This window comes from Megalops cyprinoides, chromosome 7 (assembly GCF_013368585.1).
Source record: "Megalops cyprinoides isolate fMegCyp1 chromosome 7, fMegCyp1.pri, whole genome shotgun sequence".
NCBI classification, from domain to species: Eukaryota; Metazoa; Chordata; class Actinopteri; order Elopiformes; family Megalopidae; genus Megalops; species Megalops cyprinoides.
In genome coordinates, this window is record NC_050589.1 from 9,321,988 (window position 1) to 9,383,197 (window position 61,210).

General features: G+C 43.5%; 1 protein-coding gene across 2 annotated transcripts; it reads right to left on the reverse strand.

Annotated features, from left to right (window-relative positions):
* Positions 1 to 10,053: 10,053 nt before the first annotated feature.
* gripap1 (GRIP1 associated protein 1) lies at positions 10,054 to 60,170 on the reverse strand. 2 transcript variants are annotated; one of them, XM_036533257.1, is made up of 28 exons: positions 60,100 to 60,170; positions 54,426 to 54,492; positions 51,402 to 51,463; positions 50,709 to 50,735; positions 49,904 to 50,011; positions 49,338 to 49,494; positions 48,100 to 48,272; positions 47,059 to 47,107; positions 46,588 to 46,658; positions 46,211 to 46,258; positions 46,038 to 46,069; positions 45,105 to 45,152; positions 44,510 to 44,609; positions 43,778 to 43,855; positions 40,710 to 40,802; positions 39,462 to 39,596; positions 38,964 to 39,059; positions 38,345 to 38,557; positions 37,584 to 37,697; positions 36,733 to 36,810; positions 35,420 to 35,515; positions 34,084 to 34,140; positions 33,496 to 33,595; positions 30,877 to 31,010; positions 29,209 to 29,325; positions 27,363 to 27,456; positions 16,570 to 16,739; positions 10,054 to 13,877 (listed from the first exon to the last, which is right to left on the reverse strand). In XM_036533257.1, the coding sequence occupies exons 1-28, from the start codon at positions 60,139 to 60,141 to the stop codon at positions 13,791 to 13,793; spliced, it is 2,646 nt and encodes an 881-aa protein (XP_036389150.1). In that variant the 5' UTR covers positions 60,142 to 60,170; the 3' UTR covers positions 10,054 to 13,790. The 2 variants fall into 2 exon arrangements, with proteins under 2 accessions (XP_036389150.1, XP_036389151.1); XM_036533258.1 differs by lacking the exon at positions 40,710 to 40,802.
* Between the last annotated feature and the right edge of the window lie 1,040 nt (positions 60,171 to 61,210).

The window sequence follows — 61,210 nt, forward strand, 5'->3', positions numbered from 1 at the left end:
ATTTCCAAGCCCTCCTCTCTTCCCTGGCTGGCCCAGGAAAACACCGGAGCAAGAGGCTGCTGCTTTTTTTTTTTCCACGGCAAAAAATAGAACAGGCGAGTTACATCATGTCCAGGAGAGAGGGAGAAGCGCCCTGTCTTTGGCAGAATACTGAGTCCCCGAGGCACAGCTGGGGGGAGCCATTCCAGGCGATTGTCTATATGAGGAGAGAGACAATATATTTTACTTTATTTCAAAACGATGAAATATGCAATGCTGTGGGAGGAGACAGGGCTTTGGATGGATCACATTCCACAGTCTCAGTGGGTAGGTAAAGAAACAGGTTGTCCTTATCAATACTGATACGGATCAATGATTGGTTCAGATTTTTTTTTTTTTTCACCTCTGATAGAAGGTTGCTGGTTTGATTCCTCACTGGGGCACTGCCACTGTATCCTTGGACAAGGTATTTAACCTATAATTGCCTCAGTAGATATCCAGCTGTGTAAATGGAGAATATGTGAAAAATCATAACCTATGTATAAGTCACTCTGGACAAGAGCATCTGCTATATGACAGTAATATAATGCAATGTAATATGTGAAAAAATGTGATGTAATATATTCTCCTTTTAAAGCATGAAATCAGTAACAGGTTTCACCAGTAGCGCAGGAAATGCAACGTTCCCACCGAATCAGCACAACGGCCTACAGCGGCAGGTTGCGGAGCCGAGCAGTGGGGCGCCCCCTCCCAACCCCCCCACCCCACCCCACCCCCGAGCAATGTTTGACACGGGGCTGTCTGACGCAGATCATGCAGCTGCTGCTGCTGCTGCTGAGGCAGCTGGAGGTGTCTGGTCTTTGGATGGGCTCCACTTCTGACTCAGAGGCACGGCCTGTCTCAGCTGGACAGGAATTAACAGCTCCTGGGTTAATGGAAAAACACAGGAAAGCGTGACCTTGTGTAATAGAGGTAGCTGTCACAGCTAAGGAGTGAGTGACTGAGAGGAGGTCAGCAGGACAGGACAAAGGGACCTTTTTAAAAAAAAAAAAAAAAAGAGCTGGCCTTTCAGCACAGCATACAGTGGATAAGCAGACATTAGACGTTAATATGATGTGGTCTTTACAATTGTCCATAGCAGGTTGAGTTTAAATGACACCGTTAAGAACATCTTTCTCCTCATTTATTCGTAATACTGAATTACACGCAAACCCAAAATATTTCCCCAAGATGCAGTGATGATCGTGACCAAAGAGATACCGAAATCAAAACTGTTTAAAATGTAAAGGCATCAGTTTCCAGGTTCCCGTAATACAATCCTTAAAACCCAGCACACTCAGTTTTCCATCCCAATAATGTGGCATTCGATGAAGTCATTCCTGAAGGGGATGAAGCACACAGAGGAAACAGCAGGCCTCTCCCAGGGCTGGAGTTCAATCTCGCTCGTGCAGAAGAAGATAAATGACAAAGAAAGGATGGCTGGGAGTCTAATGGATGGCTCTTTGTGCCATGTGCACTTGAACAAGGTGTAGCAAACAGACTAAATGGAGCAGGCTGCTCATGATCGCCCGTTCCCCCTCTCCAAACCCCCCCCCCCCACCCCTCATCACCGACAAGCTGATCGTGATGAATCTCCTACAAGAACATAATCATTTCCATAACGTTCCTCCCCCCTGTTGCAGGCCATTAATTTCACGTTTATAATCCAGCGATCCTGCAGACAGTGTGGAAACACTTGACACGGTGTGATTTGACAACATAGACAAATGGCAGTAATGAATGACTGTTCCAGATTTGTTTTGGATTTTTTTTTTTTTATGTTGTTACCCCATTTGCTGCGATCCTCCATCGCCGCTGGGTTGGCACAAACGGGCAGCCATAACCGTCTGTTTACACAGAGAATTTACACACGGCAGGTGCTGGTGTCGCCCATCTCTGACGCATTTGCAGAGCACAGTAAACAGATTATATGGAGGTGAGGACTACGTGACAGACGTTGCTGAAAGATTGCAGCGCGCTCGAAGTCCCTCTTCTGAGAAGGAGGGTTTTTGTCCTGAAGAAAACGCGCAGGAATACAACCCCTCAGACATGTTTGTGCTGATGGTTTATGATGCACTCTTTCACACGCTCTTTGAACGCTGTTTCGGCTGGATTTATTGAGGTGCTCCCGCAAAGCTGACGCTGCGTACGGAGGGCTTGTATTCTTGGCCGTTCAGAGACAAATCCAGTCCGTTGCTGTCAGCCTGGTGTCTTTGCATTCAGTAGATAGTCCCTCAGGGATGAGCAGAGGGCTTTCCGTTACTGCCGAGCCCTGATCCATCTCAGGTTTTAGCTGCAGCTGAGTCCCGCAAGGATTGCGCCGTTGATGCAGAAAAGCAGCCAGCAGCAGCATAGAAATGTATCTAACTCCCTGTCTGCAGCAAACATGAAATATTCAGCTGTGAGTGGTGGGCTCCACAGAGCACAGAGGCAGTGAAAACCTGGCCAATAATGGCAGTCTCGCTGAACCCTGGTGCCGCGGTCTATGCCTCTACGGCTGGCCCCACAGAGCGTGTGTGTGTGTGTGTGTGTGTGTGTGTGTGTGTGTGTGTGTGTGCGTGCGCACGCACACGGAGGTCTCGCAATGCCTGAAAATGGGAGAAGAATGTAAAGCTAAACTGATTACCTGGCACATCCAGTTCTGTAAGGCTTTTAACGGGTGCGCATGGCCCTTCCACTGTATCTGCAGTGCATTCAGAATGGTGCAGAGGTGGGCAGGCTACATATAGTGCGCATAACTGGCCGCGATCCTCCTCCTAGACTCCTTCTCATGAAAGTGAACTTTTAAGGTGAATCAATTAACCACACCTATGTGGCATGCCGAGAGAACAGATGTTGTATGGAGATAAAGTAGCATGCACCTGCACGTGTGTGTGTGTGTATATGTGTGGGGATGGGGTCAGCGTACTCAGACATGTCTATATTTCATGGCACGCCGTGTACAGAGCTGATGACATCGCCCCGCTGTAGGACAGTAGATCAGGGGTAGTGCGGCAGAAGGACGAGGTCGTCCTTGGTTTCTCCCTGCCCTCCTCTCCAGGCGTCGGCGTTTGTCTGCCTCAATCTCCAGCTCGTGGCAGCGTTGCAGAAACCGCATCCGTACGTGTCATTTCCCTTGACCGGGTGCCGTCCCAATTTGTGAAACCACAAGAGCATTCCCGTTTAGTTGAGCGGTGGAGGTACCAATTATGAGGCACCGTTTCTTCATTACTTCAACAGTGCAGAGAGCAAAACTGAATTTTTCCTCAGCGGAGCCACCAGTACATTTCTTGTGTACTTGTTTTCAAGGACAAGGTTTTTAAAAGTGTCACAGGCCTACCATTGTCTGGGACACGATGTACGCGTAATCGAAGAAGCTAATGTCCAAACTGAAAATAGATTCACACGTGTGAGTGTGTGCGTGCATGACGTCACATGAGTAATTAACAAAACTGTTCCTGAGGTGTTGTCAACAATGAGAGGAAGCTGTCTTGAAACAAGCTACTCAGAAGATTAATGGATAAGCACTTCATATGTGTTCCAGAGATCCCTGAATACATCATTTTAATCACTGTATGTAATTTCCTATTCACCTAAACACCAGTTGGCTTGGCACCAGTTGGAGACAAAACACTGAGTCACTCATACAGCAGAATGCACAGCATCCATAATCCCACAACAAACTGGGCTATTCTATATGAGTGTTTTGTAAGGCTTATGATGGCTGTTCTACTTTTCATGTTGTATAATTACAATACAGTGATGTATGTATTTAATTCTGTTCTAATTGTAAATTGTCCCATAGCAGATTGGTATTTTCCTTTTGAAAATACCAGATTTCTTTTAGAAAATGATAACCGAAGTTGGGATACGAACTGACACTGTTTTAACAGAGCAGAGAAGGAACTGCAAGCATGTTTGTGTTTTATTTGATTTTATGTGACTTATTTCTATGTCTCTCAGGGTTTCAGCAACATGTTTCATTCCTGTTTTTTGAATAGCACCTTCTAAATGCTTGTTGCCTTCAAAGGCACAACATGTGGAATGGCATAGGCACATGTTCCCAGGAACATTTTAATTCTACGTGTCCTGATCCCAATTCCCTTGCTATGTTTGATCTAGTGAAATCTACTGAATTGGACCGACGCCTGGCATATAAGAGTGTGTGCTTGGCTTAAGTGAGGGGACCAATTACAGCGATTCAACATTTTGCACATGCATGTCCAGAACATTATACAATGCGTATTACTCACAGAGAGCACTGAAAGCAGCAGTCTTTTTTAATTGCAATACAATGTGTTGTGAATACCTGAGTGCATGCGCCCATCCTTCCATGTTTAAACTGGATGAGGGGAAAAAGTAACACTGGATGCATCTGAGAATTCTTCAGAGGTGTGAGGGGTAATGGTGAAAGAGTCAGAAATGACACACACCGGCTGGCTCATCAGTATGACCTGGCATGGTGTGGAGGCGCTCGATTTAAAAAAAAAAAAAACAAAGAAAAAAAAAGACATTAATCATTCCTGATATGTTTTTATTTTATGATGTGATTTTTTTTTTTTTTTTTTTAATTAGCATATCTGAGAAACACACGTTTGAGTGGGTTAGTGGCAGAAAGCAGAAATGACACATGGGCTGACTCATCATAATGAGCTTGCATGACGGGGAATGGCACAATTTAAAAAAACATTAATTATATTTGATTTGTTTTCTTTTTTAAATGATCAGGATGAAGAATTGGAGGAGTTGTGTGAGGAATGTGATGCATTTGCATACAAACCTATTTAATCAAAAGCTGCAATCCACATTACCATCCTCGATATCTCATTTATCACTTCACAACCGTATTGTTGCAGTTTAGAATGAGCTGGCATTCAAACAGTAAATTAATCAAATTTAAGTTTCCTGTCTTTCCATAGAAATTCATGCAAGCTGAAGTTATGCCAGCCATTAGCTCTGATGAGGATGTCTCAACTAGTTCCACAGTAATGCCCTCAGGTATGGTTCTAAGCTTCGACAAGGTCATTCTTTTACACTCCCTGATAAATTAACCATTAAACTTTAAATATATCAACAGCAAAGGAACACTGAACCTGTACAAGTTACTTTTATTTGTCTCTGCCATGATTTAATAATGTTTCATAGAAGATATGCATATTCTATTTCAGAGGTCTGAAGTTTTGATGTCTCCTGTAGTCATTATCTGCAAGTCTCACACACTGGTATTTAAATTGTTCTTTTTTATGATCTCTTACATGTTTAACAAATGTACACCATGGTCGTGTGCATGTTTTATGATGAGGTTTATTTTAATTAACTGTGCATTTAGACCCTACCGTTAATCAACACTGACAGGGCTGTTAAGACTTGCATCTTTTCAGGACTGACACATGATGGTCATTCATTACATTGCATTATTATCATTTAGCAGACACTTATCTAGAGCTGCTTCCAAAGGTTACAGTTTTTACGTATTTCCCATCTATACAGTTGGAAATTTATGAAAGTAAGTCTGGGTTAAGTACCTTGTCCAATGGTACAGCAACAGTGCCCCTGCAGGGAATCAAACCAGCAACCTTTCAGTTATGAGCCCAACGCCTTACCACTATTCTACCTACATTGCCGCCCCTTTCATCATAGGGCACGGTGCTGAAATCTATCCATCATATAACCACCAGAAGGGTGTTCTTTTGAGTGGTAAGCTTGGATTTGTACCTATAAAGAGCTAAGCTTGAGTGTTCTCCTTTTTGTGTGAGCTAGTTATATTTTGTTCATTTGAATACAGCAGAAATATCTGTGTAGACATACTGTAACTGCCAACTTCCTAACTAGTTAGATAATTAACTTGTGAACCAATGGCATAGGAAGCAAGATGTGCTTACACTGTGATTAAAAATCAATTCTGACTAATTGCTGATATTATTGGCCCAAATATAAAACACTGCTTTTTTTTCTCTTTACCTGTTTTAAAAATGCAACTTGGCCTATATTTTCAGGCTAGTCAAAATGGCCAATACCACTTCTTCAGGTAAAAGCCAAGACGGTTGGCCAAAGCAAGGTCATTGGAGAGAGTGCATGAAAATGTAAAGCATACATTTGAAAACACTTTGGATAATTTTAACATGACATGCTCTTTGTCCACTGAGACAGATGAGCTTGAAAGTCAAAGTGGCTTCATTTGCAATTATTGCGAACATACTCAATGTGAACTTAATAATCCATGCTATTCACAGAGCATGGCAACTCTTGAAAACTTTGGTGTTCAAGTACTTTCTTCCCACGTCAGTCTTACGGTGTGGAAATACTACAGTGTATTGCCTTTAATTAAAAATGAGATTTGAGGGGTTGGTGGCGCTGCTTCACAATTAACCTTTACCACTGACTTTGTTGATATCTTTATCCACACACACTCAATAAAAACCTGTAGGCACCTTTAGACATTTAATTTCCCAATGGTAGAAAAAGGACAGAAAAGCAATTAAGAATAGGAAAATAATATGTGAATGAATTATGCATTACTAAAACAGTGAATTTATGTCCACTTTTATGAGAGTCATATATAAATATATATTTTTAGCTTCCTGCTGTTTACATTACTATCTGGCTAACTATATTTAGCCAGAGTAGCATAATTAGCTTGATGTTTACTCTGCTTCAGAACGCTGATATGCAAAAGTAATGGCAGCCAGGCTACACACTGACCTCTGAAGACCCCAAAAGCTTGGGTTACAGCTGAGGTGGGGCACCCTCTGGGCATACCTGTCAATCACAGGTATATATACGCACGCACGCACGCACGCACGCACGCACGCACGCACGCGCACACACACACACACACTCTCACACTGTTCATTTTTTGGCTCTTAATCTTTCAGTGTCAAGTATTAAAGCAATCTTGTAACCTCCCCTCACCCCCACCCTACCTCGTTTCAGTATGTCACTAATTTAGCAGAGAAGCCATAAGTCTTGTCTCCAAAGCAGCCCAGCTCAACCACACAAACGTTTTTTTTTTTTTTTTTTTTTTTTTCCCCCCTCGTCATCATGAAAGTCTGTTGTATGATGGACTGCCGTTGAATTACATGGGTGCCCTTGGCCAGACTGACTCTGTTTGGGGGAGGGAGGCTTTGATTTATACATGATGTTGTCTTTTATTTGAAAGTCTGCAGAAAGTCTGAAAGTGCCAGCACTTCCAGTCTGTTGCAGGACCTTTGTTTTGGTGCAGTGTTTTCTTCCCTTTTCTTTGAGTAAAAACAGCTCCGTGACGAGTCGGACAACATCCCTCCTCTCACCCAGGCGCACCGGTGTTTCCATTTTTACCATATTTATTTAACCAACCTTTTGTTTTTTGCGTTTTTCTTCCCCAATAAATATTTCATGCCATCCACCTCTATGTTAATCTTTAATGACCCGCCCTGTTTCAGAGCAAGTAACTTCCTTCTAGCTGTGTGTCATGTTTATTAGTATGCCCATGACCTGAGAGTCTGACAGAAATGGGTAGTCACAAGGTTCGTGCATATTCTGCTGTTTTCAGAAATGACTTTAGAATCATTTAAAAAATAATATAGATCATTTAAAAAATAAACAAGTCAAGATGTTAGAAGCTGTAAAACATTATATATGTCTTATAATATTACAATAAAACCTGGGATGGTGTTGATTGATACTTTCACCTGGCCTTTTTAACAGTTGTGTTACTGATCGTACAAGCACATGCATAATTTTAACTTCATTTCTCATTAAGAATGGGGAGAAGAAGAAAATAATGTTAAACTTTTATAATGTGATATTGGAAGGATGAGGCCAATTATTTAGTGAACTCACTAGGTAAATCATATCTGCTAGCAGCTACTTTTAGAGTAATATCTCTTGCAGAATAACAATATGTCATAGCAAAAATAGCAGTTGCTGTTCCTTTGGGGGCTGTAATTTTACTACAGAAGTATACATAAATACATATCTATGCCCAGGTGTTGTGCATTCATCAAGTGTAAAAGTGTCATTTTTAAGTTATCGAGCAAGCAAATTTAATGAACAAAAGATATGAACCACTCCAAACTATGCCTTCTTATTTGTTAGCCACACTGCTGTCTACAGTGATGCTGTTGCTAAAAGCAGAGCTGTCTGTTGAATATGACTGGGGGCAGAGACAAAAGTTTCCTCTGAGGCCTTCCGTAACACACAAGTAATCGATGCTTAGAGGTTTGTGGTCTCCTTGCCTAAAACAAGTCAGATTTTTGTTTTTCCTTTGTCCTTGCCTCAAGGCCACCTGGGACATCAACAAAATGCACCCTGAACTTCTGCAGTTCCTTTGCTACAAAGTGGGGATTTGTGTTTTTTTTTTTTAACTGTTTTGTAGGTCAGTTGTCACTACAGACAGTATGTCTGACTATGCTTGGCAGTTAATCCATTTTATGGCACCAGTGATGAGATATTTGTATAATTAAAGCTGTGGTTCAATTCTCCTGCAAAGCTTTCAGAATTATCTATGCGCTGCTCTCTCCCTCTGCCAAGTATTGCAAGTTTTAAGCACTGTGCCCCTTCAACTGACCAGGCTTTGAAACTGTTTCTCTCCTCTGCACCACCTGCAGTTGATTGCAGTCTGTTCTGAAAGTGTGCATCAGGGCCTTTGGCAAGGTCAGTCTGAAGTTTGTGCAGGTATCAGGCACATTCTCCCATAAAAGAAAAAAGTGGAGTTCACATCAAATTTGGACAAAAAAACTATGGTAGGTGGAAAAATGGTATCGTCTGATCTGGTGATCATATGCAAAGTAGTACGCAAAGATATTTGAATGAAAATAATTAACAAAAGTAATCAACAAAAGCAATTTGGCAAGAGCTACTAATGGTGTGTCTTGTGGTTTTGCTCATCTGGTCTTGAAGGGGCGCTAAACTGCATAAGGACTCCAGAATCATCGCAGGAGTGAGGAACTCTCCCGTTGGTTCCTGTTTCCACTTATCGTGTCATCATGTGACATTCCCCTGCCCGAGGAAGCGAGAAATGACTGGATGTGCCAGTTCTGACTTCCTGTAACAAGTCAATTATTTCTACAGTCTTAATACAATCCCTCAAAGAATTTTTTTAATAGAGATGGCATTATTTCATAAGAGTTTGGAAGCAGAATGCAGCAGTGTTGAAGGATTCATTGCTTGCTGGAGCCAGTCACCTTCAGAAACAGAGAGTTAGTTTGAGTGGCGTTCATTTCCAATGTGAAAGGCACTTTGGGATTTGTTTGAAACTGACTACCATACAGTTGGTTTTAAAACACTGGAAAATTTTCAGAATTATTTTGTTTTATTGCTTAATACAACAAAATAAAGGCTGATCAGGTTTTGGATTCTTAAAGGTAGGAAACAACATACATGTTGCAGTTGAGTTATAACTTAAGATAAATTATGGGCTCTGGAGTATCATTAGCAAGGGAGCTGGCTTGTGTGAAAAAAAAAAAAAAAAAAAACCCAGGGCTGTGTGGAAATTCCTCTCTTACTCAAGCAGTGGATGTCACTTTCCAAAATATGTCAAACCAGCCAGCCAGCCAGCTAGCTGGCGTGCTAGATTTACCTTGATAGCCATGGGACAGGTGCGGGTGACACGCTGGGTAATGAATAGTGGATGTTTAGCCTAACCCCTGGTACATTAAATGACATTTCTGGCTCGCTCAGTAGCGAGGGCTTGCAGACTTTCTATTGATTTTTGTCGGCCTGCTGCCTTCGACGTGGAGCTAGACCCAGCAGCATTCTGTTGCTTTGTGAAAGTGTGAAAACTTCAGCTTCCATGGTTACCAGTTACAAGCTTATTTCGTGACAACCACAGATTTTAATTTAATGAATAGTGTTACAGTTAAAGAATTTTGATATGTTACAGATGTAAGTCTGACAGAAACATATATCTATTTTAAGATCAGAAAAAAGAACCCCACTTGTTTACAAGGAGAGAATGCAGTTATGTATTTGCATATCAGTATTCTGTTCATGGCCGAAAATATGGATTTCTGATAGAAGATCTTGAAGAAAAAACATCTGGATAAACCTTAAAGCAGTTTTATTAATGTGTGATGAATGAAGTTTCTTAACTCTCTAAATGTTTGACAAACAACCTGAGACATTGAAGACAGAACAACACAAGACAAAACATCAATGACATGGATACAGCATCATTTACTTCATTTAAGCAATGCTAATTACAATGTCATCATAGTCATGTTCTTTATGCATGTCATTTCATAGTTGTGTTTTCTGGGAATGATAAGATGCTTAGATCTCCTTTGGTAATCAGGCACCATAAATTACACAAATGGGGTTTCTATAATAAACAAGCCCATTTCCGCTGCAAGCCGTCTGTAAACAACTTGCTTTTACCTCCTTTTAACGTTAGGTATTCTTTCTTTAAAAGGCAACTCCTCATGTTCAGTCAACATTATCAATAAAAGCCAGGCATGACAAGAAGTGACACTGGTCTTGCTCAGAGCGACACAGAGCATTCCAAGTTTGTTGCCGTTTTTTTCCCCATTGCTGGTCAAAAGTGCTGCGAGCTCAGATTACCATGTGAGACCAAAATGTGATTAAAAACGTTTAAGATGTCTGAAAGCTGCAATGGCCATCCCATGTGAATTTAAATGTCTGCATAATTCTGACATTTCGCTGAAGCATTATTGTGGTGCCATTCAGTAAGCGCCAGCTCGTGCCTCAGAGCGCTGGGAGAAAGATTTCTGTTTACTGGGCACAGCCTGTAGCTCTCACTGTGTTGCAGAGAATACCAAAAGCACTGCAGTTGGGGAGAGAAAGAGAGATGTGGGTGGGGTGGGGGCTGCGGAGGAGAACGGTACAGTATATTACAGATTAGCACAAAATTTCACTCAGCAATATTGCGGCACACTCAGAGAGCCTTCGTTCCTCCCCGCAGTGAGTCCACACTGGTCCCAACTCGTTTCGGCACGGCGCAGTCGAAAAATTAACTAGTAATGCAATCTGAAAATCAAGCATAATCACCTCTCTCGTTCCTTCCCTTCGGGAGAATTCAGATGCAATCAGACGTTTAAGTGTATAATTTCTAAACAGAAAATTCAATTACGCCGTTTAGCTAAACTAAAAGTGCTGCATTTGTCGGGAAAAAGAGGGGCTAAGATTACAGTGGATTAATGACGGCAGCACAGGGATCCGGGTTGTGGGAAGAGAGGTGCTTCCCCTGCTGAGAGACGGCACATTGACATTGAACATTTTCACTTTCAAGTTTCGCCCGGCTTCTGCACCCAAATAATATCACCAAAACAAGTCCAGACACAAGATGCAACATGCACTTAGAAAGCTGACATTTAGTTACACGCTCTTGGGAAACGGCTGAAATTCTGGAGTGCTCATAGCAGTTACCAGTTATCCATCATGTGTACCACTCCTCCAACCCCATCAAAACATCAGTACTTGGCAACACTACAAATGCCATTTTCTTAAACAAAAGTGACATGACAAGGAAGAGATTCATCTTGTTTATAGTTTTCAGCCAATTCTTTATTAACATTGTAAGAAGTCAAGACGAGGGTTTTGCTGAAGACAAGCAAATGCAGAAATAACAAGGAAAGGAGAGGCCATTATTCTGGGAATGAAACCGTTCTGCTTTGCTGAAAGACATTGGCTGCATAAATTAGCATGATGATATTTCTGTTTGATGGGAGTAAGTGTTCGTTGAAGTTAATCTCGGCTGCTGATGGATTATATCTATATTAGAAAAAAACAATGAAGGCAAAAAAAAAAAAAAAAAGCGACTGGTAACTCATCGTCCACATTTGGGAAAAGTGCAAAGTGTACTATTCACAAACGGTAACAACGGGGTATTAATGTGGACCTAGTTGTCCTGTTATGTCCCTGATGGGTTTATAGCGGCTTCATCAGTCCTTTTAAAGATTCAACATTCAGAGGGAGATTACTACTTGCCTTGTCTGCATGACATGGATGACGGGATCATGAACAATGCACACGTTTACCTCCAACTTAAAATCAACACCAGGAGGAACATGAATGAGAAACTTTCAACACGCTGTTCTTCAAGGCACTACAAAAGCAGGTAATTCCCTATGAAATCAATTGCCAGTTGACCTGGTCCGATGACATTTTCAAAATAAATGGGTTGGAGGGGAGGGCTGAAGGTTACAGGTGTGAAAATAAAGGTTGTGGGTTTCAGACCTGAACTGAGTTGCACACAAGGTCCCTTTACCTTTGGTGTCCTTGACTAAAATACAAATGATATTTTAGAATTGCTTTGAAACTAATAAACACAAACGTCAAACTATTCTACAGCCTGTACTGAAAAAAGGCAGACTTAATTTTTTTTTTTTAAGATTATTAAAAGTGAAATCAGGCCAAATATTGATGCAAATATTGATTATAATCAAAGGGCCAGGTCCCAAAGAAACTGTTTTTATTGATTTCATATAAGACCCTCATGTGCCTTCTCCCTTCATATTAACTATCTTTTTAATAACATTCATATATACAGTTTATTCACTAAATGTTTAGAATATGGGGGGAAATTCATCTTTAAGGATGCCATGATCAAGAGTCACTCACAATGCTATATCATAAAGGCAGTGCATGTTAGTATGGCAGAGCTGTTACACGGATTAGACTGACTGATGTAAAGGCTGGGTGAAAAGGTCCGTGATTCCATCCCTGTCCCCACTGACCTTCAAAAGAAAGCCGATGTCGCTCCTGTCTGAGAGCAGGAAGGGTCATCTTACCGACAGACACTCAACAGTTATCTTTACAAGCAATATATATATATATATTATCTTCAAAAGTTATCAAACTACAAACCCCAAAGCTCCTCTGTGCGTCTGGAGGACTTGTACAAACGTGTGTGAGCTAATCAAACAGCCAGTCCCTGGTTTTCCACAGCGCTTTGATGCTGTTGCAAAGCGCAGTGAGGTTGTGCGGCTCTCCGTACCTCTGCACTTACCATCCGGTGCAGGCGTTGAAACAAAAACAGACAATCGACAACATCAAACAGAAATCTAGACGGTTAGTTTAGTTTGGTTTAGTTTGGTTCACATCAGCTTTCTGACATGATATGCAAGCATGCTGCTGAAAGGAACAGGCTCCAACAAAAGCGATTAGTGTAATCAGGAACACTTGCATTTACCATCCAAACTTCGCATTGGTTAGACTATGAATCCAGCTGACCCTCTGAAGCTGCTTTTATTGTGCAACACAGATCCTGACCTTTTACATGAGGGTGGCTTTTTATAAAATGATTAATCCATCATATTGTGTCATACAGATTTTACTGGAAGTCAAGCAGCAGACAATATGAGATCTGGTGCAAATGTACAGTGAATGCAAGTATGCGCCGAGGGTGAAACGCCTTATCCCCGGCTGTGAGCACATAAAGTGCTGCACTGCACTTAACTCAACAAGGACCCCCTCTGTTACAGGTGACAACCAGAAACGCTCTCTGTCCTGAAGACGGGCAGCGGCCAGGAGACCTGCCCTCGCAGCTGCTGCACCGAGCACAACTGTTCAGGGAAGTAAATAAGCCTGTGACCCAAAAGCAGGCCCAGCTTGCTCTTTTTTTTCCATTTTTTTTTCCATTTTACAGAGAGAATGAAATGTTACAGTACGTACATTCAGTAGTAAATTCATTTCATAACCCACAAGGTCCCACCCCACCTCTCCCCTGTCCGCCCCGTGTCCTCCGCCGGAGGTTCGGTCCTTAACCTGGTCGGGCCGTGTCGTGTCCACCTCTCGGTCGCCGCGGAAACAGAATGAGAATGAAAGGGTAGAGGAGGGGAGGGCCTTTTCCGGGCCTAGCCGGTGGCAGAGGGGTCCTGTCCCGGGCTTGTGCACGTGTCTTTGCTTAAGCGGACGATCTCCTGAGACAGAACTTCAAGGTCCTGGACAAAACATACAAATGAACATTATTTAACGTTCAGATTCGATATTAAATAAATTAGCTAAGAAGACCTTTTTCTGAATGAGTAATCCATCTAAAAATAACACGGTCATTACTGCATCTGAAAGCTTCTAGAATTTCACATCCACTCTGGCCTCACAGCAAATTAAAGGAAAAGAGTGAAGATTACTGGATAAGAAAGTACCAGCTGGCCGAGCTGTTCTCCGCTCCCTTCCATTCTGCTAAACATTGACAACTGCATTACTTGAAAGACAAGGCACCATTACGTGGAATGGCACCAGTTAATTGACTCAATTGTAGAAGCTGTAATCATGAAAAGATGCTTGTAACAGTAACAAAAGTCCAAGAAAGGGAACATTTCCAGCCTGGTTATGACAGTCAAAATGAAGGAAGATTTTTTTCTCATTTCTTCCTCATGAAAAAGTAAGCCATGAAACAAATTATACTCTGAAACTGTAACTGGGGGGGTGAGGGGGCTGAGTGTGGGTTTGGAGTTGCTGTGAATCTCAATTTTTAAGAGACTGAAACTTGCAGCCTCTACTTTCTCAGAGCCTATAAATGCAGAGGGGATGCAGGGAAGACGCGGGGGGGGGGGGGGGGGGGGGGGGGGGGGGGGGGGGGCGTTGGAGGAGACTCATTTTCCTCCCACAGAGTTGCGAAGGAGCCAATAGGCTGACAGGCTCAGGTTCGGCTGCAATCCCACCCAAAAAAGGGAAAAAAAGAGAGGTAATGATCCATCCACTGTACGCTCACTCAAAAGCAGGAACCATCAAATATTAACGGGGCTGTTTGTCTCTGGGCCGGTGGCCCCAACAGGCAGTAAATATTCATGAGCTCTCTCCTGCACCCGGAGTCGCTGGCCAGCCCTGCAGAAGGGGGGCGGGAGGGGTGCGGTCTGTCTCAAAGTTTACCCACGACAAACACGGCCATTTTGCACTTTTTGCCACCACGGCCAAACGGCCGAACTGCGTCGGTCGACTCTGGCACAGGTGTGTCCTTTCCCCACGGGCCGTTAGGCGACGGCGGCGGTGGGCCCAGGCCCGGGATCGGGGTGAGTGGAAATCCCACGCAGACGGGGATGGGGGTGGCACCACGCAGCTCCTGTACCCCGGAGCGTACTCCCTCATTTAATTAGACAAAGGTTTTCTCGTTTAACATGGATAAAAGCAAACACTGGAGCTGCTGTTAACAAGTGTAGTGCATCCTGCCCGCCACCAGCGTCGGCTTATGCAAGAGCCTGCAGCTCTCTCCGCTGCCATGCGACCGACGCATTATCCGTATCACAGCCTGTCACATGTCAGATTTAGCAGCTGCATCAAATGTAAAACATCAGGTACGCGTAACATATAACAACACGTATTTAAGAAAGGCAGGAAACCCACAAAGCTACAATCTCGACTGATGATGACTAAGGAAACATTTGATTAATAAATTATTGGCCTTGAGCAAGTCGGCTGCTCGAGGCCCCGACAAGATTGCATCTGGGTTTTGATGAAATATTAATTCAGAAGATCAAGCCGAAGTGTTAAGGACATTTCCGGCATTTAGTTCTGGTTTCATGCAATAAGGATGCAGCGTGCACCTTACCCATCCATTTTAAGTTCTCTGCAAACTTGTGAAAGAGTGACTGTCAATTTCTTTCCCATTTTCTCTCTCTCTCTCTCTCTCTCTCTCTCTCCCCCCCCCCCCCCCAAGGTTAAAGCTGGATGTTTGTGTAACCTACAACTCCCCCTGGGCACGTGCACCTCCTACACAAAAGCACTGCCAAAGATCCAGACCCGTCTCCAAGCCGCACAACTGCAGAACACCCCCTCACTGTTTTCAACCAGCTTAGACAAACACAAGCGCACACAGAACACAAGCTGTTAATCACATAAAACTTGTGAAAGTGTGCGTTTTTAAAGGATCAGTGTTACTCTGGTTAACAGCGAAGGTTTAATTACTTGCTAGTTTGCGCTCCTGGTGCTCCAAAATGTCAGTCTGCTCAATATTTAAGAGATGACGTTTAAGCGAGACGTGTTATTTGCCTCACCCAAGTCAAAATAAACTGGGGGTGGGGGGCAAGGGGGGATGGTTCCCCTGAATTTTGGACTGACAATGGGGGTGGGGGGATGATAATAATCACGGTCATTTCTTTTGAAGCAAAAATGGTTAGTCACTTAGGCATTTTTTTTTTTTTTTTAAACTTTAGCAGTAAATTTCTATGACGGCCTAATCCTGAAACCCGGGAAACAGTCCACTACTTGGAGTCTCATTTCTGTTTCTGCAAATAAACATGTAACATCAAAAGCTCCTACGCTTTGGCCCGTGATGAATAATACCCCTTGGTGAAGTCTCAGCTCAGGATGACAGCGAGCCACCTACACATGTACTCAGTCACACGGAGCATATCTCACACTGTCACTGCTAGGCTGGGGGAAACGATGGTCTCCAAATGCGCTCCTGCAGACTTCAGCTCATCAAGAGCAGGCCTGAAGGGCCACAGCGCTGGCAGGTCTACCTTCGCTTGCCTACCTGATCCGACACATTCCCCGGCAGGGCTCACGCTGATTGAGCCTCCTCTTTTCCCTGCTGTGTGTGTGTGTGTGCGAGTGTTAGCGGTTTGCAGCCAGCAGAAGGCCCTGCCGGCTGGCTGGCCGCCCTCCCTCCCTCCTTCCCCCGCTCCTTCTCACCTTCTGTAAGTGCATGTTCTTGGTCAGCTGCTCCTCCAGCATGTTCTGCAGCTTCTTGTTCATCTCACGCAGGTTCTCGTCCCCGGGCTTCACCAGGTCCCGGAGCACCGAGCCCAGGCCTCCACGCTCCATCGCAGACCCGTGGGACACGGACGCACCCCCAGACACATCTGCACGAGAGGGACAGCCAGAGGGCCCCAAGTGGTCACTCAACACTACACACTTGCACTGACCATCAGCACTCACTATTGGAATAAGAGATACACCGCACAGTAGAGCACAGAACTAATGTTCTACGGGCTGTTCATTACTTAGGTTTGGTGTGGCTTGAATTGTTTATTGCCACTGTTTTTCAGCAACCCAAGCACAAGTCATGCTTGTTCCTTCCAAATTGATATTTGGGGTTTCAATACCTCAACTCTGGCTGGCCCAGTGAATGTCTGCATTCAGGGCAGGCGTTCAAGGTTGTTCTTGTAAATGCTAACATTCTATGCTGCATAAGGCCTCTGGTTTGGCAGATCCCTCATCATAACTGATGTTTGGGGCTACCAAATCCCTTTGATCAATTGCAAATAGCTCTTATACCCCATATCTAATAAGTACCTTTTTTTTATCATGTCAGCTGAAATCCATTACCCTAATTGTTGCACAATAGAAACTATAGCCATTTCCCATCAACAAAGACAAGGATTAGGCTAAGAAACTAAGAGCATGATATAAATTGCTTCAGGGCTCCAGTGGAGGACCAAGTGACTGACAAGTCTATTGAGTCAAATATAGAGCTAATAGACAGGCGAGAGTGAAAGTGTTTAGCCACTGTAACCTGAACCTGAAAAGGGCAGTGATGAGTTTCAACCTGCAATTGTAACTGGACAAGCACATTTGTTAAAAAATGAAACGGGCACCTAACCCGATGATTAATTGAGGACATCTCTTTCTTTGAAGTAAGCGATATTGTCAGTTCCTTATCAGCACCACTGACGCCTCTCAAAGGAGCCAGCGCTCCACTTTCTCTGTTTATTCAACTCCTTGGTGTAAGTAGAGTTTTACGTGTGAAACGGGGTAAGGCTCATCTGATCCAGACCTGCGATCAGAGTCAAGGGTGAACCTTTCATTCGGCCTGATCCAGGAACAGCTATCTCCGTTTCCATCCAGTGTAGCAGGATCAGTGCAGAGAAAGTGTAGGCTGCCCGCAGGGGCACTGAATCTTTGAAGAACATTGAGTAACGGAAACCAAGGTTTTCCATTCCTATCCCAGCATTTACATTTTTTTTTTTTTTTGTTTTTAAGATGTTCTGAATGAGGAGCTGCTCATGTGGGCATCTGGGCTTGTCTACCAGCCAGTCTATTCATCGTTCTGTCCAATATCCTATAGTGACATTCAAATATTGTCAGTAATTGGATGTTGTAAATTAGTAGCCAACTTGCTAAGGAAGGAAGCAGTCATTAATTTCAGTGACGTGAAAGTATGCACATATTCCTGCTCAAGACCCCCTTTTTATTAACTGACTTTTCTTAAGGTCAAAAATAACATGTCCATTTTTTTATTTCGGCTTTAACCAGAGCTGGAAATTGAATAGGTATGGGCCAATTTGCCCTGGAACATGTAAAGGAGCTTCTGAAACACGGAGGGCAATTTGCGCCCATACTCAGAGGAGATCTCAAATGAGGAATCGGAACAGCTGACAAAGAAAAGGCACGACATATCGGCAAAACAAACGGTAAACTGGGAGAAGAAATGTCAAAATACGAAAAAAAATCGATGTTAACTTGACATTATTTCTGGAATTTGCTTTTCCTCCACTGACAATCTTGTGTGCTGACATACTGTGCATTCCTTTAGTTTGTTTGACATTTTTTTTCCTCTTGCTGTATTTTTGTTCATTCAACCATATGCTCACAGGTTATCCACTGCTGGATTATATAAATGTCTACCTGAATCCCAGAAACAGTGGGTATATGAATACATCAGAAAGGCACAATTTATGCATTACCAAATTTTCAAGTGACAGACAACAATGACCGAGTTATATTCACACACCCCAGTGGCTTTGAATAAGCCTGTGCTTTCCTGTTTTACTCAGAATACACATCCAACCAAGCTGGAAATACTTGTCCCACTATGTAATATAAACTTTACTATGTGCCTTATTACAGAACACAATATCCAATAAAAAGCCTTTCAAATGCTGCAATTCCACGGTGATGTGATTGAAAAGCAGTTTTCATGCAAAGTTTCTTCTGAAACTTTACCAATCTAGTTACAAGTGAGGAGCTTTAAGCTATGCAAATGAAGTGTCAAGTCACTGTTAATGGAGACATTAGCGCAAACCCTAAAGAATTGCTCAACCTTTGACTGCTCGGCTTTAAAACTGAGGCTATGCGTGACATTTCAATTTACCCTAGATGACCAGCAAAAATGCAACAAAATTAGTGAAATTCCCCCCTTTGCCCTTTGCTCATAATTTTGTCATGTTTTTATGATAATCTCTTTTCCGGTATGATGATCAGAAAATGAAAAATGTTTAAATTGAGATTTAACTTTTATCCTCAGAAATAAAAATGGTAATGTGAGGAGCAGCATATCCACACAGTTAATGCAGTAAAATGTGCCCCACCCACACACGCACTCACCGAGTGGAAAATAAAGCAGATTCTGAACAGATTTAAGCGGCAAAGAATAGCTGATTTAGAAGCAATGAGCACTGTCATTAAAGGAAAGACCTGCAGTCTCCCGCTTAAGAGTTCTCAGGCTCAGCCTTAATGACTGCTAATGCAAAATAAATTTTCACCTATGCCTCGAGAATCAGACACTTAGGCATTAAGCCGGTGACAACAATGCTGATTTGCTGGGCATTTTTTTTTTTTTTTTTGGTAGAGAATTCCATTGAAAAACAATAGCAACTCCACAAAGGGGATTTATGACAAGCGCTCCTTCTCCCCAGAGGATGGAATATGCATTGAAGACAGATTCTGAAACCGAATGTTCTCTCTCTACGGGTCTGTAATGCAGGACACAGCTGCTAAATTTCCCTGAGCACCCACATGTGACTTATGATGGTGTTCCTCAGCCCAACCCCCCTGAACTCAGACCGGCTCAAGGGCCAGGGCCAGCTCTGGGACTCCCAGCTTCCCAGCACACTGCAGCCTGGTGCTAAACACCAACTGGACAGAAGTGGGTTAAGGGAAACACTGCCACCAGGAGTATGGGCTATTTTTACCTTTTTTAAAAAACAGCCCCTGCCAGTTTCTAAGTGCAGCAGCACTTTTTTTTACAAGGGGTTAGTGCTTTTGGTTTGTCATTTAAATGCATTATGCATGAAAAATGACTCAAACTCAAAATAAATGACTCATCGATGGCCCCCTTTCCTAGCCTGTTTATAAAAGCTCTCATTTGCCCATTATGAGCTATTTTCCATGTCAGAGGAGCTAAAATAAAAGGTCTCCTTATTACAGATCCCAATAACAACATTTTAACAGCATTGGGGAGAGTGCCGTAAAAGAAGGGGGGAGAAAGCAACGGCGGAGCCGATTTTGAATTATTCACACCTTCCGTTCCAAGCTTGACACGGCACAACGACCACGTCCACTTTGACCAGGCGGAGTTAATCACAGAGGACCCTTCAGCGGTTGCATGTGAAGCGGCCATGTTACAGAGGCTTGTTCCGCTGTCTCTCCATGCTGAGGCGCTTTGTTCAGGGTAAGAGGTGCGCATCCTCCGGGCTGCGTTCTGCGGCTGCGAGCCAGCCAAGGCAGCGGGGCAGACAGCCCGCAGCAGAACGCCTGCACTGCCCCTGCCTGAGAAACTTACCCCGGCTGACTCCAACAGCAGGGAAGAGCACTTAGAGGGAAGAGGAGGTCTGTCTACAAATAAACTCCCTGTCGACACATGACTGCAGCATGTATCTGACTGCTCGATTAACCAGGTCCCTCCGCTGCGGAGCGTCGCGCTCACCCCCCCCCCCCACCCCACCCCCCAACCCCGCCATCGCCGCAGAGAACGCCCCTTACACAACACGCTCACACATCCCTCTTCAGCAACACTCCATGACTGATTGCACAAAAGGGGCATTTCTTTCAGCCAGAAGCACCTACGACTGCATCAGAGACGTGAAGTCATGTAACAAAAATTCACAGATGAAACATACTTTTGTCACCTCTTCTTTTTTCCCCAGTGCCTCCCTTTCCATCTCTCTTTTAAACCTAAAATCCAAGTTTTCAGTCCTCTTGTAATTAACACCCTTGATTTAATTAAACCACACCAGTGACACATCAGTAGGGGTAAGAAAGATGCTGATGTTGAGGTAAGACCGATGAATAATGAAGCCTTTCTTTTTGGTCATCAGAGGCTTCCCCCCCAAACTGTGGTTGCCTTTAAGACCGGTAGCTACTGTTTGCACAGCGTCGTCTCCCCGTTGACGTCGCTGCGTTGTGTGATGGCGTGTTACAGCGCGGCGTGAGACTCGTGTTTTTTTCCCCGTCTGCTGGTGCAGATGCAGGCGCGCGCACACTCCAGAGGGGGGGCGGGGGGCCCGGTCGAGTGCTGCATTATTGAAGATGAGTGTTGCGTTCATTCAGGCATGTCTGCATCCTGAATCATTTACACCCTGCTAATGTCAGCTCTCATTCCAGCGCCGTGGCCTTCTGCTCCCCCCCCCAGCTCCTGTCTCCGCTCTTATATAGGACTGCAGAGAGTTTCCCAAGACCCTGTGATCCCCAAGCGCACCAGAGGGTGGCGCTCAGCAAATGGAATGCAGGCATAACTAGCCCCACCTTTCACGTCAACACAGTACACAACTGGATTTTTTTTTTTTCCCCCTCATGCGACTCTGCCTACTGGAAAATATTTTTTGCTTGAAGTTTTTGCATTATTTTTTGCAGTATTTTTTGCATCCATACACCTTATTGAACTCCATTTTCTGCTTTACGTTACCAACAAAAATGGACAGATATCTACAGGTAAACCCCTATGATAGCTATCTGTATAATTAAACACAAGAAACGTCTGCATGTTTTCATAGTTTAAATGTTAAATATTTTGATGTCTGGCACTGAAACAAGGTTAATGTTACTGTTATATCGTTGAGTGTATACATTACATCAACTGTATGAGATAAATCTGCTGTATACGTTATAAGGAGACCAAGTCATACAGTCTTATCATCAGACATACAGTGTGGTACTGTATTGCTTTCAATGTAACTGGGGGTCAACATTATTGTCTTATTTAACATCTTGCATTCCAAAGAGAACAAAACTATTTAATACATAATAAAAACAAAAGTTGCCTGAATAATTACTGTATATATTTTCCTCTCCCCAAAGACCTCCGCTGGGAAAAAAAAGTCTGTATAAATGAACCCAGCCTGTTTGTATAAGCAATCTGCCAGCCCCAGAGGAGAGGAGACCTTCAACTTTTACAGCACAATATTTACAATTAGAAGATGCCGGCTTTAATGGAATCTAGCCTGGCATTAAATGTTAAATCAGTCATTCATGAAATTAAAACAGGAGGAGAGCCACATGCGGGGGGGGGGGGGGGGGGACAGAGACATATTAGGCTCTTTTCTTCCCTTAGTTGGGGGGATAAAAGTGTAACCTACTTTCTTTAATGGAGAGGATTGCGTGAAACGGCAGCCGTCATCGCCGCCGTGGCTCGGGCCAAGGTTACCACACGGCAGGGGTGCTGTCTGCGGACTGTCACGGGCGCACCTGTGCGTGCGGCCAGCGCCACAGAATCAGAACGGATCGGATCCCCAGGAAGGAGAAGAGTATCGACTCTCTGACCTGGTGCCTTCAAATAAGCTACATCGCCCTTGTTGCAAGATCACCTGTCGTCTTAAGGGGGATGAAGATGGGGATGGGGAGGGGCATTAAAAAAAAAAAAAAAGCTAGTGCTTGGTGAAGACTGGTAGACTGAATTAGACCTACATTAGTGAGCCACGCTAGGATCACAGGTTGCAATCTTTTATTAATATACATCTACCCGCTTTAAAATATTTCCTGAGAGTGGCCTTTAATTAAATGTACCCGAGGACATGCAGTTAGATAAAAGTGCATACCCTTACTTAATGGGAACGACCTGAGGGCATGCATCTTTCTAGGTAAGAAACTGAAATAAACTTTTATTGCAGTTAGATCTGCTGACCACAGACACATTTAAGTCTAAGCTTCAGAAATCCCCCCCCAAAAAAAGAACAAAAGAGTAAAAAACTATTTCCAAATCAGGGCTCACACCATGCAAGCTAAGCAATGCACATGAGCAAAATAAGACATGTTTTTAGTTCAGGGGCCACAGCTGAAAAGACGTGGCCAGGGACACACACTGAGTGTAAAAGTGTGATGTGCAGCCTACAGGTAAGTTGCTAGGAGGACTTGCATTGTGCACTGTGAGCTGACGGGCAACGGTATGGTTCCAAAGATTCGGAAGATTCTTAAGCCGCTAAAGGTGAAGGGCCTGTTTATTCTGAAACTCCATCCACACTTTGTACACAAGAATATTCATGAGTGTTTTATCACCAATAAAAGCTTTCAAGGGCACAACTTGGGTCCAGATTTGGATACAAATCATTTTAAGTATGATACAGTCGTTACTTTTTCAAAGCACTGAGTGAAATTACTGGCACTGCAGTGGCTGATACAGGGAAGGAGGAAGCTGTCATTTCAGATCAGTGAAATGAATATGTCTGTGAGCTGCAGTGACATCACAAGTTCATCAATTAACACCCATTTCCAGACTGGCGTGAGGCTTTTATGATGTTAGGTGTGGAGGGAATATTAGTTAGAATGTGAATGGACAGAAACTCGGGTTATTCACATTCAAATATTCCAACTCAACCTTGCAATAACGCCAATACAGTGTAAAACGTGGACCTGAGCACCTCACATGTTAACACCTCCATGGTGCTTTCATTAAAACTTCTGAGGTATGACCTCCCTTTAAATCCTTCATGTGAAGATTTCAAAAGTGCCTGCTCAGTATGTGAGAGACCTGAGTCACGTAGGGGTTCAAAGTACAGCAACCAACTGCTGCAGAGCCGTGACTTTACCAGGACACTCCACACAGCAAGGCAAGCACAGCCAGTCAGAACAGGGGGGGCCGGGGGGGCCGGGGGGGCCGGGGGGGGAGGAGGTCAGATGGCCACACGGAGAATTTGGCCAAGACGCTGTGGCATCCCCTCCTCTTTGTGATTACTGAGACACCTGTGTCTAAGTTCAGCGTGTCTCCTCGCTCCAGTAGGCTTTGATGTGACTGTCAAAGTGTTTTCAAAATCCCCAGCCTCCGCTGTGCAGAGTGGTGCAGCTGTACTGTCTCCACAAAGCAATATATATTTCCTTTTTATGGACAGAGTAGGAGAGCTTTGTGAGGAAGGAAATTTACTCTGCAAAAAGTTTCTGTTAAAGAAGGGGGGAAAAAAACAGCCAGTGGTGAAAATGATTCTGACTTATCCCAGCAAACTGGGTTCTGTTGGTTTTGATCTGAAAACTTCCTGAAGTCCAATCAGAATTTTTTTTTTTTAACTTTTTCAGCACTTCATAATTAATGGCAATGGTACGATTCAGCATTGAACACAGTGAGACGTATGTGTCTCAATGTGTAAAAAGCCAACATCCTGAGCAAAGACTGAATCATAGCAGGGGATAAGATTCTTTGTTGTTTTTCTTAAAAGCACCGAAGGGCCTCTCTCCCAAAGTTATCTGTAGTTGAATCCTTTTTTTTCCAAGTCATGAAAAACTATTATAACAACATCCTGGATACTGTGAATGCGCCAGTGAGTTTCACAAAATAATCAACCCTCCTGCTTCTCTGTGAATAATATTTTAAAAATAATAAAACACGTTTGAAGTTGTGAGCATTGCAATATTCTGCATTACATTTTCTAAAATACATTAATATATGAATTCACATATGCACCAACAATATTTTGTACAGACCATACTTATATGGAGGTTTTTCCCATTATTAGATAGGTAAATAGCAAACGTCTCCTGCCTTTGTGTAACTCATGCTGTTCTTACTTATTATTACATTACTTTATTGATTATATGACAATTATATTATGATAAATAAATCATATCATCATTATGTATAATACCATTATTAAACAAAAATTTTCCATGTGAGAACATCAGAATAAAAGTAGTACCAGTGATCACTAAACTTTAATAACCACATTATTTACCTTGATTTTACATGGAAATTTGCTCAGCACGAGGAAACGACTCTAAGCTAGTTAACGTGAAGCATGACTTATACCACAGCAGGGAACGGAAGTGATATCAGGAAGGATGTACCAGAGATAAATCAAGGGCCTCACCTCTGAGGATAACCTGTCATCTGCCTCCTGTCTCAGAGTGAACTTTCCTCTAATGCATGCAATTCAGCACTTCCCTATAGAGGAAGGTGGCTGATATCTCCACATATCGGCCTTTTGACTTTAACCCCAGTGGGAGAACTTAACATGGGTAGCGGGGTCACATGTGAACCAGGCATGGAACAATAGGTAGCAATGACACCCTGCTGAACTTACACTGACACAGTGGAGTCTGGGAAAAATATTACTGTTCACGATGCCAAATGCAGAACTGTACTCACCCCTGTACACAGAACAATTCTATTAAATAGAATTGGACGACACTGAAGTACAGTCACCCTTATTCTGACCAAATTACCAGTTTAGACTACTTGCTCTTTGCTATATTATAGCCCAGGACCCCAAAACATGTCGGAAATTACATTATATATTTTTATTTATCCATGGTTGCACTTTTGATCATGACAAGTTGGGGCCCACTTAGCTTCACAACCCAGTACAGATCTGGTTTCGATCTCTCTAGTAAGAAGTGCTCTCACAGAGAATGCCATCCTCTCACTCAAACGAGTCACTGACAGTTATTCAATCGCTTGTTCACATCAGAAATCAAATGTAAGCCTACGGCAAAATGAGCAAAAATGAGTTCCTCACAGTCTAAGGAGACATTAAGAATCACTCACTGGTTAATTACAGACTTAAAGGCAGGTGAATCTGACAGAAATAGATCAAACACCTCAAAACCAACCATTTTAAAACAATTAAAATCATAGTTCCTTGAAAGACTCCTCTTTCAGTCTCCCAAGTGCCAGGCCCCAACTCCTGTATCATCACTTTCAGCAACACTATGCTACACTCTCCCTAACAGATACTGTCATTTGTTTTTTTTTCCTCTCTCTCTGCAGTCTAAAAATAATTTTATGTGTCCTATAATACTGTCAGTGATCTAAGCTGTAGTAAATTAAACCCAGATATAATAAATGTGCATGCACAGAAACCTCCTTTATGGCCCTCATGAGCAAATGAGCACATTGGAGAGAGAGAGAAAACTCTGAGTTAACAATCCCAGGGAGCTATGGCTGCTGTACTGCCTAACTGCCCTGCAGAACAGGAATGGTTCACACAGGTGACAGACCTTTTCCTCCATTCAGATCTGACTGTTCTATGAGACACCCCTTAGGCTATTCTGGGTCCATCTTTCACGTTATCACCTTTAGAGGGGAGCACATCTTGCATGATGTATTAGGAGAACAGTACAGGGCATGGTAATGACATAACTTCCTTGCATCAGAATCTGATCACAGCATTTGCCAAAATAATACTGTACAATATTGCTACACAAAAATGACTATACACCTAAGAAACAATATAACAGTTTGTCCTCATTCATTTGAAACAGGGCCAAAGACACTGACTGTCCAGGGAAAATGATGGATGTGTGAGGGCATGTGACATTTTCATGTCCTCTAATTAGCTGGCCACTATGAGGAACGTGACCGCAGCAAGCTGGCTGTGAATAAGGAGCCACTAACCTTTCTCTAGCCAAGCAGCCCTTTGTTCAGATAAAAGAAATGCCATCCAATCAAGAGAATGGCTGAATGTGGTCCGCAGCGAGTAGTTAACATGGTTGACCGGTTAACCGTTATCTGACAGAGCAGATCTGCAGCTTAGTGTGCTGTGACTTCATATTTGAGGAACCTTTACGCAGAACCACGCCGCCGTTATTAAAGAGAAACTCATCAAATCTTGCACAGGGCCCCACGGCTGATATCACTGCGTTATTAGATTTTGCGAAGTGCCGCTTCAAGTGTACTCCACAGCCCCGCGCCTGCCCACTAAAATAGCACCATTATAAATAGAAACGGTAAAACGTTCAAAACGGATTACAAAACCGAGGCGGTAGGAAGAGTTCAGATGTAATAATAGAACTGAGTAAATACACAATTGCAAAGGAAAGTGCTGAACGCTATCTTTGTAAGCTGTCTCCAACAGACATCTGTCAAAGGACTTTTTTTAATCTAGTCATCAAAGAAGTGTGAGGTTATTTAATAATAAAAAAGAGCCAAATTATTGATGTTCAGCTCTCCACACTAAAGTATACCGGATGTGGTTTGGGAGTCATTATCCTAAAATAATAGTTAAGCACAACACTGACAGAAAAACAAATCTGAACTCCGTGTGTCCATCGGTAACATTAAAATAACCGAGGCACTGTAACTTTCTTTAAAAAATGAATGACTTTAGGTTCTGCCATGCCATTCGATTTCTCCAAATCTGCTCCAGCTCTGGCTGCACAGGGGCAGTCAGTGGGGCAACCTCCGCTTCTATCCTGTTGAGTTCTCAGCTTTCCCATTAGGAAAAAAGGCACTGCAGCTACATGGCAGTCAGCCCCTGACAGCTGAAACCACCGCCAGAGCGGGGTCAGATTCGGGCGTGGGCGAAAGGTGAGCTGGCTCGGGCCAGCCGGGGACAGCGCCTCACCTATCCTGCTGTCCATGACGTAGGTCTCGATGATGGCGCTCTTCTTACAGATGTCATCGGCCATGGAGGAGCAGCTCACCTCCAGGTGTTTCACCTGCAACACACAGCGCACGTCCGTCACGCGAGCCGCTCGGACGTCCGTGCCCCGAGGGAGCCTATGACCTCCGAGCCTGACACACGTCAATCAATCAGCTGTCATATACAGGAGAAACAGCGGTCACGCACGTGCCCACACACGCACGCAAACATGCATGCAAACACACAGATACGGACACACAATACAGGGCCAGAAAACTGACAAAGCGAGTTATTCAGACAGGCCTACAATACAGCCTGGCCTTGAGCTTGCAGCAACACTAAGCAGGTTTAAGTATAAATTACAAGCTGGTATTTCCAGGAGGAGACATGGAGTGACGCTCGGGTATTTCTCCTCTCGTGTTCCTGATAAACAGCTCTCTTCACGGATCACGGCGTATCTTGGCCAGACCTCTGCCTGGATGACCAGGCAGACAGACAGACTTGTCAGACGTGTTGTTTCTGTCAGCACAGCTTGTGCCGCTCCGAGACCTCATGATCTCCGCAGGAAACACCAAGCTGACCCCTCGCAGTCCGCCAAGAACCACAGAGTAACACTTCGCAACACTATGACCTTCTCTCACAGCTCTGTGTTATTTACCCCAGCCTGCCCGTTCTCCAGGTTTGACACCTGAAGAAACTGCCCCATTGTCACCGGTCGCTAACCCAAACTACCCTCCTTGGCCCCTTCTCCAAGCCTTTCCTACATCACTTTCTGGTGGTGAAACTGCACAACTCCGCTAGCTTGTAAAAACAAACTTGTAAGGCATTCACAGTCAATATTTTGTTCATTTCAACTGAATTCATGACAAAGTAAAAGAACTGAAAAAGTATACTACTGCTTAATTGTGTTACTTAAATGTAAAGTCAAAGAAAAATAGTTTTGAGACTGAGCGCTCTCCAAAGGGCTACACATTTTCTTAGTCATTCATGATTGTGAATATTCTCTGGAGTTGTTCAGGATGGTAAAAAGATATTCACTAGGTAATATACTGTAGCAGGGAAATTTGTCCTGCAGAGCTCTCAGATGTTCACAGTGCATTTTAAAGCTTACATTTTGCACTCAATTCCTTTATTCCAGGCCTGCGCTAGCACAAGCCTGCACCTGAATCAAACTGCTAAAAGAAAGAAGTATGCAAGGACTGCAGCTAATTGTGTGAATAGTTCCTTTCCCCCACGCCGCTAACAGGTCTTCAGTCTACACTATTACTCCCTTGCTCGCTAGCTCGTTCACAACTCCATTTACTGTGGTTCCTGCCCATTGCCCCGCTAGCCCTCACATTAATATATACAACAGGCCTTTGTGGGTTTTCCTCCAATGAGCTTAATGGAGGGCCGCAAATGGAACATCGCCACCTACTATGAGAAGTGCGGACCACTTCCCATCCGGACTACCAAAAAACCTGTTCACAAATATACCTCCTCAGGAAAGGCCTAGCTGTCAGGTTCCTCCGATTCATTCAGATTGGACGTTAACATCAGTATCTATACCCTGAGTGCAAACAGAGGCTCATTCCATTCATGTGCTCTTAAAAGCACCTTAAGCGCATTTTAAAATCTGTTAAACATATTTTCCATAAACAAAAACACAAATGCTAATTCTGATTTTGCTGCTTGTGGTTCTGTGCTCTCAACAACCTGTACACCCACACCACATACAAACACAATTACAGCACACAGCTGGATCACCAACAAACATGTTACTGCAGCCACCGTGATGGTAAAATTGCGCTGATAAGACAGAGGGACGGGGAGCTGGATGGAGATTTACCTTCTCCTCCAGCATCCACTTCTCCTGCTGCACCTCCGCCAGGCGCTGGAAGAGCTCGCTGACTTCATCGTCCGACAGGTCGGCTGGGCGCTGGGACTGTGGGCTGCCCGTGTTAGACTGTGGAGAGAGACGGCGGTCAGCCTTCTTACGCAGCTAATGTCCAGAAACACTTACAACAGAGAATCAGAGAACCGAGGCTGTGCATTGAGGGCTAGTAAGTTTTGCAATGGATGGAGATGTGCAATCATTTCCCCTTCAAAAGCACCTTTTAAAGAAATCTGTATTTTAGGGAAACTTGTGTCTTTGAGATGATATGCCCACATACTTGGTAGGAAACTAGTCAGATTGAGAACACATGAAATCTACCATGAACAGAAGATGAAAGAGCAGTGGACATGACTGCCAGTTTGCTCACGTGGTAACTGACAGATTTTAGCTCTGTCTGGTACCAAGCCACTTCATTATGGAACGCTACATAGCACATTATGTAATTCCATAAAATGCTGAAATTTTGAAGTGAACAGGCCATGTTCGAAACTTCAGATATTTGGGCAGTGTCAGGCAGGCCAAATAAACTGATTTGCTCTGTTTCACAGGTGGGCATGGTTAATGTGTACGTAATTAATGTAATGATGCATGATTGAGGACACACAAATTCCTCCTTTTAAAAATGTCTTTAGTCTACAACTCAACATGTAAGTTGCACTCTTCGTCTATGCTACAGTCAAATTACAGCGTACGTAAAAAACCAACATCTTTAAAGGTCTTTCCAGTGGCTTGAATCTACCTTTATTTTGTAACTAGCTGCCCAGGACTGTTGTGTATTCCAAATGAATCACATTGATTTTTGTTTACATCCAAGACAAAAAACTGAATATTTTAACAACTAATTTGAGCAAGGCAAATGGGACTTCTCATCCACACAGTGATCTGTATACAATGAATTTTCTTCAGAGCATAAGAAAACGAGTCTTCTGTAGTTCTGCTTTGTAATACTGAAAGCATTTTAAACACTGATCATACTCTTTCACAGTGAACAATGGCTCGTACCTGTACTTTAAATCTAGACAACGGCTGCTTAAGGCTAGATTCTCATCTCATGCTTCTTCTTCTGCACAACTTCATCCCATTTTTTTGCTTTGAGTTTCAAGTCACCCCTAAGGTGTTAACAGATGCCGATAGCTTCTGATCTGACAGTACACGGTAACAACAGTGTCTGAGAAGAAAAACACTACTGGAAAGAACGGCAAATCAGCCAGGTGAACACTGCTTTCATCCTTTAACATTAAATCACGTTATTGTCGTTTAGCAGACGCTCTTATCCAGAGCGACTTACATCAGTTACAGGTTTTTCCAGTGTTGTTCATTTATACAGCTGGATATTTACTGAGGCAATTGTGGGTTATGTACCTTGCCCAAGGGTACAACAGCAGTGCCCCCTTGGGGAATTGAACCAGCAACCTTTCAGTTACGAGTCCTGCTCCTTAACCACAGCGCTAAACTCCCGCCCTTTTTACATCTGTGTGCAGCTCCTATTAACTGTGCCATTTCTCTGTGCTTTTCTCTCCCCATATGTAAAAGGAGGTTGATCTTGAATCAGGGACCCCTGACTTCTGGAACTGGGGTAAGAGCCACCATCGGGGGCGTCTGGCGCCGGGGCCACGCTACCTTGTTGCCGCTCTGCGCGGCCGCGCCCTCCTTCATGATCTCCCGGTAGCTGAAGGAGGAGACGCTGCTGCTGTCTCCCGTCTGCTGGGTCCGGCTGGGAGAGCTGATCTCCGACAGCACCAGCTCCTCCAGGCCTGCGCAGAGACACGGGGAGAGACACAGCCGCTCAGCGCACTGCCAGACTGCCCGTTACGGCTTCCTGCAGCGCAACGCTCGCGCTATTCTACGAGCACCCTGAGGCCTCGCTTCATTCAGCTGCAGGGTTTTTAATAATTGACGATTTTTAAATAAATGAAAACACCAAAAGCTTTCATGGCGCTACTGTGCCTACCACTGGCGCATAAATAAGCAAAGCGGTTCCAAAAATTTCAATAAAACAATATCAAAATAGTAAACAATAACTAAAAAAAACCCAAGGGTGGTTTTGTTACCCACTGTTATGTAACTGGAACAGTATTCAAACTGAAGCTATTCACACACTGGAAGGCAGAGTGGTGATTGGACAGAGAGGCTTCAGGAACCCTGCAGTGGGAGGAGCTGTCTGGTTCAAATCACTGAGTCACTGAAAGCACCTAAGTGATCCAATTGGTTCAAAGTAGCCTATGCTCCGCCCATTATGGGGCTGCTGAAGCCTCCCTCTGCCGCACCCTGTATTATAAACCACAAAACCAAAAAAAAACAAAAAAACAGAGAGAACCTTTGAGAGGGGCTTGAAAAGATATCTATCTTGTCCACCAACTTTTTAGGGCTCTTCTGGATGCATGACAAAGATAAAGCTTCCCTACTTTAAAATGTCTGATTCTCAACTTTCTGTAGAGCAACCATTAAACATTTACAGCCACCTAAATTATAGATGCCCCAAAGAGGACTGCCCTGGCATCACCAACTATCCGAGGAGTGCAAATGCAAGCCTGCTTTGCTCTGTGGCACATTTTTAGAGGGGGGCGCCATGAAATATTTAGCAGTCCGCATCCCGTTGACGTTGTCGTCTTAGGGCCGCCCCATAGGAGTAAATGTTGTTTTTTTTTTTTAAAAGACGCCACTCACCCATTGAGAAAACATCTAGTGCTGCATTGCTTTTCCAGTGGAGCGGCACGCTGCCATGTGTTAATTTGCTCGGTGTTAAGAGTGTGGAGCTCAGCAAGGGCTCTGAGAGCTCCGTGTCTCGAGGTAGGAGACAGCAGCCCATTCAGGAGCCTTCTAAAGGGGTCTGAACAGCGGAACACGCGCAGCGGCTTTAAACCCGTTCCGCTCTCTCTCTCTGTAAATTATGCAGAACGCCCGGACTTTACTGCCACAACCCCACAAAATTACGTCCAGAATGAGAGCTATGACACTCAAGAGCAAGGTGCGCCAGATAACCAAATGGACCATGGCGTTGTCATTATGCTGCTGTATATTAACAACTGTTCTCGTAAGACTGCAGATTTGCTCTGCCGACTCTCGCCGAGTTAAAAGACGACAAAAGAGGATTTCATCAATATTTCATGAAGCTGTTTAGTAAACAGTCACCAAGCCTCTCTGTGACAGAGAAACTGCAATTCCTGTCCAAGATCACACTGTGCTTTGAGACGGGGCAGTTTGCCCAGAGGTGTCACTCAGTGATCACATCAGAGGAAAATGTATGTTTTCTACCAGTATTCAAAAAGTACTATTTAAAATGTCAACCTGCATGTGTAATTAACCATAACTTTCATGTTAAATCACTGCATTTCACTTCACAGCTAGACTGTTCTCTGACATACAATTTTAACTTAAAAAGGAGGTGGTAGGTAAGGTAGTCTGTACAAATATTTATACCACCCCTTTAACACAGTCCACATCTCAGTAGTTCAAAACACTTTTCATTTACTTACCAGTGTACCTTACATAAACATTCACACTCTTCTAATCCACTATACCTCGAGGCAGCACTATTAATATATCAATATTTTATATATAAACAGTGCAGCTGCATTATGAACAGTTTGTCTGTATTAAACACATGCTAAACATGACCAAGGCCACACCAGGAATGGTTCAAGAGAATCTTTCCTCTGAAGGTTAGCTGTTTAGTTACACTTCAGAGTGCCTCTACTAGATCATCCTTAAGCGTTTGGTGAAGAATATTAGTCTGAACCAAAGTAATTCATTTTTGTCTCTATTCATAGCAGCACAGTAGATTAACGTTGGTTGCACAGAAAGTAAACGTATAAAATCATCTTGACCATTCACAGCTGTGATCAATGAGTTAATTCTGTCCCTGCAGGCATCTATGCTGTGTGCAATTTGATTTTATATTTGATATATTTTTATATTTCTGTGTACTCTGTACACACGAAAAGTCTTGTTAATGTTACACACTGCCCGCCTTTGTCTTTGTACTTTTACATGTATGACTATGTATGTGAGATATCTCTAACATTGCCAAAGGCAAAAATCTATCAATCTTTGTGTTTTGAGCACTGTTAGTTTGGACAGCAAAGATTACGAGTGGGATATAATGATTTTACTTATTGTTTGCATCAAAGGTGTGGCCTTTCTTTAATACCCTTCCACAAGGTAAAGTCTCTCCATAGCATTTGAGGTGTTTCCTGGGTAAGGACCAGGATGGACAGTCTGCTGGTCCTCCCACTGTACCTGTCCTGGTCTTGGTGTTGGTCAGGATCTCCTGCAGTCGCTCCTGTAGTTTATCCGCCCTCTTCCTCTCCAGGTGGAGCTGTCTCTTTAAATCCTTTAGCTGCAGGAAGGAAACCCAGACTCATGAGCCAAAATGGACCCTCATATCCGGCTACAACAGCGCCATCACGCAACAAGACCCTCTCTCCTCCGATTTCACACGGACTCCTGTCACAAGGGCCTGCAGGTTATTGAGGTCATTCTAAATGGGCATCTGATTTATAAAAGCGAGAGGCACCCAACTGACAGCGGCAATCTGGATCGAAAGTCACAAAGAAATCAAAAAAACGGGGCCTCCAGGCAGCACCGCACACCTGCAATTAACTGCCGAACGGATTTTAGCACCGAGGCGCGAGTTGGATAATTAGCCGCCAAGGTCAAGCTGGCTCATCAATAAACGACCCAATTTCCGCGGTCGGGAGTGGAGGGGGCGCTCTGTCTGCCACCTGTAGGTATTATTTTAATTTACTTCCTTGTAAATTAAAACGGAGAGCTGAGTCATGGCTTCCTCTCTGGGCCGCTCCTAGCCGGTAACGGCTCTGCACTCACCGCCGCGCTCCCTTTCTTCTCCAGGATCCTCTGTCCGTCCACCGTGTCCTTAATCTCCTACAGGGCACAAAACGCAGTGAGAGGAACCTCCACGCAGGCCTATCGGCCTCTCAATCTGCAGTAAATATCAATACTGTAACGCTGCACAGATCCACAAAACACCCTGGCTCAGTTCTTTTCAGCAGATTCAAAAGGTGTGATCTACTTCACTTTTCAGAATATGTGTTTGCTTGTTATCAGCATTTCATCATGCTTTAGGCTGTTTTAAGTTGTTTGCTGTTTGTGTCTCCTTATTTGGTTTAGAGAATACGGTAGTGAGGAATGAAGTAGTCAGATCTGTCCTTCTCCCTGTTAATGTATTTAATACCTTTCTTTAATGTTTTTTTTCCCCCACAAAATCATGGTGTTCACCCTAATACCAATACCTTGTTTTACCACGTACTGCATTACCTACCTACTACATAACTAACTCTGTTGGTGGCTGCAATGTAGCCACACTGCTACCTAGCTGAACCCATAACAATATCATTACCGCATAAGCACCACATATTTCAACTCTGACCTAGCCTGTTGTAAATCAAGCCAATGAAATGACAGCCTCAATGACAGTAGCTGTGTAATTAACACCAGGTCAGCTGATGCCTCACTACGTGTGCAAAAAAAAAAAGGCACCAACAGAACACGGCCACATTTTAATCTTTACGCTTGTTCTACCAAAAATGTCATCTAATATGGACCTTTTAATTTGTCTTGGAGTTTGATTAAATTGAGGTTTACTGCCATTGACCTAGGAAGCCTAATCGCACAACACCGAGGAGACTGAAACTTCATTATTACTACAGAACTTTACAAATACAGTTTCTGTTCTCATGGATTCTCTGGTAGCGTTTAAGTTAATAAAATAAGCAGGGGAACAGAATCTGCAAAAACACCTCTTTGTTAAAGGCACACAGAATATACGTGAGGAGATATGGAGACTTCTGTATTTAATTGAACATGGTGATTCAGATGTACTGGTAGGGGAGTGAGAAAATGTGAATATGTAAAGAATATCCTTAATGTCGTGTATACCGAGCTGCCCCAGCCATCATTGGCTGTGCTACATCTGTCCTCTCTTTGGACTAGAAAACTATGGAAATCACCTGTAGCCCTCCCTTCTTTTGAGTTTGCGTTTTTTTTTTCTGTTCTGTCTTACTGTTCTCTTGTTAATTTTCTAATTTGTCCTAAATGCGTTTTAAACGTAAACTCAACAAACGTGAAGTTCAAACAAATATGCCTCACGTCTGGAAAGATGCATGAGACTGAAAGATGCCTATGTCATTATCCAGGAGTTTACCTGCTTCAATTTGCCAATGGTGGCGCCATGCTCATCCCTCTCCTTCTCCATATTAGCCAGCTGCTGCCTCACTGCATCTATCTCTGCTTCTTTTACCTTGAGACAAAAAAAAGAATTATAAGCCATAATTATTCATTTCAGTTACTTTTCAAAGTTTTCCCCAAGCTCAAAGTGGTGCTGAAGTATTGCAATGAACACATAAAATTACTGACAGTCAGTTTATAATCTGTAGACCCATAAAACCTTTACCAAAACCACTGACATTGCTTTAATGTCCTTTTGAAGTCATTTATTTTCATTTTGCAATATTATATTTCAACTGCTTTAAAAACTGTACAGTATCTAGCAATTTTTCCTGACACGCACAGAGTTAAGATCCACTTTCACAATGTTCCAAATGAATACTTTCCAACCGAGCTGCAGTGAGTGGAGTGCAGCTGTGTCCACCATACCAAATTCTCCACTGGAAAAAGCAGACATGGGTTTGTGATGGCCCCTATCACATGGATCCCTACAGGATACTTCTAAACTGATCCAGATTACAGAAAACCCCAGCCCTTTGCCAAAAAGGCTTTGGAAGAACATCACTGCATGGTTGGTGCAAGCAAACATGAACAAATTATTAAACAAACTATTAACAGCTTAAAACAAAGCCGTATTTATCGTGTTAATGATGGGCTTAGCTACTACGTTCCTAGATGGACAGTTAACGGGAGGCACAGACATTACACTTTTTTGGCTACTGTAGAGGAGGCCTTGCTGTTTGCTGTTTGTGCTTGCACTGTCCTCCTTCATAAGGGGGAGGGATTTCTGCAGGTGTTCACACGGTAGGCAGACATGCCTGGCACTCAACGTTCAAGGCTAAGATGCCCATTCAGCTGTGTGTGCCTCACTGCTCAAGCTTCCATATTCTACAGAGATTTCCTGTATGTTTATGTATTGTATTACACTGTGTTACATATAACGTATGTAAAAACTGCTAATTTCACCTTTGCACAGAACAGCACTGACGTATCATGGAATTACAAGGTATAAGTTCAAGGCATTATTGAATGGCAATCTATGAGTGGCAGTTTAGCCTGAATGTATAAGATTTCAAAAACCACAGTAAGAAATACACTGCCCAACAAGCACAGACAGACATAATTTCAACTGACTACGCTGGCGATGTGAGGCACACTTCCAGCCTCCCACAGCAAACGGTACACTCAATGAGGCCTGCAACGGACCCAATGCCCACGGGGCTCGGTCACCAGCGTCTACGCGGGGGGTCGTTCCACGGATGGGGGGTGTCCGTGAGAGATGGAGCTCACCTGCAGCCGCTCGGCCTGCTCGGCCTGCAGCCTCTGCACCTGTTCCTGGTGCTCCAGCGTGTTCTTCTCCACTGTCTCCTGCTCAGGGGAGGGGGGGGGGGGAGAAGGGGAAAGAGAGGTGAAGTGAGGGGCTGCTCACAACGGCGCCACCAGGCCTCTGCCAACAAGCCACTCAGTCCTGTCTCTTTTCATCTACGAGACCATCCTCTGGGAGATATCCACGGTAAAACCCCATTATCCAGGGCACCCCTGTCCAAGCGTCTGCGAAACGGCGCGCACGCCAGCGCAGACAGAATGCAAATGAGAGCGCAGTCAGAGCACGGGTTCGATTACATTCTACAGAATGTAAAAAAGAAAAAAAGACATCTGAGATAATCTGTAATCTAGAGCAGACGAGTGCATTTAACATTCAATCGAAATCAGATCACTGCATTATTCATGAGCATGCATGGGCCGGACAGAAATCGCACGCTCAGCTTTAATTCAAATGGGCCTTTTAAATGATCATGCATATTCACGAATCACTCTCAATCTACAAAGCAAACACAGACTTTGTATTTCCCATCACTGGTAATACCCTTTGGTCTAAGTATTAATACCTGTCACTGTAAGAAAGATGTAAATCTCAATAAAGACATAGCGATACTGACATCTAGTGGTCACTAACGTAACGCAGTCCTCTCATTAAGGATGACTTGCAGCTCCTTCTAGTGAGTGAGACATGAATGTATTTTTTTATTTGACAAAGAAATAGGTTATGAAAATCTATACTGGTGCTTGTGTTAACGCCTGTGGTAGCTTCAATGAGGTGTGACATGGTAAAGCCCTCGGTCAGAGCCTCAGGTGAGTACCTCAGCTTCCTTGAGCCTGCGTTCGAACCATCCCTTGGTGCCCTCCATGGACTGGATTTGAGCCTGCAGCTCCTCCACTGTCTGCTGCAGGCTCTCCAGCTCTCGCGTGCGTGCCTGGAACGAGCAGGGGGCATGAGATAAAGCCATAGCACCGGACGCAGGAGTCGGAGCACTGAGCACAGAGACAGGCTCGTAACCTGCGCCTCTGAATCCCGCCGCTTCGCAGCTCTCTGCTCTGCCAGCCTGCTTCCCACCCACTCCTCTTTCCTCTCCCTCTCTCACACACAACACTATCCTCCATTACCCACGCCTCGCGCCTCCTCCTCGGTTCTGTCAGATATCAGACACCCTCCTGCATCTCCCTCTCTCCCCCCTCATTCCTCCTGAACTTCTGGCCTTTACATTGCATTGTCATTTAGTAGACGTTCTTATCCAGAGCAATTGACACATATTACGATTTTTTTTTTTTTTTTACATAACCCAGAATTGCCTCAGTGAATATCCAGCTGTATAAATGGGTAATGTACCACACCCCAGGGTATTACAGCAGTGCCCCAGTGTGGAATTGAACCGGCAACCTTTCAGTTAGGAGTCTAATCTATTTGGATCTAATATATTCCGGTACACTCTGTTACCCTGTTGCATCTGAACACTTCACTCCAGACAATTATGGCTGGGTGTGGATCTCCTTCACTCTATCGCTTGGTCTCCCTTTACCTTGTAGTCTTACAGCGGGGAGCAGACTCGCTCCCCCTCCTCACCTTCTCGTCTCGGAGCTGGGCGCGGATCTCCTCCTCGGTGCGGTTCTTGTCCTCGTGGAGGCCGCGCAGCTCCTTCTCGTAGCGCGCCCGCACCGCCAGCACCTCCTTCTCGTGCTGCAGCCGAGCGTCGCTCAGCTCCTCCTTGTGTCGGGACTTCTCCTGCGCCACCTCGATGGCCAGCTCGTCCAACATGACCTTGCGCTTGTCCGCTGTCTGCAGGAGAGGAGCGCGGGGAACACAGTCACTCCGCCTCACCTGAAAAACTTTCAGCGCCTTCAACGCCTTCCACACCTTCAACGCCTTCCACACCTTCCACACTGGGCCCTGATCTGCCATGGTCCAATGGGAGCTCACAAAAGGAACAGTGCTGGATGGCTGGCGGACAGATTTCTTTTACAGATAAAACTACTTATTAGCATAAATTACACCTCTTAGGCTTGGATATTGGAGTTGTTTAAATCGAGAGATTTTTGTAGAGCTCATCACTACAAAAATGAGAATCGGAGGCTTCTACTTAACCTCGAACAGAATCCCAGGCCTCTCTCTTTCATAAGCTCAGTGCAGGGATTGAGTCATATTCAAACCCCGGCCGAGTTATTCATGTGCGTTATTTCTGTACCTTTTTGGTCTCCTCCAGCTCCTGCTGGATCTTCTCCTTCTCTTGGCCCAGTTCCGTCAGCTGCTCCAGAAGTCGGGCATTGGCGCGGTTAGCCTCCTGAACAGGAAGGAGCGGGGGAGGGAACCGCTTAAACATCGGCCAGAGGTGGCCAAACGGCTCACGAGGCATATCAGTGAAACTCAGACGGTTAAAATCTCAGTCTCTGCTGCCAAACCAGCCTTGCAAAGCAAAAACAGCCATGAGATACTACTCCCTATCTGAAAATATGAAACATATTTAAAAAAACAATTAACAAGAGGAGCCAGAACCCGCTGTTAGATTGTCTGTGGGCTGATGCAATTATAGTTAGAATATGAGAAATCGCCTGGTATTAAGATTACTGCTCGTTAGGGCAGGCCTGCTTTGCTTGCAGGTATTGTGCACGCAAGCCTGACTTTAAATCTTTCTGTTGTAAAATGAAAGCCAGGAATGCTTTGGGTGCTGGGAGGTGGAGCAGACCTGCAGCTGGGAGTTGAGGTCATCTCTCTGCGCCAGCAAGTTCTCCTGCTCTGTCTGCCTCTGCTGCAGCTCCACGTTCAGAGCCATGTTCTGGTCCCGCAGCAGGTTCATCTCCTGGGTCTTTACTGTCTGGATCTGATGGACGCACACACACACGCGCGCATGCGCACGCGCACGCGCACACGCACACGCACACACACACACACACACACACACACACACACACACACAAATCCATGCACACACACACACACACACACACACACACACACACACACAAATCCATGCGCGCACACACACACACACACACACACACACACACACACACAAATCCATGCGCACACACACACACACACACACACACACAAATCCATGCGCGCACACACACACACACACACACACACACACACACACACACACACACACACACACACACACACACACACACACACACACACACACACACACACACACACACACAAATCCATGCACACACACACACACACACACGCGCACACACGCACACAAATCCATGCACACACACACATACACACAGACACCACATCAGCAGACACTAGGGTCAGTATCACAGAGAAAGAAGCTGTTTGGTTGAGCTCTGGGTCTATTAAAAGCAGCACCAGGTTAAAATATAACACAGTTCAGATTAGTTTAGATCAGGTACTCCGGTGCAAGGGCCAGGTGCTTTGCTTTGCTTTCCAGCACAAATGCAGAGTGCAAGGGTCCAAAACTGAGTGAAAGATGCTATGAATGAATAATGATCATTAATAATTTCTTTATATGCTACCTTAAAGTGTGCATACACAGCAAAGTGCTACCATGTTAATATATTCGGAAAACTGGAAAAAAAAAATAGTATGAATGAATCATGATCATTAATAATTTGCCTATACAATCACTTAATATTTTGCTTTGTAAGCACACTTATCATGTTAATATATGGGGGGGGATAATGACTATGAAACACAATATAAATAATTCAGTATTAGGTTAAAACCTGTGGATGCATGGTTATGATGGAGTAGAAAAAAGACAATGAGAAAAAGAGAAAAAAAAGAGAGGAAATGACAAAGGAATTTTTTGACTCCTGAAGATGAAATTTAGAAAATTAGAAAACACTTGTGCGCGAACCGGGTAAAACTACCGCCTAGCCTGGCTGGGATGAGTGGTAGTGATGGGTGAATGATGGCAGCACCCACACACTCGGTGAGGGGGCAGAGGCAGATGTACCTGTTCTAGAGCTGCTAGGTTAGTCCTGAGAGCATCGCTCTCGCTCAGGATGCTCTCCACCTGCTCCTGACTCACTGCACTCTGACACGCTACCTGCATCACATCAGCCACAGACACGGACCCCAGAGAGAGGGAGAGGGGGAGAGGGAGAGAGGAAGAGGGGGAGCGAGAGGGAGGAAGAGGGGGAGAGAGAGGGAGGAAGAGGGGGAGAGAGAGGGAGAGAGAGGGAGAGAGAGGGGGAGAGAGAGGGAGAGAGAGGGAGAGAGAGGGGGAGAGAGGGGGAGAGAGGGGGAGAGAGGGGGAGAGGGGGAGAGAGGGGGAGAGGGGGAGAGAGGGGGAGAGGGGGAGAAAGGGGAAGGGGGGGGGGGGGAGGGAGTACGGGGACGGGGGAGGGGGGGAGGGAGACAGGGGAAGGGGGAGGGGGGGAGGGAGAAAGGGGAAGAGAGAGAGGGGGAGGGAGAGGGGGAGAGGGGGGGGAGAGAGGGGGGGAGGGAGAAAGGGGAAGAGAGAGAGAGGGGGAGGGAGAGGGGGAGAGGGGGGGGAGAGAGGGGGGGAGGGAGAAAGGGGAAGAGAGAGAGAGGGGGAGAGAGGGGGGGAGAGGGGGAGAGAGGGGGGGAGGGAGAAAGGGGAAGAGAGAGAGAGGGGGGGAGAGGGGGAGGGAGAGGGGGAGAGGGGGGGGGGAGTGGGGGGGGGGGAGAACGGGGAAGAGAGTGTGTGGGGGAGAGAGGGGGGGAGAGTGGGAGAGAGGGGGAGAGAGGGGGGGAGAGGGGGAGAGAGGGGGAGAGGGGGAGAGAGGGGGGGAGGGAGAAAGGGGAAGAGAGAGAGAGGGGGAGAGAGGGGGGGAGAGGGGGAGAGATAGGGAAAGATGGAGAGGGGGAGGGAGAGAGGAAGAGGAGGAGAGAGAGAGGTAGGGGAAGTGAGAGAGAGAGAGGGAGAGAGATAGGAAAAGATGCAGAGGGGGAGGAAGAGAGAGGGTGAGACGGAACAGAGAGAGGCAGAGAGGGAGGGACGGTATAAGGGAATGGACAGAGTGTGGTCATTACATGCAGGGATACAGAAAGAGAAAGGAAAACGGGCAAGAAGAAGAAAGTCACAGGAGGAGAAAGACAAGAGGGGAAATTAGAAATCAGATTTCGCAGGAGGCCTAAAGGATTCCAGCATAGAGATACATAGGGACAGCAGCCAAGAAATGAATGATTGTACCCACATACTGGGGGGGGGGGGGAAGATTACAATTCTTATCTTAAAATTTGCATCTTCTCTCTGTGCTGTCTAAAGTACCTGAAGCTCATTTAAAATGTGTATGCCTGCAGAGTTACCACATGACATTGCAGCTTCCAGGAGACAATATAATTCAATGAATAATCTACCAACATTTATTAACTTTAAGACATACTGGTCCCAAAAGACCATCACCAAACAGTCTGTCTCTGTTACTCAAGTCCACTTCACACCCTCAATCAGGCTAATCCTTAATTATTTAGGTGATCTGCAGTACCAGGGGTCAGCTCCATCATTAACAGCCAATTAAATACTTTCCTCAAGTTTTACAACTGTAGAAAATCCATAAGGAAGAGTAATGGGGACTCTAACTTCAGTTTAATTCTACTTCAGATCTGTTGAGGAAAGTGTGCATTTTTTTTTTCACTTCAGTCGTTTCAGTCGAGGACAAGCCACGTCAACAAATGTAGAGAAGAGCACTTTTTTTTACTGTAAAGTGTAGAAATAATTAGAATTTACAACAGGTTTTCCTGGTGCTGACATTACATACCGTTTTATAGTGCTGAAAAAGCAAGAAGAAAAAACCAGCATAATACCTACAAGTCTGAGGCATTTTTTGATCAATACTCAGCACCAAAGTCGTCCAGGAAACTCCATTTCCAATGTAAGGGCGCGATACTGTGCCTATTTATGTCTTTTGAGAAATCTGTTGTGATTTGAGTTTATGCTACGGCTATGTTTATGGTTTGGTGTTTCACAATACTGCAGTAAACCAAACTACGCTGATTTTTTCAGATTTTTCGTCTTTCTGAAACTGCTATATAGGCCCACTGTCTAGCCATTTAAGGGTCCTTCCCCCGAGTTGCATTTATTTGCAGGCTCAGTGAATATCAAAGTACTGAGAAACACCTCTGCTCGTATACTCAGCCTAGCTTTAAGCTTCCGTCCCCGCTACAGTGATTCTTCAATGTATTACTGTCACTTAAATCTCAGTATTGTCTTTAGTAAATCAGTTAAGCTGTAAAATGTATCTGAATGATTTATCTTGCTTTATGGGACTCCCTATCCAACAAATCCATATTTGCGAATGCCTGCTTGCTGTTAATCTCTTCCTTTAACAGTGTTTGAATGTCATTTTCTTTTTTTGCGCAGTCTGTGAATGTGAGGGTTGGCTGCTGTATGAAAGGACAGGCCGCTAATGAGCTTATTGATTCATTGTAGCGTTTGAACGTGGACAGTGTTATTAGCTCTAGATTAAATACAGGTGTGTCAGCAATGTTGGGGGCAAAACCTACAGGGACGATTGAAGAGTGGCTTTGAGGCTCTTCTCTTTTAAACTGATGTAAATGAATGTGCACAGTGCCTGACTTTTAATGAGAGCTGTTTTTGTAAGCCATTCAATTTTTGCACACAGCTATACTCAATGTTACAACTTAATAAGCACAGCACTGGCCAGCTTCCTTAGAGCGGGGAATAAAATCTGATGTTTAAAAACATCTCTGTCCCAAAATTTCAAGGGCAGGTTATGGGAGAGTTTCATTGAGTTTACACTGGTGAGTGGTGAAGCAGATCATCTTGAAAAGAGGCCTCACCAGAGGAAAACGTGGTGAGAGGTGTAAGCACACGAAGCTCGGAAAGTTCTCCTTCATGTTTTCAACAATCCAACTAAAAAGATTTGTTCACTTTTTTCATCAGCCAACAGAAAATGTGATCTCCAAACCGAATTCGAGTACAAATGTTAGAAAGTCAGTTGAACCATTTTATTCCCATCTCCTCACTAAGAGGCCAGAGGTAGCTCAGGAGCAGCAGTGTAAAGGAGTACAGGCCGAAGGTGTGGGTGGGGGTACCTGGTCTTTGAGCGCATGAACAGCCAACTCATGCTCCTTCTGCTGGCTCTGCAGCTGCTCCTTCAGCTCAGCGATGCTCTGCACACACAGAGAGACAAAACCACAGCCGGAGTGTTATTTAAAACCGGCTGCGACCGCGATGAGGGATGCGTAGCCTAGCCGTGCCCCACTTCTAAATCATTGTGGAAATCATCTCCAACGTCTGAACGCGCGACAGCGACCCTGACATTATTCTTATTTATTTGCTTAGCGTAGGTAGGTCAGCTAAGCTTAGAAAATAAATTAGAATAACGTCAGCGTTTGAGCAGCGTATTTAGCATTTTTGCTGCTGGATATCCGCCGAAGTGATTCAGACTGAACACTCTGCTCGAGGGTGCAACGGCAGTTCCCCACTGGGGGATTAAGCAACAAAATTATCATCACAACTCCTGTTCTCATGGTGTCCTAAAAATGTGTGATATGTGTTTCATGCAATGCTTTCCAAGGGTTTATGAAGGTGTGGTATGCATTTTATACAGTATACTTTTCAGGTGTTCATGAATATGTGGTATTCGTTTTATACAATGTTTTTAAGGAGTTTAGAAATGTGAGATACATATATTACACAATATAGTTTGTGAATGTAGTATATTTTATCTGCCTTATCTTTATCTGTCTTTCACTGTATTATGTGTAAGTTACCATAAGGCTGCCTTTGGCATTCTGGAATAGACTGTTGTGTTGATGCCTCACCTGATTGGATGACATCAGGTCCCCCTGTAGTTTCTGGATTCGTATGTTCATGGACTTCACCTCTTCCTCCTTTTTCTGCTGAATCTCTTCAATCTTGGTCCTTAGATCAAAAATGTATAAAAGTTACTTCATGCGCTTGGTTTCTTCCTCTTTTATTTAGTGTGTCAGCTTTCAAACAGATTAGAAAGTCTCCACCAAATGGTCCCACCAACTTCTATAAAAACAAACTGACAAACTAGTTAAATTCCGATATTTATTACTGGCCTTTCTGTCCATTACTGGTTTTAACTAAAACATACTGTAAATAGAGTTCATAATTTAATAAATTTGTTGTTTTGACTTTAATATGTCTGTTCCACAAGGGCTTTTGTACATTAAAAAACACATTTCACACACAGATATAAAACTATGGTATCACTACAGTTATTAAAAAAAATAAAACATAATGACAAATTTCATGTTATGGCAAATTATTACAGCCTGTGGCAAGATGAATTTACCATACATAACAGTAACTGCTAAAAGTCTTACTGGGATACTGAGAAAATGTGAATTTCAGAATTTTTGTGATACGGAGTTCTGCCTTCTCCCTCACCTGCTGTCATTGTAGAGAGCCTCCTTTTCACCTTGCAGACGCAGGAAGCTATAAAGGAAGCGACAGGAGAGAGGCTGTCAGGGCGTTCTGAAGCCCCGCGATCAAGCTGCGCAATGAGACGAAGCTGGGGGGGGGGGGCAGCTCTCTCTGCACATGCTGCAGATGACAGCCACTGCCAGCACCACAAGTTGGGGGTTTGGTCTCATTACACTCACTGGCCGGCTCTCCTCCACACCTCGGCCCGCTGTGAAACTGCTCCCCCACCTGCAGACTACTGAACAGTGACGCCTGAGAGAGCGGGGGGTGGGGGGGGCTGGGGGAGGTCACAGGTTCTCACGGACGGCCAGCTTCCCCTCATCCCGCCTCACTGACAACTCAAACTCCTGCCAGCCTCGCGGAAATGGGAACTTTCCGGCACCATATTTCTAAGAATGAAATGCCATTATAACGGCACTGGGATTACAAAGCACTTGTCAGGAACTTACAAGTGTGCAAAATCCCATTTCAAAAGGCTGGCTTATGCTGCACTGTGATGGTATAACCACAAGACTGTGGAAAAATGAGCACAATGCCGAGAAAAATTTCTATCCAGAAAGCACCATTATACACACACTGTGCAAGTAATGAAAATGTCCGTGCAGGATAAAGAAACATGACTTACTAGAAACGGGCTACATCGTGATAACATTGCACGGCATTTATAAAACAAAGATTTATTATAAACCCTATTTATCTGTGATTATACAGAGACAGGACTAAATACATTTTTAAGTACCTAATGTTTTGTACCAAAATTGTTATGAGTTTCTCCCTTTTGATATGGTTAAATGAACCTACACTCCGTGGCAGGTATTTGACCATAATATCCCTTACCTGCACACTTATCTAAGATGTCAATAAAGCATGCACTGAAACCTGCCAATGAAGCCTTACCTTTCCTGTTTTTTCTTCAGCTTGTCAGTTATCTACAAGGGGAGAAAATAACACTTTTTCAGATGATGGTTTGCTTTAGCCTTTACCTTATTCTTCTGTGCTTATTATTACGCTGAAAGACAGAAATGACAAATATATTTGAAAAACTTTCTCAAATACAGAAGTCTGGCTACCTTAGCCAGGTCCTCTTGAAGTTTTGTTATGTCAGTTTGTTTGGAGGACTGAAAAAATAAAGAGAAGAATAAGTTACATTTACCTGCTGAGGGCCAAATTGAGCATGACCACAATCCACTTTTGATTCCCCAAACAGCAGTGTTGCTCATTTCAGTTCATTTTACAATGTTAAGTACTGATTAAAAAAAAAAAAAACAAGTTACTAAAATCTGTTAAACAAAATGAAGGGGATACAATGTGACAGACAGAATGATAGGATTCCTTGTGTGTGCGTGCAACTAATGCTAACGCTAATGCTAACGTGCCCTGATCAGTTATTGATTTAACAGCTGAACACAGGGGTTGGACTCCCAGCCAGATGGGGTCTTCACTGTACCTCCAGAGCCTGGAGCTGCTCCTTCAGCAAGCGTTTCTCCTCCACCTCAGTATGCAGCTGCAGCTGCACCTCTGAGTCACATAAAACAGCAGCATTAATGGACACAAAGGCTGCCAGGTTACTTCATTATTTTTAACTAAACTGTGCTCAGATCAGATCGGGTGAGGACCAGCTAGCCTTCAATTATTTATGTGACCTTCAGGCTGACAGTCGACAGCGTAATTAAAGCGGGAGCCGTGTCGGCCGGGTGCCAGTCAAAACGCGGCGGAGTGAGAGCTCACAGCGCCGCCTCTGACAGGGCCGGGGTGTTTTAATTAAGCTTAATTACCCCCCCCCCGCTGAAGAGAGGCTTGGCTGCGGGGAGCGTGCACACATCCCGATCTGCCAGAGCTGTACTCCTTTCTCACTGGTTTCTTTTCCTGCTTTTTATTCCACAGATGCTACGCCAGATTAAAAATATAAAAATCTCACCACTCAGCTCTTTCACCCGCTGTTCAAGTTTGGCACACTTCGCCTCCGCCTGTAAGAAAGAGTAGAGACAAGCCGCAATAAAAGAGAAGTAACTGACAGCTTTGATCATGCACATTTAAAATCAGGGCTTTCCCTGACAACCCAGCATCATGACTAAGGGGTTTCGAAAAAAATGGACAAAAAACTTGTAATTCCTCTAATTTCATCATTATTCCCTTCCTTTTAAATAATTCAGGTGTTTTTGGTTGTAGTGTGCGGTTCTGACCACAAGGGGGTGGCAAGTGTGACTCAAAGCAGAATGGTTAGGGAGAGGATGTGAACTCTGCAGCCACTGATTGTGCGGTAATTTAGTGCAGAGTTCACATACTTATCACCAGCTGGTCATTTGCAGAGTAAGCGGTGAGGTACAGAACGATTACAGGAAGCATGTCCGTTCACATGGACCAGAGCCAGGCAGCTCTTCATAAGCATAACAATGAGCTGAGGATTAAAGAAACACACCCAGTTTCACAGCATTACATGGTGTGTTTACCCTTCATGAATGTTGAGTGTTTCTTATTTCAGCTTGCACACAATGTGGAGAGCTCACCTTACACTTCACTCCTTACCAAGGAAATTTAGCTAAAAGTCAGATAAAAATAACTTATTTAAACAGCTCGTTAGCCACCTAACTGGGCTAAATATGTTATCACAAACTGTTGAACAAAAGTCAACATCAGCAACCATTAGCAAACAGCTTCCATAGACTTAGTACTGTTAGCAAGTTAGACCAGTGTACACCCTTGCCCCAAAGTGTCATAACCTAAACCATTTCAAAGCCATGAGAAAACTTTACTCATGGGGTCAGGATCCACTGGGTATTATAAAAAGTGACATGGAGGAAGGAAAGGGAAACTGATCCATTTTAACATTAAAGGTACACACACCCTGTTTAAATGACTGCGTGTACAAACATCAAAGTCAGAATATGAACGTCTTCACATCATTTCAACTGACCACAGGCAAGACCCCATACAGACGGGTCATGTCCCGCCCCCTCACCTGTTCCAGCTTATCAGCAGCTCCCTCTGCTGACTCCTCCCTTCTACCGCCCGCCTCTGTGTGCACCTGGACGCCGTTGGAGTCCGCCGGCCCATCTGTCTCCGAGGCCTTGAGGTCATTGGCCTCCACCCCCCTCTGGCTCTGTACTTCCCTCTCATAGCGCTCCTGAAGGGCTGTGAATCAAAGCCAGAAGAAAGGGGGGGACGGCTTACAATGTATGATCTGCCTTACAGTCGCACAATAATGAGACATGGTGCACATCTGGCTTATTATTGTGGAGGGGACACAATTTGGCTCTGAGCTGGTTTTTAGACTTGGACCCAGCTGCATCTTAAAAGGCTGATCACCCGCATTAATCAACCTGTGGCAAATCCATCTTTACGGTCCAATACAGATATAACACTGATGAGATCCACAGTATGCAAGGTTATAAAATCATATTCATTTTTCAGTACACTGCTAGCACTCACTGCCTGAGCAACACGTCACAGCCAGGGAGTGGAAGTGACTGGAAAAATGATTCAGACCCCAGATAACCACATTAATGCAGCAGAACTTTTATTGTTTCTGTAACAGCAGCATTTGTGTGTACACCCACATTAAAGTTTTATCTAATGACACACTATCCACAATCAACTTATTATTCTAAATAATTTTTGTGAACTTAAAAAAAGTCATAAACATTTAATAGGGTACACCTCAGAATAGTCTGATAATAATCAAAAAAGCAGCAGCTTGATATTTCCTCCATTCCCTGAAATGACTGAAATCCTGTGATCGATCAAAAAGGAGCTTGAAATGGCCCTAAATCAGCACTCCTTTATGAATGTAATGATTTAATTCTGTCCCGTCTGCTTTAGATTTCATTACAAAAATTAGTTTTCATGGACTGAGTGAACTTACTTATAATAATAACGTAACAAAATATAGCCCATGTGGCCACACTGATATGTCTTCACCAAAATTACTAATTACTGAATTAAATTACATTCACATAGCCTCCTTCATGTAGTTTCATGTAGATTAAATGTACTTCTACAGAACTTAATAGTATATCTAATATGCTTATGAATTATTTCATAATTATAAAACATAGTTTCATTTTACTTACTGATTAAGTTATAAATTGTTTGCTCATAAATCCATTATGCTTAAACATTTTGTTGCTTTGGCAAGAGAAAACATCACTGTGAACATCACTGAGTATTTACAGGACTCCTTTCACAACCGCCACTCACCCGCCATGTTTTTCTGTAGGGCGGAGTTTTCAGCCTGGAGGCGGAGCAGCTCTCCATCTACGGGGCTGGAGGCGGGGCTGGAGGCGGCAGGCTGCACCTCTCGGCCCTCCTTCAGCGCTTTGTTCTCCAGCTCCAGCTGCTCGATCTGAGAGCACAGCTACAGCACCAGAGAGCACACACCACACCACTTCAGAGGCCAGGCTTCAGTAGCTTTGCATCAATTAACCTTCCCACTCAACGATACGCAGGCAGCAATAAATGCCACCGAATAAACAACAGCAGATACAATATTACCGACACAGTATGCCCTTTTTATCAAGTTAGCAATCCCTTGTTTATCACACTACTGCTTAATAATAATACGTAATAATTATTTTTGCACTGGTGTTATAGTCATTGCAACGGATTTATACTCAAATAACTGCTGTTCTTGTATATGAAACAAATCCCACTTTGCACATAAAGCTTTAGTTTTGGTACACAGTGCAGTATTCTCCGGACCCCATCAGGAGTCTCTAAGTATGTAGAAGCTCTCAGAGTTGGCCTGCCATGGGGGGGTTCAGCACCTTGGACAGCTCCTGCATCAAGGTGCTATTCTGTAGTCTGAAGTCATCCTCCTGGCTGTGTAACTTGCCCTGGAGCATCTCATTCTCGCTGAGCAAGGCATCCACCTCCTGTCAGAACAAGCCACACACACACACACACACACACACACACACACACACACACACACACACATTACCGTAAACATTACTCAATGGCCTCTCATGAGATTTGCTGAGGTCTGTAATGGCACACAAACTGCACATGCAATCCTTCTAAGCATGCTCTGGAGCCAGAAGACTGATGGCTGGAAAAAAAAAATAAGCGAAAGCACTTTCTCAAGAAACTGTAATTAAAATCAAAGACAGTATGATTAATTATCCGAACGGGTTTTCGAGTTATATAAATCACACTGTAGTTGCCTCTCGCATCCGTGTACAGGATCCGTCCCGCTCCTGCCGTGCATGCATGTTACTGAGCAGTGTCCAAAACAAACTTACCCTTTCCAGCCCATCTATGCTTGTCATCTGTGATTTACTTCACTAGACAAACCTTTCCCTTGACACTATTACCCAGGTTTCAACTGGAGTACAACTACACATATTGTGATGTTCTGTACAGCACACAAGCAACCATCTCAAAAGAGGGTTCTCAAAATGTACACACACACACACACACAAATATACACATACAAATACATACATCCATACATATTCACATACATATTTCATTCTTTGGATTGCACCTTGAATGAATAACATTCCAGAGACCACGTATGAAATAAGCAACAGGCTTTGAAGGAAGCCCTACAAAACAAAAAAGACTTACCTGAGCCTTCTTACTCTTATTAAGAGCCTATGAATAAGAATGAAAAGTATATTAGCAGAAATATGAAACCCCCAACCATTACAAAAACAAACAAAACATGTGAAATGCTGGGTCAGATCTTCCCATGCTATAATGAGGCCAATAAGACTCCCTCTTGTTAACTAGCTAAATAGTAACAAACTGTTCAAAGTGATTTAAACAGCACAGATAAAGCAGTTTATCATAATACTTTAACAGATGGCGACCGCCACACCCAGATCATCCTGAATTTAAAATTTTCTTGCAGATATAATACACATTTTTCCCCAGACTTTTTCCCCCACTTTGATAGAATATGGGCAATAAGTTCCATTAAGGAATCAGCTCCCATTGATCATGTGCTTCATGGTGCCATTATGTTTGGTAATTCTATATACTATCTGAATGTATTCATGTAATAATGGTATCTGAAATGTCCCATTATTTTTCATAAACTGAGATGGTTGTGAAATTTGCCCTTCACCACTGACTTCCACTGACTGGAGTTGTTGTTTCATAATGGCGATAAATGCCTGTGTACTGAACAGAAAAAACACCAGACTACTGCTGTCTATGCAAGCTGAAGTTATAATTCCACAGAAAGTTGCCGTCTGTAATAACAGGTATTTGGTGTTTGTTCAGCTTTTTAAATAAAAAGGAAGATTAGCTCCCCACCTTCTGGGCTTTGTTGTACTCCTTCTCCAGGTTCGAGGTCTTCTGACGTACAACATTGAGTTCTGGAACAAAAAAATGTGATTAACAGTAAATCCCCCTTCCCATCCTCCAGAGAGTACACCACGACTGGCACACCAGGGGCAACTCCAACCTCACAAGGCAGGACTGACTTCAGCTATACTAGCTGGAATTTATCAGGCCTACATATTCCATTATGTGGCTAATAAACTAATAATGCTGTGCAAGATTCAGCTTGGCCTCCACTCCTCCCATTTTGGCTAGTAACGGTGGCCACACACACAAGATGATCTTTTGCTTGTTTTACATCAATCAACCATGAAAACCAGCTTTGGAAATAATCTTCAACATCTGTTCAGTGATTTGGAGCATAATATTTTGTGTATTGTTATCGCTCCGCAATCTTGGGAAATCGCAAGCAACATGCATACATTGTTTATGTAGAGGAGATATATTAAGCCTGCAATTCAGGGCAGCCCATTTTACCTTTTATCAAAGCCGGTAATTACAACCAGCTCAGAGAACATTTATTTTTAGACTGCAGCTACTGCGCTGTGCACCAGTTTATACAGATAAAACATCAAACGCATCATGCAGCAGTCAATCGGACACGCATGCCGAGTGCCAGGCTCACAGCCTCTTCAGTGGGCGTTATGTGGGCACAGTGTCAAGCGCAGGCAGTATGGAGGCTAAGCGCGCCTCGCACACATTCGCCGATTTTACATCGAGGCACACCTGAGGCAAAGTTAACCACCAGTCTGAAATGAGAGCGGTGTCGCTCGCTCCCGATACCTTGAACGGAGCGGGTGTTCTCATTCAGTGCCTGACAGCTTATTGTATTTCTCTGAGGCAGACGTTAGCAGAGAGTTTGAATCCACTGACATTTGCAGAATTTTATGCTCTTGAGCATCCTGGCAGGATTCCAGAGAGTGTAACAAGACTCTTCCGCATAGGACAACTGTAGCTACCGCACTAAAAACACTGCCTCGCATGAATGTACACAACTTTGAGTGTAATTACCAGCTTGTGAAAGAGTCTGACAGTTAGCCAGCTGCCTTACACAACATCCCCTCTGAACCATTCCACTTCCACCTGTTTTTAACCCTCTTCATCTGTTTCTCCACTCTTTCACGGTCACAGATGTAATACCTACAGGCCTCCGTCCACACGCATGGCAAACCAGGGGGACTTAACTCACTCCACGCTGGTCAAAGTCTTAGAGGACAGAGATAAAATAAGACAACCATCCCATTATCACTTCTTTTTACAAGTCAGTTAAAAAAACTGTATGTCAAGTGAAGAGGTGATAAAAGAGATGATGACTGTTTATGTATTTTTCTTAGCAATCACCCAAAGAGAGGGAAAAAAGCACCACTGATTATTTATTCTAGCTCTCCGGCACAGAATTTTATGTATTTTGAAACCATTTTCTTATGCTACAACTGATCTCTCTTTTTCTGGATCTTTTTCCCCTCCCTCTCTGTTTCTCAGAATAAAATGGCCAGATCAGTTTCTCAAACAAATTTCTGACGCAGAAAAATGACACAGCCACTTCATTATGAATTTTAATGCTCGTCGCAAGGCTTGCACACCGCTGAGAGGGAATATGAGGTGGACTGATTTTTTTTGCAGTGTGGTTTGAACAATTTCACACAATAGTCTATCTCCGTGACTCTGCTGTCTGCATTGCATAAGGAAGGAGGCCAGCCGAAATCTGGTCTGAGCAGCCAACCTACACCGTGCCGGTAATTCCAGAACATGCACCATGTGTTGCTGAATTATAAATGCGAAAACTACGCTTCAACCAGTGTTAAAAATCTCACACCAGTCACCACGTCTTGAAAAATAACCTTAGTGCATGTGCAGCTGTGATAAGATTTTAAATTACCAAAGTTTGTCTCACAATTTCCTTCCCTCAATCAAGCTCATTGAAATATGTAATAAGAGTAGGTAACACATTAGAAAACACATTACTGCAGTCTTCTATTTTTTTTTTAATACGCGCACCAGCCTAGATGAGTAAAATCAAAAACCCATCAGATCACACTGTCACCTTAACACAGCTACATTAAATACAAGTGAATCTGCACAGCCTGCACTGTGGAATTAAATATCCTTTAAATATCCTACGTGAACTGAAAGAGGCAAATCACAAGCATGCCTTGTTACATGTGTTTTTCTTATTTAAACAAATGATAATTGCTACAAGTAAACTATTTTTCCTTTGCTTAATATAGTCTGTGAAAATAAACAGGCTAGTTATGTTACCATGGAAATAACACTGCAGAGCGCAGGGTTCTGCCTAGGGCCAGCAGAATGTTTATACATGATACAAACATTTGTTTTGGTTTTATAAAATTATTTCATAAAGAAGAGACAAATTCCACTCATTTTGAATGCAATCCACAAACCGCTGCGAGACAATTTTGCTGTTTAGAAATTCTCGAGCGCAGACTTCTCTGCCCCTCTGTTCTCCACCCGTGGTTTAAGCTATGAATGCAAATGCTAGCAACAGTGATATACCCACAAACACATTTCTGTCAAACACATTTTAGTTTTAAGGTTAGGAATTAAGAAGTTCTGTTCTGTTACTGTACTCACATAACATCATTGAACATCATAATACAAAATAAAACAAAAACATACCATTGGATACAAAGAATCATCATCATCAAAATGACAGATTGTATGCATATTGAAAAATAAAGAAATAATACACGCTTATTCTTCATCCAACGGACCTCAATTGGGTTGTGCTGAAGGTTACGACACAAACTTTCAACACTATCTGCAGATTGTGCTTTAAACGGGTCTTTTAGTGGTAGTGTCTTTAAAGGCGGCTTTTAGAAGTAATTGGGGTTGTACAGGTTCTCATCTTCTCAGGGTACCCTTCACAAGTCATTAAACACAAAAATCAGGTAATTCTTTTGACAGCTCAGCTGGGAAGCTGGGATTTAAAAAAAGCTGGGGGGGGGGGGGGGGGTACTATGATTTCCATGGACTTACCTGCTGTGTTCTTGCGCAGGTCATCAGAAAGTTGGTAATTCTGTGTTCTCAGCTCCAAGAGCTGAGCCTGATGGTGAAGAAACAAAATGATATGGTAAGTATTTGAGAACAGGTATGGACATAATGGAGCCATTTCAGAGGTCAGCCCTTATTCTGTGCAGATCCCTGATTGGAGTCCTGTTTTAAAGGAGTAAATGGGTCGAAATCTACCGCCTTGCTTTGTTTTATATGTACTGCGCATTACATTGACAGACAAGGAGGATGCTTCCGAAGTTCAGTGAGCCCCAGCTGGCAGCAGATGACGTGAGTGGGGCTTCAGTAAAATGGCTCTGCGCTGTCTGTTGTCTCCTGCCTGCACATGGAAGCCAGCTGGAAGCTATCAGCAGAAATCTGGTATCTTCACTCGGCGCACATAGTCAGTCTGTGATCAACCTCAAGATACCGGAGAGGACAGAGATACACTTCCTCTGAGAGAATCGATGTGGCTTTAGTGCATGGTGAGGATTTTGTTGTTCCAATTTTTTTTTTTGGACTCAACTTCCCACTTCCTCCCACTGACACAGAGCAGCTCAGAGCTGCCTTAGTTCTGATTACACCATCATCAGTTTCACTCTGGTGTGACTCCATTTTTGAAGCATCATTATTAGACAGTAAGTTAATACTTCACACATAGTACAATATACCAAAATTTACCTAACATTTTACCTTAGTCCCTTTTAATTTTGCTTTCTATTTTTGTCACACTTGTACCCTATACTTGAGAACAAATGCATCCTACTTGCTGTCGTAGCCATGTTCAGATGTATGCTGTGACAACAGACCCAGCTGGGGGATATTCAGTCTAACTGTATCCCACAGATCATTATTTTTGCAATAAATACACATTTCTCTACAAAAATAACCAGCAGCCCCATCTAAATCGTGGCACTGGGTTTATCTGAGGACGTGTGAACTGAAATTGTACACATCACTTCCATGGATTTGGCTGTGTAAAAGAATTCCCGCTTCCCAGGTAACGTGAGTCAGCGGGAGCAACAAATTAACACAGCTAGCGCAATTACCTCACACAGCTGGAGCCTCGACAAAAGAGTTCCAAAAACCTCTGAAATCTCAATCAGCACAGCTGGCACTGATCTGGGATCAGAGGGAGGACAGCATACAACTGCACGGCCACTTCATGGAGTCTGGCGCCACATGCGCTCACAAACAGTTCCTTTGGTACTTTTATCGCTCATATTTAACAAGAGGGAGGGATGGTGAAAGAGTGCTTCCTGTATCAGCCTAGCTGTATGAGGGCACAGGAGAGGGGAGAACAGGGCCTCCAGAACAAACTCCCATTTTTAAGTGAGACACTGTATGCTTCCTTGTAAAATCACAAATGTTATCAATACATTGGTCTGCCCCGCCAACTGACCTCATTAACCCTGTGACCAGTCCCGGCTAGATGGTGTCTACGTAAACGACCTTTCCTGAGAGCACTACAGTTAGTTAGCAAGACAATGGGATCTGATCCTTCAAAGACACTGGCCAGGCAGCTGGTACAATCCCCTCCCCTCCCCAAGGATATAAAGATCTGATTGGAGTGGAAAATTTCCAAGGCCGTTTCAAGAACCTTTTCACAACAGCCTAAGCTTAGCGTGAAAGTCAAATGTCAAGGTTATTCTTACAGGGAAAGGGCTTGTTAATGTGATGGGGATGTTGAGGGGAAAGTGCTTAAAAGGAGAAACATCCTGTGCCACCACCTGCCCCCACCCTGGAGAAACCTGCTGATTAATACTGACTGACAAATTACAGCATGCATGCGACCAGGCCTATACTCATGGGTAAATACAGGACAAACATAAGGATGAGTACACTAAGCAGAACTGAGTCCAAGAGCATGATTACCCCCCTTCGTAAACATTTAAACGTGTAGGTTTCCTTCAAGCAAACAGAAGGTTTGAGGGATGAGGTTAGATTCAAAGCAGTGGAAGGTTAGATTTCAACAGAATGAAATAAGGTTTAGACATACCCGTTTACCCTTTACATGTTGTTGTGTAACTAAATGTACAGCAACATGCACTGTAAAAATGTCTGCCTAACCTTCAGAAATAAAGGTCAATATCGTAATCTAAATTCCAACTGCAGAGCTGTCAGCCTCCTGACAAAGCCCTGCTGTATTAATAGATTTCAGGTCAAGAGATGAGAAGAAAAAAAAACCCTACAATACAAGGGGTCCTCACATGAACAGCATGTGATTCCACAGATCTCTTAAATTCATGCCTTCTCCCTCATGCTGATAGGGAGAAAAATACCAGGCATTCCTCTGCCCCTCTGATCTGCAACTAGCATATCTGTGGCAACTGTTATTCAAGGCACCAGAGTGACTTCCCTGTAAAACAGTTAGTCTTCACTTCATAACCTTCAGCATTGTGCCATGTGCCAAAGCAGAACTACAGGAGATTTAAACCTCCTTACAACAATTCCTCAAAGCAGGCAACCATTGTAATATAAAGACAGAATGCTGAAAACTCACGAACCCACAGACTAATGCACTTCATAAAATGATTAGTATGTTTAACAGTGTCAATAGTAAACCTGCGATACCCTAGGTTACAGATGTCCCCTGTAAGTAGAATGAAGCAGCCCAGGCCTTTGTGAACCTTAACAAATGAAACACTTGACAAATTATGTATGCATTTAATACACGTGCAATCTAAAATTACAAAATGAGTAACTTAGTCGCTAAGGGTTAGTAAGAACGCCTCCAAATTAAGAAATAACTTGGTTGCCAGTACAAAGAATATGAAAAACTCCATTTTAAACCTTTGTCATAAGCTAGAAACCCAAAGTCACCGAAGAATGCACCACTGTGACATTAAAGAGAATGCACTTGCATGTTAGATTCCACAGATCACAGGAGGCACGGCAAGACAGAGAGCAGTATTTTCAAGTGATTTCTGTTGCACTCACACCAAGACAACATTTTGAATGGTTACGACTCTAACCCCATCTGCATGTTGTAGATCACTGTTCTAGAACACGTGTGGTTTAAGTGAGCAGCAAGAAGTACAGTGCTTTATCATCCACAGGAACACTCTGTCCACTTTTTTTTAGACCGACAAAGCTAAAATTTGGTATTTTTCTACTGCGTGAAAAATACATAATCAATTTATGCCTACAGTGTCCCACAAAAAAATCATGTTGTTAAGGCATTACACAATCTGAAAATAACTACCTCCCCGACTTTACCCCAAGCTCTTCATTGGATAACCCCCAACATTCACAAAATGAATTTTGGTGGACACTACATTTCCATTCCTTCCATTAGGCAAAGATGCTCCGCAACGTATGGAATGCTGATGTTATCCTTGATGGTATGTTTTATCATCCTGTCAGACAAGTTTGCAGTATTAGGGTCTCCTTGCACTGATCCTGCTTAAGAAGTCATCCACTAACAAGTATAGTCGTCTGGTTGCAGTCATCACATGATCACCCTGACATCGTTTTATCTACTGTTCTACACCTTTCTCTCTTTCTACACCTACAATAGGGTTCATAGCTTGCAGCAATATAAACCTCATCATTTATTTAACTCTAGCTGGCTCTAACTAGCTAGCAACAGTCGTATCTATTTCAAATGATAACAGACACAAATTTGTCTATTGTGGTCACTTCTGCAAAATACACATATTGTGATGAACTGCACATTGCTACCTATTGTGCTAAGAGTGACCTATTAACAGGAAAGCATATTTACTTTAAGATTTGGGCAGATGTGGTTATTGTAAGTGTTTAACACCACCAGGTGCTACTGTGCCATTCTTAGGCATCACTTATACACATTACTGCAGTCAGATCTCTCTGGCTACGCATCTTATTTCAAAGCAGACTTCTCACTCCCATCATTCCATCTCTCTCTGCTTATCAGGGAACACTATGTTAATTTCATAACAGAGGGTCTAAGTGAGTCTGCAAAATTCTACAGCAGAGGAATTATAAGCAGAACTGTTTTTTTTTTCTTTGCATGTTTTGTTATTTTGTATTTTGCTTTTATGGATGATTGTGAGGAAAGCAAGAAACAGTTAGGTCCTGAGGTGAAACAACTACAAACAATCAAATTTTTAAACAGAAAGACAGTCACTTAAACTGCTAAACAACACATTTCTGATGAAGTTGGTTATTAGTTGTGGTTGTTCTGAGAGGCCAAAATGTGTTTTAAAAAAAAAAAAAAAAACAATTTCCATGCCTCCAAATGTCTTAAATCTCAGTCATGACTGTTTCCCAACAACACCCTGCAGCTCAGGTGTGACAGCCCCACAACGTTTAGCATTTTTAGCAGAAAAGCAACATTTTGTGCGCATTGTGCTTCCAGCACATTCCAGACCACATCATCATCTGCTGCTGACCTAACATCCTGGAATTTCATTTTCCACCTTGACTCTTAGATTAACCTTTCTTCCTGTGTGTGTGTTTGTACGTCGTTGCGGGTAAGGGCGTTTGCCAAGTGACAAAACATAACTAAATGTTTTCATGCTGTTCTACATCACAATAACTGTTATAATTTGATACCACCCATGTACTGATGTACCTATATTCAATATGTGATAAAGGTGTGACCACAATCTATATATAATGAACTGTGTTTATTATTATTATTATTATTGTTATTGTCGTTGTTGCAGCATAGGTATTGATGTTGTTATTATTTTTGGATATTTTGGAATTGTTAAGCAGTTTGGCTAAACATGTACACTCTATTTTCTTAGGAAAACAAATTACTGCGACTGCATTGCGTTGTTCCTTACATGGTAATTTGGACTGCATTTACCTAATTGAATATCCGTTAAAAACAGCAGCATCAGTAATATAGAGGATGAGCAAATGGGTTCCAATTAACGTTATGTATAACGTTACTATTTTTAGAAAATACGGTAAACTAGCGCATCTAGCTAGGCAGCAGAGATACAATTTAAATTTTTGCAACGTTAGGAAACATTACCTGTTACCCTGCTAATTTGATAGCTAGCTGTCTAGCTAGCTGTTCCCAGTGATGGAGACTGACCGGTTGTATTATGTATCCTTGGAGTGAATGATCAAATAGCTAATTAAAGGGTCGAGGGGGTTAACAGGTTCCATGACAGAAAAACACAGTCGACAACATAACTATCGAATGCATTCAGCCTATTAACATTAGCGATACAACTGGCTAGCTAACGCATCCTGAGAAAAGTGAGTGTAAATTTGCTTGTGACAATGCTAACTGCTAATAGCGGCAACCTAAGGACAGCCAGCTAGCTACTTTAGTAAATAACTTGCTAGCTTGCTTATAGCTAGCTGTGTCTTCGTTCCTTGTCAGCTGTTTTTGAAGGCATCAGACAACCCGCAATATTAGTTTTGTCTGGTTAGTTATTATACTGTAGTTGATGTTTTCTTTAGGTTGACGCTAGCAAGCTATCTTAGCTACCTGACTTGCTGTCTTCAGCAACCCCCAGTTCCTTCCCTACAAGCCGCCTCCCTCCGTCAGCCACCCCCACCCGACTCCAAGGCTGTCATCTAGGCCTACGAAGCCAATTAATGTCTTGCTTTCACTGCGGGCATCCCGAGTCGATCGTAGAGATTTCACAAAAGCCAGCATTTAAAATCTTCTCACACAGACTAACAGCTCGGTTAGGGCAGCAGTGATGCTAGGTACCTGCATTCGATGGAACTCCTCTTCTGACAGTGCCTGCGCCATCTTTACTCAGGGAAACGGGCTGCGGGAACTACCATCCCTATGCTCCTCTCTGTGGAGGGGTCAGATGGCATGGACTAACACTAGATTTCTGAGTCATTTTTGTCTTACTTCCCTTACAAAGATCATACCGCTAAATGAAAACTTGAATAGTGTATTCGGAAATGGGCAATTTAAACCTATGCGCAAGGGATTTGATTCATGGAGATTCACTCTCATATATGTATAAGTAGTACGTTCCGCTGTAAACACCAAGCAGCGAGAGTGCTGAGACGCAAGGCAGCTGCATTATTCGCACCTGTCCAGCAGAGGGAGTGAGATTATATGTAATGACCGTAAGACTCGCGTCGGTGGTTCTGGCCAATGCAGCGTTACCGTTGCAGTTAGGCTACCCTCATTAGCAGTGCACATGAAATTCATAAAACAGAATGCCATCTCAGCAACCAAAGAACATAATACAGGTAAACCATATTCAATAAATGGAATTGCATTCGGTTGTTGAAAATAGACTAAACTCAATAACGTGTATCATCCATTCACAGAGGTCATTAGTTTCATGAAGCCATTTAATTGGTGATGTGTGCAAATACATACCAATGAATCTCAGACATTTGTTAGCTCAAACTTCCATTTGTTTTTAATTATCTTTTTTAACTATGCCAATTTGCTTTCAGAGTATTTTGGTACTTGAATTGTGTGTACACACAGTGCGTACTAACACTGTAAAATAAATACCTACATACACAATAAAAAATTCAAGAAAGTCTGGTTTAGCCTATTTCGTGTCAGATGCATTAAGTAATGATATTGGCAAATGAATATAAGCCCTGCAGCATTTTCGTATTTAATATCCCCCCTTCATTCATTTCTCACTCCCTTTTACATACAATAACACTTTGTGAAACACTGTTTAACTCCAGGGTAACAAGAATGTTCTTATTAATTTTTCAGTGGCTGAATTTGTCTAATTGCGCACTTTGTAGGCTGTATCTGCTCACAAAATAGTCTATGCGACCAAGCATTTCAGTAGAAACTGGTACACTGGGTGGGCAATGGCTCAGTGGTGTAGAAC

What these genes read in the sequence shown, in the direction of transcription:
- gripap1 (XM_036533257.1), bottom strand. Translation starts at nt 60,141, where the DNA reads ATGGCGCAGGCACTGTCAGAAGAGGAGTTCCATCGAATGCAG. An exon ending in AGCTGGAGGAGACCAAAAAG is followed by an intron (nt 38,558 to 38,963) that starts GTACAGAAATAA and finishes CCTCTCCTGCAG; the next exon opens with ACAGCGGACAAGCGCAAGGT. An exon ending in GCAGGCTCAAGGAAGCTGAG is followed by an intron (nt 36,811 to 37,583) that starts GTACTCACCTGA and finishes TCCCCTGAGCAG; the next exon opens with GAGACAGTGGAGAAGAACAC.